Source organism: Anguilla rostrata, chromosome 7 (genome assembly GCF_018555375.3).
Source record: "Anguilla rostrata isolate EN2019 chromosome 7, ASM1855537v3, whole genome shotgun sequence".
Lineage (NCBI taxonomy): Eukaryota > Metazoa > Chordata > Actinopteri > Anguilliformes > Anguillidae > Anguilla > Anguilla rostrata.
The window spans coordinates 42,548,178-42,598,674 of record NC_057939.1 but is presented as its reverse complement, the minus strand read 5'-3'; the positions used below and the strand labels follow the sequence as shown (position 1 = coordinate 42,598,674).

The 50,497-nt window shown below is 39.6% G+C and overlaps 5 protein-coding genes across 12 annotated transcripts; all 5 read right to left on the bottom strand.

Moving 5' to 3' along the window:
- Positions 1–1,449: 1,449 nt before the first annotated feature.
- anxa5a (annexin A5a) lies at positions 1,450–12,923 on the bottom strand. Of its 2 annotated transcripts, XM_064344431.1 has the most exons (12): positions 12,637–12,923; positions 11,589–11,673; positions 8,698–8,792; positions 8,027–8,140; positions 6,936–7,026; positions 6,334–6,413; positions 6,034–6,084; positions 4,514–4,607; positions 3,787–3,882; positions 3,415–3,473; positions 2,883–3,005; positions 1,450–1,935 (listed from the first exon to the last, which is right to left on the bottom strand). In XM_064344431.1, exons 1-12 carry the CDS (start codon positions 12,640–12,642, stop codon positions 1,873–1,875), a joined length of 957 nt encoding a protein of 318 aa, XP_064200501.1. In that variant the 5' UTR covers positions 12,643–12,923; the 3' UTR covers positions 1,450–1,872. The 2 variants fall into 2 exon arrangements, with proteins under 2 accessions (XP_064200501.1, XP_064200502.1); XM_064344432.1 differs by lacking the exons at positions 8,698–8,792; positions 11,589–11,673; positions 12,637–12,923 and adding an exon at positions 8,571–8,681.
- A 6,182-nt stretch (positions 12,924–19,105) lies between these two features.
- On the bottom strand, positions 19,106–19,652 carry LOC135258617 (small integral membrane protein 43-like). Its single transcript, XM_064342070.1, has one exon. It carries the CDS (start codon positions 19,450–19,452, stop codon positions 19,222–19,224), a length of 231 nt encoding a protein of 76 aa, XP_064198140.1. The 5' UTR covers positions 19,453–19,652; the 3' UTR covers positions 19,106–19,221.
- A 2,432-nt stretch (positions 19,653–22,084) lies between these two features.
- Positions 22,085–26,858, bottom strand: ccna2 (cyclin A2). The gene is made up of 8 exons (XM_064344430.1): positions 26,189–26,858; positions 25,423–25,660; positions 25,056–25,162; positions 24,697–24,920; positions 24,388–24,592; positions 24,072–24,185; positions 22,950–23,083; positions 22,085–22,539 (listed from the first exon to the last, which is right to left on the bottom strand). Exons 1-8 carry the CDS (start codon positions 26,402–26,404, stop codon positions 22,488–22,490), a joined length of 1,290 nt encoding a protein of 429 aa, XP_064200500.1. The 5' UTR covers positions 26,405–26,858; the 3' UTR covers positions 22,085–22,487.
- Positions 26,859–27,963: 1,105 nt separating this feature from the next.
- On the bottom strand, positions 27,964–37,597 carry bbs7 (Bardet-Biedl syndrome 7). 2 transcript variants are annotated; one of them, XM_064344428.1, is made up of 19 exons: positions 37,115–37,597; positions 36,832–36,897; positions 36,164–36,226; positions 35,596–35,771; positions 35,289–35,475; positions 34,637–34,709; positions 34,195–34,305; positions 33,757–33,887; positions 33,018–33,102; positions 32,801–32,903; positions 32,199–32,391; positions 31,697–31,771; positions 31,420–31,488; positions 31,076–31,215; positions 29,664–29,828; positions 29,062–29,171; positions 28,854–28,957; positions 28,648–28,771; positions 27,964–28,411 (listed from the first exon to the last, which is right to left on the bottom strand). In XM_064344428.1, the coding sequence occupies exons 1-19, from the start codon at positions 37,148–37,150 to the stop codon at positions 28,278–28,280; spliced, it is 2,145 nt and encodes a 714-aa protein (XP_064200498.1). In that variant the 5' UTR covers positions 37,151–37,597; the 3' UTR covers positions 27,964–28,277. The 2 variants fall into 2 exon arrangements, with proteins under 2 accessions (XP_064200498.1, XP_064200499.1); XM_064344429.1 differs by having other exon boundaries at positions 31,420–31,485.
- Positions 37,598–38,493: 896 nt separating this feature from the next.
- tmem33 (transmembrane protein 33) lies at positions 38,494–46,463 on the bottom strand. Of its 6 annotated transcripts, none has more exons than XM_064344423.1 (8): positions 46,260–46,463; positions 44,755–44,861; positions 44,142–44,236; positions 43,158–43,345; positions 42,014–42,081; positions 41,493–41,626; positions 40,714–40,797; positions 38,494–40,341 (listed from the first exon to the last, which is right to left on the bottom strand). In XM_064344423.1, the coding sequence occupies exons 2-8, from the start codon at positions 44,824–44,826 to the stop codon at positions 40,212–40,214; spliced, it is 771 nt and encodes a 256-aa protein (XP_064200493.1). In that variant the 5' UTR covers positions 44,827–44,861; positions 46,260–46,463; the 3' UTR covers positions 38,494–40,211. The 6 variants fall into 6 exon arrangements, with proteins under 6 accessions (XP_064200493.1, XP_064200494.1, XP_064200492.1 ...); XM_064344424.1 differs by having other exon boundaries at positions 44,755–44,836; XM_064344422.1 differs by having other exon boundaries at positions 44,755–44,846; positions 46,260–46,462.
- Positions 46,464–50,497: the final 4,034 nt, after the last annotated feature.

Sequence of the window (50,497 nt, the reverse complement as noted above, 5' to 3'; positions counted from 1 at the left end):
ATGAATGAAAATTAAATAACAGCAATAGTAATAAAACAAATATTTTTTTGTTTGGAGTCCATCTACTCATTACTTGACAGAATGTGTAATGGATAATTGGTTTATTAAATTAATAGCAGTAGAGCAGTCCTGCAGATTTTCTAGGTCTCTGGGTCATGACCCACAGAACTGGCCTTTCAACTTATCTAATTACACAACTTGTAGATTTGGACAGGAAAAATCTCCTGTACTCCTGCTTACTGGCCCATTCTAAAGGATGACCTGATGAAATCTGGTTTGACACTATGATTGTAACCAACACCATGGTTTCCACAGGATTAAATCTGACATGGGACTATCCACAGCGACTAAAGTTTTATAGAATAGGGCTCACAAACAATATAGGAGCTCTGGGTTCTGTCAAAAACATGCATGTAACATGAATAATAGCCTGGACGTTCTTTTCAAAACAAAAGCGTATATAAGGCAGTGGCAGAGGGAGTACTTACTTTCCCGCCTGAATCTTGTTAAAACACGACTTTTGGTTCACACCCGGAGGAAATGTTTAGATAATATTGCAAGGGGATTTCATCATTTGAAAGAACGAGCCATCTGGCTCCTCATTATATAATGCAATCGCTGTTCCGCTGCACTGGGAGTAGACCAGAGACTGCTGTTAAAACAAGAATTCCAACTCATCACCCATTCTCTAGTGGTACACTTCCATGGAACTGGAGCGTCCTGTTCTCTTTCTGGCTTTAAAAGGAATTAATAAAAGCTCTCAGACCTGAAATGTATAGTTTCTTGTGAGAGGGAAAATCCAGGCTCTGTTACATGAGGACTTTTAATATGTTGCTCTGACAAGATATCTGCTCAAATAGCATCATCATCTCCTCATAAATTATCACTGTGTACTTGGCTGAGATCAGAGAATTGCACACCCAAGTCAGAATGCATGTGTTGTTTGCAAAATTCATTGTTTAACATTTGTTATGCTTCACACCATTTGCCAGCCACGTATAGCCAAACCAGAATGACAAATTATAAGCATGTGTATCAAGCCACAGAGCCTCTTCAATGATACTGGAAAAACAAACCAGTGGGTCCTTCGTACAATACTGTTATTCTCACTGAGGGGCCCGCTTTCCTATCACAGTATTTTGGCGGCATCTAGTGTCCATATTTTCCGTCCACAGCACCTCAAATTTGATGAACCCTTGGAAGGTAGAAGAGATTTCTTCCAGAGAGACGAATAATCAGAATGCAGTCGTTATATGTCTTTTGAGCAATATGTGTTTTGTACAACACTTGTATACTGCATAAAACGGATTATTTGCAGCAACTTCTATTACAAAATCTTCATTATTTGTGCACCCTGTATTCTTGGACCATGATTATTTGAAATAATACAGAATTGAACCATTTTTCACCTTAAGATCATAACAGCCATTTAAAAATGAAAAAGCATGATTGACAGGACATAATTTATTAAGTCACAGCATTACATTTTCAGTTCACAGCACAAATAACTCCAAGGGACACCATCCTTCTTACAGTGTTTTGATTTCAGAGTTAATTTGATTTTGACTGATGAGGAACAGTGCATAATATTTTTAGCCTTTCAGAATTGACTAGAAAGAACACCCTCAGGCCAAAGAGCAAACTCTAAAACAGAACAATTAGCAATGTAGTTGATAATCACAGCTATTTTTCTGTGATTAGTGAAAAACTAGTGCTAAAATAACTATGCAAAATAAATAATAAAAGTGCACGAAACAAACAATAGTTACTGAAAACAGAGCACGATACATGGCTCTGACTGGAGCACTCTGGATAGTAAGGCAGTACAGACATAAGATATGGGCAGAGCTCTGTCTCTGACTGACAGAGATACTAGCCATCATTACCACCAGTGAGGTACTGGAGAGCCTTCCTGTAATCACCAGATGTGTCCTCCTGGGAAGAGAAACAGCAGACCATAGTTAGCATCACTGAAAGGTATACCATGTGCCCCACGGCGTCTGACCACAGCATCCACCACACAATGACCAAAATAAGCAATCAACGTGAGGTTACATTACATACATTACAGTCACTTAGCAGATGCTCTTTTCCAGAGTGACTTACAGAACTGGAGAACTAGAAATAGAAAAGGAAGGAAGGAAAACCAAAGAAAAAAAGGAAAAAGAATGGTTATTTAGAGTGGAGTCATCCTTAGCAGATGTCTCTTTATCCAGATGACTACGAGTTGGACGAACATAATAGCACAGGGAGGAGGAAGGACAACATGAGACGAAACCATAGACCGGACGAAACCCAAGACATGACCTGGAAGTACAAGCACGCCAGGGGAGGTGCCAGGTGCCCAGAGGAAGCAGAACGGAGGAGTTTGGTTGACAGGTGTGATCTGATGATCTTTTGAAGATATAATGGAGCTGTCTCTGTAGGTGCCTGATAGGCTGGTACCAGCGATTGATGTGAGCCAATATAAGTAGCCAAGTAGTGGGAAAAGCAGAGAGGCCAGCAAGAAGGTTGCTGCAGTTGTCCAGGTGAGAGATGAGTAATGCATGGACTAAGCCATGGTTGCCAGATCTCACGGCAAATAAAAACAGCGCAACTGAAAACTGCTGATTAAACAAACTGGTGAAAGGAGTCCCCCCCAATCGCATCCCCAATCTCTCCATAGTCAGCTGGCCAGAAATTGGCGACTCTGGACTGAGAGCTAGGGAGAGTATTTAGTCAGGAAGTGGTGGATTCTCTGAAGGTGGTTTTACAAATAGGCCAAGGATTCACCAGTTTGCATGGTCAGGGTGTGTGGTATGTATGAGGTATGGTATGCGTAATGACATTTTCCCCCAGATGGTATAACACACACACACACACACACAGGTGTGATGGGGCACCTGGATAGTGTTGTACAGCGATTGCTTGTACATCCGTTTGAACTCTGCTCTGATGTCCAGCATGTCCACTTCACTCCGCGAGACCATGACCCGGATCAGCGTCTCATCATCTGTACCAGCTCTCTGTGCAGTGGGCACAATGGACAAGTCTAATTAAGCCAGTGGGGTTGTGAGTTTTAATCCGGCATTGCTGTGATACCCTTAAGCGGGATATATACTCACAGTACTTCAGTAAATATCCAGCATAATAAATAAATGCTATGTAAAATAAGCTGTGCAATTTGCCCTGGAGTAGGTCCAAGCAGTTAAATTGAATAGTAACATTAAGTAATGAGACAAGGGCAAACATTTTATGAATGAAAAATGAGCACACTATAACCACTGGCTAAGTAGAATGCACATCCATGACCAATAGTAATTTGGTCTTCTTAAAGGATGAATACATATGATTAAATGACTGGTGACAGAATCATGAAATATTTGATATGGATGTTTGTTTATCTGAAGTAAATGATTATGAAAATGAACGTACCCTCATGCTGTGGTAGAGGCTTTCTGCAAAATAGGCTGGAACACTCCTAGTACACTTCACTATGGAAAAAAGACCAATTTTATCATTTTATCTTGAAAAACCTGAAATAACAGTTTTCACTTATTAATCAAATTATCACATGAGAAGGCAGATAGATAAAAGAAAATTGAATATGTCGTAAAATGAGTATGAAATATTAACAGAATATTCAAGCCATGCATCATGACAACAGTGTACTTCATATAGAAATTTAGCATTTTAAGTATTACTTAATGTTGTTTCTTGTAGCAGTAAACTATTTGTTCAGATATTTTCAGTCAATTTTGTGAAAACAGGCCTTGTGTGTCCATTTTAAGCACTGGCAGTACTTACCTACAGCCAGGAGCAAGTCCTGCAGACTCCCAGAAGTCTCTCTTTCAATACTGTCTTCAATGTCATACCCAGACAGTTTCTTGTATGCATCAAAAACTGTTAACAATACAGAAAATATATACAATTAAAGTATTTTTGCAGAGAGGAACAAATCTGATGTGGTCAATATTTTGTCAATGAATAAAAATCAATCACAAGGAGGAATAATAATTAACAAGGTTAATTAACAATAAATTGCATATGAGCCCTTTTAAATAGCAATGTTTAACCATGTATTTGTTAGCAAGAGCTCTAAAAGTTAGCTTCTTATCATAGCATGCTAAATGCTTACCTAATAATGAAAATATAGTTAGGTTGATTTCAGGGGTTTAGGTAGCAGCAGTTTGCAAATTCAGATACTTTACTAGCTGTATTAGACATGTCTTTTATGACAAACATTCTATCACACACAGACAAACTATATTGCTACAGTGACCCCCTGTGGCCAACATTAGCACTTGACAATGCTGTCTGGATTTTATTTGTTTGGGCACACAGCCAAAAATAAACATCCTAAACGCTCAATGAATAAAAGATTCACATTTGTATTAAAGTTCCACTAAAACTTTGCCATACATTCTGAATATATGTTATGGACTATTCAAATGAGTCAATTACAAAAAACAACAACCTCAGCCATAAAGACCTGGAAGAGGCTACTTCAGTATGATATGCCATGAGAACACACCTTTCCTCAAGTGTTCTGTGCTTCTGTTACCAAGGATACTGATGAATTTTTCCTCATCGGTGCCACACTTCTCCTCTCCTGCGGCAAACAGTTCCTGCAAAGAAACGCAACAAATCTATCTCCCACTTTTTCAATTTCCAGTCAGTCTGACTGCAAACCTCTTTTAAAACAGCACTTCTTTTTTTGTTTCACAAAAATTATTTTGAGCTTGGTGGGATAAACTAAACATTTTGCAATGCAAATTAAGAAATTCAATTACTACAAATACAGAGCAGAAAGGTAACGGTGCTGTGCTCAAATTTGTTCCCTCAAGGGTTTTTCAACTACTTCTTGCTGGAAGTGAAATTCTTTTTTTTTTTAAATAATGCATAATGACACAATACTAATAATAAAAGTATATATAAATAGGATGTACTGTAATGCAGGAGTGCAAATAGAGTAGACGGCTTCATACTTCACGCTGTATACATTACTTCCACTTGGCTTATGCTCTTATGCTGATTCATTCACTAAGTGATTTCTTATAGTATGTGTTGCTGTGACATATTGTCAGTAGAAAGATATATCCTGATACTGCATGGACATTTTTATTGGAAACAGACAAGTCCCCAAATTATTCAACTAATCGAGCTGAGTTTGCTTTCTGAATTAAGAATAGCTTTATGTATGTGTCTAAAATACTAGAATGTATTGGACTGTAAAATTATACTTCTGTTATAAGATTCACTTATACCAGATGTCTTTCAGGGTATTTCTGGGAGAATTATTCAGCGTGCTGCGCTGATTGCACTCTCTCCCCAAAGAGACAATATGTACATTGACCCATGACCGTTAGTGATATCAGTGATGTCACAACATGTTCATGAAGCTGAATGTCTTTTGTGGAACCTTTTAGTTACATTCCATAGGCTGAGCAGTCTCAATCGTGTATCTTTACTGCAGCACAATATAGAATGCTGAAAGAATGCATTTCCTTTCTCATCACCTCATAACTAAACCTTAGCCTTTAACATTATTTGATCTGAGGTGACATCAACACCTCTAATCATGAAAGGCTAGAGTAAAGTACCCACAGGGTTTCACTGCTGGAACACCCTGGTGAGTGATAGGGTTAGGACGTGTAATGGAAAATAGAAGTGTGCATAATGATATATTTGAAAATGTATTGATCATTCATAAACTCCTCTCACTTGACCCTGTGACCTTCAAGTGACTTGACCCTGTGACCTTTCCACTGCCCAATTAAAATTCATGACAGCATGACAACATAGAGTGGTTTGGAGAGCTTTCTTTTTCCATTTAAAAGAGAAAGTTCCTCGTAACCTTTCAAAACAGATTTTAGTGTGGAGCAATAGGTGTGTTACAGGGGCTACTACTCTGGATTAGAAACCATTTATCTGCCCATTTGATAAATTATATAGTTCTGTGAAAAATTGATAAGTATACTGCTATGAGCAAAATAATGCACTCAGCCACCTAAAAAAATTGCAGAGTTATAAATGCAGGCATGACTCACTAACCTTAGCATCCTTCTCCACCTTTTCTTCATCAACCCCTTCCTCTCTACTTGCCTGGGGAAAAAAAGAAACAAATGTCACCTTGTCACTGCATGTGAGGGATACCTGAGAGGAACTTTTTTTTCCCCCATAATTTACTGAGTGCATGTGACATCCACCACTGGCCCCAAAAGCAACTACCCCATCTGATCAAGTTACACATCCTACACCTGAGGACCATGTCCTTGCCGGAGAGGACCAAATTAGTTTCAAACAAGGCGGCGCAATTACGAAATTCCATCACTCTCGGGGTAGGGAGGTCACCTGGAGGAGAATCACCAGCATCCTCTTGAAGTATCCTGCGGTGTCACCGCTGATATCTGACTCCAGGCTTTTGCGGTACTCTGTAATGCAACACAGGAGAGGGATAACGATGTACGTCTCAGACAAGTGGCTTTCCATTGACCCAAATTAGTGGTCTTCGTGGGGCAGGTCCATGACCAGCAATCCTACTAACTGAAAGGGATAGATTATCATTGTGAGATCTCTTGATCTATAATAGTGCCAGATGTGAATGGTAGATAGTTTGGTAGAGACTGTGAGGACAATTCAATCACTTGAGGATATTACACTTTGTAGTCCTTCCTGTCGATTATGAACAGTTCCTATGATGGCTAGAGGATTCATGGTCAGATGACATTTGAGTAACGTGTGTACAAACAACTCAACATAGAATCACACTGATTAGAAACAACACCAAAGAAGTCACGGTCACTGCTAATGAATATTCTTGTGCAAGTGCATTCACCAGAACTTGCACAAGAATCAAAAATGACAGCTTAATATTTGACTACTGCCAATGCAGCTTCTCTGGTTTTTACCCACTATCGAAGACAGTCGAACCAAAGAGCATCAGCCATGCTCACGTTTTTTGTAGGCTTTGACAATTTCCTTGATCTGCTCCGGTGTTCTGGAGGCCAGGATCTCTACGAGAACAGCCTCCTCAGTCCCTGCCCCCTGCAATGGAGATCAAAGCCATGCAATACTTAATTAACTGATTATTGATTGTATTGAATGTGAGTTCAGTGAACCAACTCGACAGTTCCCTCGCCAGACAAAATCGGAATATAAATTGCAATGTAGGTAAAAGAACCACAAACCACGCAAAAGGATAAGGGAAGTGGTTTTAAAAACAGACATGCAAAACGATTTTGAATCATGCTGAAACAAAGAGACCGGGCACAAATGCATTTTCAGAATGCATTTTCAATATGTATCGACCAAAGAGAAAGAAAATAACTGCCATCTGGATGTTTTTTTTATGATAATGCAAACTTAAATGCAAACATGATATAGAGCTAGTATTTTCATACAGCAGCAGCTCAATCGCAGCTCTATGCTCAATCACATCAAAAATTAGCCTTCAGGGGAAATGAGAGACAAGTACATTGAAGGTAGCAATGCCTTCACAAATTCCCAATGCTGCAACATTTAAATAACAAAGCAGCTAATGTAGCTAAGTAGACCCATTTCATTTCCGAAAGCATAAATGTGAGTGTAAAACACACATGAACTGCTTCAGATGTGGGTTAAATAAGGAACAGAAAATCTATTTAAATATTATGCATGGGCTATGCACATTAGCCTAGGCTACTTTAGTGTGGCTCATACATTTGCTGTGACAGCAATGTAATATTCAAAATACTGTCAACTGATTTTGAGTGTAGCCTAGACCACAAGGATTAAACGTTATTGATTTGATAGTCACGCGTTACAAATCTACCGCACTGATGGAACAGAAAATCCGAGTCAAAGTAGCATGCCCAGACATGACGGACATCTAATACGAATTCAAGCCTTCATTTGGACTCGGCTCATTTTCGCGTGCAGATTGAGTTACGCCGACTGTTGACGCGACAGGTGTAGACTGTCCATGTTAACGTGACACCGTAGGTGTGATTAAGGGAAGCCTGTAGGTCTGCACAAGCTGTCCACAAAAGGAGAACCCCTTCTGTACCTTGATGGCGTTCTTGAGTTCAGTCACGTCGTAGAGAATGCGTGGCGTCATCAGGGCAACTACAAGCATTTCAAACTTTCCTCCGAGTTCCGATTGCAACTCGCTCACCAAGTCCTGTGAAAAAGAGGGTGCAATTTGAACAATTTTATTTAAAGACTCAGACAGAGCCAGCACTGATCTTATCTGGATGGGAAAAGAGCCAGGACGGACCACTGAATGAAGGCTCTCAGGCATTTAATGATCGATTAGTGGACTTCCTAAATAATACTCAAAATGAAGGCTTTGATGTTGCCAACCTTTCACTAATAGGCCTATCATAAGAGAAATCCTAGAGAGCCTGATTCCTCCATATTTCTAGAGTCACATGCCAATTATCTAATTTATACCTGGATAATTGGTAGGTAAACTTGCTGTCCTATCCAAATTCTGATTTTGAGAATCCCTACTAGGAAAAGAATAATAATTTCCAGCTTGAAAAAACTCATAAATGAATGAATACATATTTCATCAGAGTACCCTTTTTGCAGAACAGTTGCTGACCTACATTTGTATTACAAAATTATCATTCTGAAGTTCCCTGCCTCCTAAAAACCATGTGTGGCCAGTCATCCTTCCTGCTGTGGCTGGTGCCTGCGAGGCAGCCGGGTTGCCTGTTCTCCTGCTCGACTCACCTTTCCGTAACGGGTCTTGTAGGCTGCTTTTATCTCCTGCCGCTGAGAGTTGCAGCGGGAGACCAGGAGCCGAAGAATGGCCTCTTCGTCGGTGCCTGCAAAACAGGAGTTTAAATAACCATTTAAGTTAGACTGAATCTAGGGTGGTTCTATGAGACAAAAATAAATAAATAAATAAATAAAAACTGCTTGGTTTGCCATAGCCATGCTTCAGAAACCTAATCTCAAAATGTTTGCATTGAACTTGCATTTAACAAGAGTAAGCTTGTTAAATGAGGATTGGAAGATGAGGTATTTGCTATTCAGAGGATAGCCATGTTTGTTGCTCTTTGATAGGCAACACAAGAAAGGGTTATTAATGCCACAATGAGTACAGATTTCTATTTTCACACTAACTACCAACCTGCAGATACTATAGGAAGAATTTTCAAAAGACTGATTTAACAGATAGGTTTTCCATGTGATTGAAGTGTAAAGATAGGAAAGATTCAATCTAACTTCAGTGTGTCTGGCCTTCACTTTGAACAACAAGATCATTTTTATCAATAATGAAATCATTTTTAAAACATTTATTGAAGTGTTTGGTGGCTACTGCATGATTAAAAATAATTTCTTTAAGCCGTAACATTGCCAGGGATCCCCAGTTGAAAGCCATAACAAAGCAGAACATCATCCAAGGGAGTGCCGATATTGTCTTTCTCACCAACCTATTATCAGCAGTGTCAATCTCCCCAACAGCCTCCAGCTCTCTCATAAACAATTTATCGCTTGCCTTAATCTTCAATTAACTCATTGTCTCATCTGCGCCTCCTCATCACACCATTATCCCACAACAGCCACTTATACTCCTACCGCGTTACCCTTTTCAGCTCGCTCCTCGATTCAGTGAAAAAGCGAGCTCATTGTATTTCCTGTTTCCATACTGTTGATAATGCCATGCATTTCCCACTTTTTACAGGTGAAGTTGTTGGCGAAAATAGGACCTCTTTAAGGACACTATGCAATCACATTTCTTTTTAATGTGAAGTATGTCACTTCTAAACATGAGAACTGGGATGCCTGTTCTATGATGGTTAGTCACTTCAAATTCACTTCTGGTCACATGCTCAAAAAAATCGGATGCCCTGCTCATTTGCTAAAATGCATGTAAATCACCAGTTGTGGTACTGAAGGGAGGAGAGGTTTTCTTCATTATAAACTAAAAGCATGTACTGCACTGAATTCCCAGGCCTTTTAGCAAGGTCCCTGACTCCAGTCATTACATTACATTACAGCCATTTAGCAGACGCTCTTATCCAGAGCGACTTACACAACATAGCATTTTACATTGTATCCATTTATACAGCTGGATATATACTGAAGCAATTACAGTTAAGTACCTTGCTCAAGGGTACAACGGCAGTGTCCTTACCCGGGAATCGAACCTGCAACCTTTCGGTTACAAGCCCAGTTCCTTACCCACTGTGCTACACTCCATCCATCCAGTCACCAAACCTCCCAAGGACAAGAAGAAGTTAACATGTTTATGTGTGTGTGTTTTCTTTCGCTCTGTCTCTTATACATTTCTAGGAGTCCTGGTGAGCTTAGCCTTTCCTTTATCCTCCCCCCTGCCATCCATACCAGAGAGGAACTGCAACTGACACCATGCTGCCCAGGATTCTGAAAGCAACTGCTAGATAATGTCTAAATAATTACTTATGATTTAGGGCCTGTTTGTGTAACATTGAAGGCTAGAGGTCGATGTGTGCTTATTCAGTATTCATGGTATACAATTAGACATAACCAATCATTTATTTGAATACATTTTACTCTATGCTTATGTATTTACCATGTGCCAATCAGATGTAACAATCAAATATATAATTGTGTGTAATTTAACTATAGAAAGTAGAGATCATCCCTGCTTTCTTCAGTTCGGGCTTGTTGTGTGTAAGTGCCGGACTCTTTCTGCAGAAATAAAAACTGTCTCTTTTCTGGATATACCTTGTCGTGCCTGGTTATAATAAGGGGAGTATTTCTCTGCTCAAGGGAACTAATGGGGTCTCCGAACCTCCTATATTAGCCAGTATAAGAACTTGTTACTTTCAGGACAGTGATTTCTACATACAGAGTATACCAAGGACAGATCACAAGCACAGACAGAACAGTCTAACACGTTGTTGACTGATATACGGAGCCTTAGTATTCGAGAGTTCAGCTTTGAAGGTGTGAGCTGTATCTCAGCTGTGACTAATGATTAATTATGAAGTAGATAGGTAAACCTGTGGGGAAGCAAAGATGATCTATTCTCAACACAAAATAATTTTTACCAATATAAACAAGGAGTTTTTGAAGTGCGCACGCAGATGGAACAAACTGTGCATCCTTCATAAATATTTCAGCCAAGAAGGATGATTGATGTGCATATAAATATACCTTCATTCATCAGCCATTCCGGCATGACAGTCTTGTGATAATAACCATCTTCTGGGAAGACCTATGCTTTCATTATATTTTATCAGTTTGTGTAATTATAGTTATTTTTTTATTTGTTTATTTATGCATTCTTTCATTCATTCATTAAATGCAAATAAGCAGATATGAATGGCTGAGGTGCTCCATATTGGAATTTTATTTTTTTAAATCACCTACCAAGCTTCAACCAAGCTTGTACTCATAAGAGAGGTACACTTAACTAAGCTCAACATATTACTTTTCATTTCTCAAAGAGATCAATATATTTTGCTGCAATCAACTGTGTAGTGGCCACTCATTGTTTTAAAATTTATACATATCACCAAAATTAATCCAAAAGCCAAATGCAAATTGTTAAGTAGACATAATATTTCCGGGGCTTGTGTCTTTCTCAGTGTAATGTGAAGCGCATGTCAGAGTGACAGAGCAGTACTCACCTATGCCTTTCATAGCCTTGTGCAGGAACTCCGCATCCTGCTTTGCATTGAAATGAAGAAAGGGTCTGACACTGCCTCCAGTAGTCTGATGGATAGAAACAAATGTTTGACAAAGAATTTTAAAAATCATCTGTAATGATTGTGAGTAAGTACATGATAAAACTGTTCATGTACTTACACACATTTTCACATTTAATGTAGATTAGATTTTTCTTATGATGACATGGATGGGAGAACACTGAAGCTCTTTCTGGGTTCTGGGGTTTTTCACTCACCAACACCCAATCCATGTAGAGAAGTGGTAACCAGCCCTGTTCCTGGACATCGACCATCCTGTAGATTTTCATTTCAACCCTAATTGGGCAATCCATCCCTACTAATAAGCAGCTCAACAAGAAGATCTCAAGCTGTTGAATGAGGTGTGCTTTGTTATGGTTGGAGTGAAAACCCGCAGGATGGTAGATATGTAGGAACATGGTAGGCTACCACTGATGTCAAGGAAGCCGCTGGCTTCCAGCTGATTGAACTGCAGACAGGGTAATCACAATACTTTCATCACAATTCATTTTCAGTTTTTTAAATTATATTGGAGATTTATCAACAAACAAACTTTAGGAATTGCGTAAAACAAAGAGGCATTGCCCATTGGATTTAAATGGTGTACCAGTTTCGATTCGCTTAATTTAATAAAGACTGTTGAGGTCAGCGCAGATTCAAGATCTTAGTAAATAAAGCTTCATTCTCTCATGTGAAGGAATCTCTTTGCTAACGTTTCCTTGTTTCTGATTTCTCAATTGCCACAGAAAATCAGCGATATATAACCTGAACTCAATGTGTGATCTGGCTAACATAATCACTTTTGCCCAACCAAATGAGACTATCACAAAGCTTTGAGCTTCTGAGGCTGCAAAAGAACCACATGTAGATCAATCAGTCTGCCATATAATGTATAAATCATAAACAATTATATTCAAGTTTAAGTTCAATGTAGTTGAACATTTCCAATTTAATGTCAAAAGACATATTTTGAATAAGAAATACACCGTACCTCCATGCCAGTCTTCAACCAGTGAATGCAGGCGTACAGGAAAAAAGTGTTTTTCCAGGAAAAGTGTTTCCACGGATTGCTCTATATCAGCAGACTGGTAAAAACGAATCAATTAAATTAAATATCTCCCAAACAAGAAGAATACGGTCTGACCATCTAACACTGAGAATCCGATATAGAGGTAACTGAATGACCCCTTTTTTCCTTTTTTGTCACTTTAATTGAACTAAATTCTACAGAGAGTTCAGCTGTCTCCAGGTCCAACCCCCATCAATACTGTGCCTTTAAACTGTGCTGTTCAGTGCTGCATCTGCTGAAACGTAATCCATGGCATCAAGTCACAATGCTACTGTGCTAACTGGTAATGTGACACCTTATTAACAAGACCGTATTAAAGAAGAATGAAGAGGAGACAGCAGTGGGTGCTGCAAAACTTGAAATTAATATACTCTCTGAGGTGCAGCTTATTACTGAAACAAATATTCTTGTCACTTAAACAACATCCTAAACCCGATAGATTACATTGGTAATAATCTCAGGAGAGTGTCATTTCCCTCACAAAGACATAATATTACTGACACTGTCATAAATCATATATATATAATCATATATAGATAATATCATATAATTAATCATATTAATTTATTTGATTTATGTAATAAGACTTGGACTTAAAAAGGCTGACAAGAAATTCTGGCACATAATACTGGATATCAGCATATATTTTAATGTTATTTAATCGGTGAGTAATGTCAGTGGATATTATCTTAGTGAGTTTAGACGGGATAATATTTGAGGTTAGTCCACTGATTTCAAATATTCAGGTTTCCAGTCTTACATTAAGGACTAGGGATCAAACATCTAATATCTAATAAATCTAATAATGTGACGGAATTTGAGAAAACTTATTTTATTTATTAATTCATTAATTTATTCATTCATTTACTGTGTGACTATAGAAGATCAGGCAGGCTGAAAGCATTGAAGGAGCTATACTGTGGCTGACCTCATTTGTTTGGAACTTGAGCTGTTTGTTTGGTGCAGTTGGTCGGATATGAATCCAGCATTTTGCAAGTGTGTATGAATAATAGATCAGGACAGGGCTTTGCGGTGTGGAAGCTATGACGCCAAAGGCCAGTGGCTCAAATGATTGTTGACAATAATGCATGAAATAGGTATCAACATTTTTTCTGAAAATTATTGAACACAGATCATGGTATCACTCAGAGCAGCCAATGAGATAAATCCTTTATTATTCTATTTTACCAATAAGATTATTTGAATTACAACAAATGACCTTTGAACTGACAAAGAACTAAAATATGAAACATATTCATTGACTATCAGAGATATGCAGAGTGCACAAATTATTATGGACACCTGCCCTTTCTATGACATATGCTGATCATCTGAATCTACAGTAGGTGAAAAAGATGATCTTGCCTACTATTGAGTATGGTTGTTTAGTACACTGGAAAGCAGTTAAGTAGGTAAAATTATCTCTTAATGTACCAAACTGAAAATCCCAGGATGATATAGGCTACCTATTTCTGGAATTTCAGTGAATATATTTGAGAGCATACTTCTCAAGATAAGCAGGACACAAACAAAGGAAAACACTCTAAAATGTCTGTAGTTGGTGGTTTGTGCAGTTCCCAAAATGGTCACCAATACCTCCCACAACCTAGATAAAAATGATAAATGATAAGAGTAAGATAATGCTTTTAGGTGACTGATATTATGTGTAGACTCATAAAAATTATCTCAGTACGTGTTCCTGTTGTAAAACCATGGGAAATATAATGACTAATTACTTGCCCATCTCCAAGACCGGTAAGCCTAAATGAATGTTTCTTGTAGGCACAGCAGCCTGAGAACTGGAGTTTCCACCATATAAACACGGCCAGTCGTAAAAGATGCTGTTCTGGTGGTTCACAAACAGATCTTAGAAGGAGACCACTTGACATGCTGCTCAGCCGGAGGTTAATGATGATGATCGCTTAGTCATATCTCCTGACAGAAGGAAATGGATTTGGCTTTGCAATACCAATGCACCGCAGGGGCAGTTTAAGAGTGAGTAAGATAATTAGGACAGAAGTGAAGTGAAGTTAGTCGCCTTAGCTCATGCGGTATATTTCCCTGGAGGGGTCTTAGAGGCCTTTAACTGTCCTGTGTGAGATCTGAGGGTAGACAAAATATTATGATAATTCAGATAAATTAATAACCTTAGTCATTTAGTTCATGTTTCAAAGTTTCTTACCGTTTCGTTATTTGTATTTAGAATGCTGTGGCCTTTTGTTTATCAAGAACAAGAGCAGATACCAAGAATAGTCAACCATTTTTTCAAAAAAGAAGACTTTGCAGCCAGAACCAGAAATGACATGCTGCATTACACTAATGAACAAAGATCTCAATTGTTGTAATGCAAACAAAACAATGCAACATTGAAACAGAAACCAAGTATGAGAACCTTAATTTGCCACTCTTTTTTTTACCAGTGGAAGTACCCTTTAACCAAATTTTATTGCCAATTTTACTCGGTACATTTCCCCCTAATCTGGAAAAGGTAATAATTTCACCCATTACTCCAACATTATTTCTAATCAGTTCTGGAGTGAGCACACTAACATGCATATTCCCTGAAATAGATGATGCCAGTTGCAGTTCTTGTGACTTTGATTAATTCTGGAAGCAGATAGTACAATAGGTCATAAATAGACACAAGTCTAAAAGAATGTGAACACTTGTAAAGATGTCTCAGTGGGAAGACCCGGGCATTGCAAATATTCTCAAGCTCTACTGAAAACTAAATAGGCACAATCCAAGGAGCAGTCAGAAGAATCCACCCACACAGTCAAATATGTTGTTCAATCTGCACGGTAAAGCATGTATCCAATTTTTTTCTTTGATCAAATGGTGCTGAATATGAATGCATTTACAGTACATTAATTGGTTATTGGTTGTTTGTTTCTAGGGAAATTTGTCTGTGGAAGCAATTCTAAATAAGTACCCTATTAAAGGTTACAATTGTCTTGATGTACTTTATTGTTGTAATATTTGCTAAACCCTCATGTAGAGTATTAGAAGATGCATTCCCAAATTGTATCGCAAGTGCTTAACATGCAGCACTTGTTTATTTTTTCCTAAATAAGAAAAAAAATAAGAACAGTATATTTTGTAGATGGAAAAATATACTGCACATATTGATAGGCCACTTTTAATTCTCATTTTCAACCAATAATCAAATCAAAGCAGTTTAGATGCCAAGGAGGTGTACATTTTCAGTGATTGAATTAAACATTTAAAGTGCACTCCATTTTCAGCCAGTTATGTTCACACCCATCAACAGTAAAAAAATGGATTTCCCCAAGTTTTGGTTGAACAGGGTGGTCCATCTCATGACATGTACATTGATTCAGATAGACCGTGTGTAGCTTTGCTTTGTAAACACATTGCGTTAAATTAGGTAAGGATGTAATGTGTGGGGCAAGAGCTCAATATAGCACATTAACTGTGATCTTCATCCGCGCTGACCTGTAACCCGAACCATGGAGATCAATCAAATATACCCATCATGCACCAGGGTGGTGATGCATGGCTGCTCAGGCATCGCTCAGGGAGACATGGTGTATTCCCAAATTACACTTTTCTTCACACGTTTAATGACATGACAGTGTTTTTACCATGCAGGCTACTCCCCTGCTTTGTCACCTAAGATGGTCCACCACTGATAAAATCTGTGTGACATATTTTAACATTGAAAAGGAAACTAAACAGGCACAGCTGAGTATGGCTCTCTCCACTGGTAAAGGTCTACCGGTACTCCTTGAGTAGAGAACCTATGGCTTGTGTGTTTTGCCAGAGTTCATGTCAAGTTCACAATTGCACATCAGATAAGAGTTAATCCCTTATGGTCAAAGCCCAGCACGAATCAACAGAAGAAATATTAAAATCCGCCCAGCAACAGCCAGGCCGGACCCATATTCCCCACACTGGAGGCTACTCCTCGCCTGCTGATTGGTGGATACATACAATATTTTCATCCAGTTGAAGGACCATTTATTTAAAAAAAGATAGAAAATGGTATGGATATCCATGAATATCCATGTATGTATACAGTACTGCAGTAGCAGACTACACAAGTATTATGGAAGAGAGACTAGATCAATAGAATTGGTTGTAATAAGCTGTATAGGCTCAATGAGGGTCATTGCTTTTTCCAGCACCTCTCCATGGGGACAGGATATTAGCATGGTTATTTTGCAAATATGGGCAACCCTGTCCGCTCCCCCCTTCATGAATACACCGCCTATTATGTCTGCTTCCAGGGATATGATGTACAAGGTTGCATGCATGAGACCACAAATAAGAGCAAAGCTTTTCAGTGAATCATATGTACTTTTTAATAGTCGTTGTGCTGGTTTTCTTGGTATATTTATTTATATATCTAACCCTCTCCCCGCAAAACACAATACACATCACAATGGTAAAGATGTCCATAATATTCTTTGGCTTCAACCAGATCTTTACAACAAAAATACAATTCAGTAGTTTTATCGTCATAATTTCTCATACAATACTGCTTTATCTTATGTTTATAGAAAAGTTTATTTTAAGCTGGTCTATTTTATCATACTTCTCAAATCCAGGGTGAATAAGTTGACATTTGTGTTTGTAGGCACTTGTTCAGCACTGTGGCAGTCATTTTTAATGTTTTGTGTATAAAAAATGATTATTTTACACAACACACAGTATATCATCTTCCAATTCAATGGCAACAACTCAATACTGAGGTATTGATCAAAGGTAAAGTCACTGGACAAACACAGTATGTTAGGATTAGAAAAGTAATTTAGGAACCTGCTTAAGATCCACACTCACCTTAGAAAGGAGCATTCATTAAGTATCTAGAGTAGTTGGAAGACACTGAAACCAGATTCTTAAAGGATCACAGACAATGAAATTCAGGTCCTGGATCCACAGTTTAGCAGTGCTACAATCAATACTCCAAGAAAGAGAGAACAAATAAGAATTGATTTGGAAGAAGACATTTAGAAGTCCCCACAGCGCCAGGTACAGCAACATTAGACCCAGTTTCAAGACCTCTGGACATAAGATCCAAAATGGCCTTTAGTCCCACTGGTACAGAGATTTGAATGCCTGCCAAAGGCCAAACCAATAATCTGCAGAACAATTTCTGTTTAATTCAGCGAAGTTCAATTGATCTTTCTTCACATGGATTCTCTTCATGTTCCCACACCAACGCTGTCCCATTTCGACTGACATGAAGGGAGTAAAGCACTGTTTAAAGATAATTTTGAGACTTGAGAAAACATAAAATGTTCCGTCATTTGTCGTATTTTATCAGACATACGCATTGCTAAAAAAAAAAAAATAGACAGCATTCAATGCCTTCTGTTTTCACGTTTTCGCCCTCTAGTGGAAAAAAGTTATTTTTACTGTTCATTACCCTGAGAGCCACTTGCTCAGTGAGTGAGCGATGGGACCATAAGGGCTAGGTCCTCCAGTCTCAGCCAAAAACTGGAAAAGGTTACATTTACATAAACACAAAGGATGACAATGAGCCATTTACTGTTGTTTTTCTTACTCATATGGTTCAGGCCACATGAATAGAGACGTGACAGACATGTGACAAAGAGAAACAAAACACTAAACACATGTATGAAAATCAGAGCCCAATAATAGAAGATTCCGGAATACTGGAGCGCAAATCACACTGCTTCTGTTATACATGAGGCTCATGCACTCCGCACAGGGGACACAAGAGCAATGTTTTACTCAGGGGTCACATTTTAACTCAACCCGACGTGCAGCTGAGCTATCAATTACTCACCACACTGTGCAGCTCAAACAAGATTTTTCAACGAGACATTTCCTCGATAACCTCCACCGCAAAGACCCTAAGTGCTTCCGCAGATGAAATATCTTAGAAAAATGTGTCTCTCATGGTTCAGCACACATTTCATGTAACAGTATACAAATGTGAATATAAAAGTGACAATAATATACTAAATTCATATTTTGTATGCATTGGGTGATAAAAAAAAGATAATATTCCTTATGTTTTTGCAGGTTACATTTGAGGAAGTATACTCAAAATAAAATAAATTGTGTACCAATATAATGATGATCATCAATAAAAACAATAATGTTAAATAAAAAAACATACAATAAATGACACATTTGCCTTTAGGTCTTAAAGACAGGAAAATAATTAATTGAATGGTGCATATTATGGCACTGTAAACTGGATGCAGCTCATGGAACAACCATAATTACAATCAAAAGCAAAATAAAGGCACTCCTTATCAAATAAACAATAAACTACTTCTTATCAAAACACAAGGAGCATATGGATTATTGATAATGAGATTCAGATTGATAATGAGTGGATCCTGAATTTATTCAAAGTCAAAATGATTACCAAGTCTCTTTTGTGAGGCACATCATCTCCAGTAAAAAATGTTTCTCACCCTATTCTCGGGTTACCAGAGAGATGGCCAATGGTGCGGGAAAGCGGCCATGTCCGCCGCCCCCTTCCACGGCGGCAGGCGAGGGGGACCCTCACAGCACATGCTCGCGGACCTGTCCAAGGGGCTCCCTGACGGAGCGGCCGGGCTGGAGGGCGGAGTTCCCCACCGAGTTCCTCAGCTGGCGGATCAGCAGCCAGAGCAGCAGCACCATGAGCAGGAACAGCGCGGCGAAGAGCCCCAGGTAGATGCACACGTTCCAGCCCCAGCCGGCGGCCAGCGGGAAGGAGGTGGACGTCTCCAGGAACCTGCGAGGGGAGGGCATGGCGCCCCGGCGCGGAGAGGCGGGGTGGGGGTCGAGGGGTCAAACCGAAGGCTCCGCGGGGCTGCCCCGGGGCGGCCGGTCCCTCGTCTCCAATCCCGGGAGGGCGGCTTGTACCCGCACGGTCCCCAAAAACAACCTCATCCTCTCCTGAAGCTAGAAAGGTGATAGTGGGACCTACAGAGTGATGTTGGAGACTGCGGGAGGCAGCTCGTGCTCCTTGCTGGGATTCCTCTGCTTCCAGTCTCCGCTTGCTGTGAGGTGATAAATGCAATGCCAGACTCCCAATTCATCAGCATGCTCGCACACACCTCCCTTTCTCCCATTGGCTAACAGGCTTACTGCTTTCCCCACTTACGAGACAAACCCTAACAAACAATAGAACAGCTTTCCTGTTCACGAGGAGAGGCATACAAGGCCTAATTGTATTTTGATTCATCATACATCATCAGACAAAATGTGTCATTATAAAAAAAAAAAATTGTCATTATGAATGTGCAGATTTGGATGAAATCTGTCACACTGCCCTTTGCAATTTGCATTCACTCGTGTTTTGCATTCTATGCAAAGGGGAAATTTCAATGAGACAAATAAAGCGAGAGATAATGTTCGTGTGGTAAATCAAAGCCTCTGCAAATGAATATGCAGTCACGCTGTGGAACGGGTCACATAACGCAGACTGGGAACGATTTTCAGCCGCGGCAAAAGAATAATTGCGAGAACGGCGTTGCTGCGCAATCAATATAATCTCTCGCAAGGCTCTCCGACGTCTGTGCGCCGTTTGCCCTCGGGCCTACGAGAGGCGCTTTTCAGAACGTGTGGGCACGCAATATTAAAGCCTGCGACTCCAGCGGCACAACCCACGCTTCAGAGGTCCCTGCTGCTAGGACTGACATTAGACTACATTAGACAGCAAGCTTCACTTAAAAAGTAACTGAATTCACAAGGAAAATAAACTTGAAAAGCATACGGTCCTTATGAAAAAGCAAAGACTGTTCTTTTTGATTAAAAGGGGTTGTACAGCTGGGTTTCATTGTGTTAAAGCTAGTTATGCACCAGGTCTGGTTCTCCAGCAGAATTAAACATATGAATTAAAATATTTTTGTGCAAATTAACCCTTTTAATGCTTACTTTTCTTGACAAGAAGTATAATTGAGATTTGATTTTCTTTTTGATAGATCTCACCCAATTTTCACAGTATGAACTCATTACAGTACAGACTTGCCTTTGCAATTCAAGTCTAGAAGAGTCACAATTGATTTCTTGAGGATATGCAATCAACTCTGCAGAATAATCTTGTTCAAAGTGAATATGTAACATTCACTGTGCTAAAACCGTATAAGCTCATATTTGTATGTAGTTAGTAGGGTACCTCCTAGGGCAGACCAAAAAAGCTTACATTTTTCATTAGCTTTTTTTTTTTACATGGACGCATGATAACATTAAAAACAGATGCATAAGCTTTAGAGATGCCAATGGTTTACCACTTCAGTTCAAATAGCTCCCCTTGCTGGCAGAACACAAACCACAAAACCAGAGCAAGAAGGGGCGCAAAAGCCAGCAATGCCCTCTGATTAATTTGGGCCCCCTTGTTCATGATTGTATGACTGCTGTAACAGAACATGAATGAAATAGCAGGATTAAAGGGATTAAATAAACAAATGTTTGGTCGTTCTGAGAAATTGGCACACGGGCGAATATTAAGCCTAGAGCAATTTCAGTTTTAATTTACTCATGTTGAGCAAGCTAGCTAGAGCACATCTCATTTTCGACTTCAAATTAAAAGATTTCACTTTAAATCTCGCAATGCTCAGCTGAGTAAATATGATCAACAAACACGAATGCCAGACAGAGGGTCAATTTCAGAGTGCTTAACTGGAGTTTAAACCTCAGGTTTGAATGTGTAGACCACAGAAATGAATTACTTACTCCACAGCTTTGGATAGCTGTTACAGTTGCAATGCAGTTCTGAGGTCTTCAGGTTTAAACACCAGCTATGCTGTGCATTTCTTTCCTGCATTTTGGCTTTCTTTTGTGCAAACAAATCGCAATGCTGTATCAACGCTAACACTGGATTGCGCAGACATGTAGGCTATGATTGGCTGGGATGCGTTTTTCTATACAATACAAAAGGTTGTTCCCCCCTTTCCGTTGTCAAGTGGCCCACTCGTCAACTGTAGGTGGCACCAGGTCCGCCACACGGACTACTTCACTTCACTGTTGGAAGACAGTGCTAGGAGCCAATAATGCAAGCAAAAGTGTAGAACGATTTTAAATGGAAGAGAACACTTCATCAAATCAGAATGGACTTGGACGATATTGTTCAGAATAGTTTTCTTTATAGCCTGAGACTTCCATAAAACATCACATACTAAATACCAAAACCTCTGATTTTACCACTTACTTTACAAGCTCTATATTCCACATGCAGTATAGGCCACGTCGTTGTTTATTTGAAGAGGAGCGTCAACCCTGTACCAGATGCAACCACTTCTAAGCAGGCTCAAGCAAGAATCACGGTTGTGACACAGTAAATGTCCGATAAAGTAAAATCGTTATCTGCCGCAATAATTACTGAAGTGAAGGGTGCAGAATGCTTCACATCGAATGAAGAAAAAACGAGGAATGCGGTGGGTGGGGAGTATATCTGCAGTGTCTTTATTACAAAAAGATTAAATTTACAGCCAGTTTTACAGCTTCAAGTAGCACAGTTAATGACCACCAGCAAGACGTTCTAGCACCCCAAGGAAGGGACAGACAAACACAGAATTTAAAACGAGGCTTGATTAACTAGGTTTACAAATCTCTGGTTGAATCAAGCGTAAAAAATCATAAAAAAGTAAAAACCCTACAGGATTGCACATAAATGTACATTTTTTTAAAAAGCACTAAATTCAATTCCCCTGCATGTCTGTCCCCTGGATAAAAGGGTGTTGATCCTGTTATTGAAATTCTGATGGTGTGGGACTTTTAATTACAAAAGCTGTATATAAAAATCTGCCTAAATGAATTTTGTGTATCTTTATTACAAAAATGTATCAATTGAGGAACAGTTTCGCTGGAGGCTCGATGAGGGAGACTTTGTGGTACCTGAAAAATAAGATGTTTGGGGTTTACAATGCTGTTGTTCCCAACAAAAATGTACAAGCTGTAACTGATGCAAACTGAGAAAAGGAAAAAATGCAGATCTGACTACATCTCATCTAATTCCATCTACAATTCTTGTCAACTCCTCTGAGCAAAATGGATCAAACAAAGAGAAATGGCCAACTCGCTAAGGCACTAAGGGGCCCCAAGTACATAATGTTCCAATAAGATTTTTTAGCATCAAGGCATTTTAAAGTAAACTAAAAAAAACTCTGGCTTGCTATGACTCCCATACACGTTGATCAGTTTTTACTAGAAAGGTACTCCGGTTAATTTATTCCCAGAATCCTCGGGTGAGACAGTACGGCTGCCACTGAACAAAGAAACGGTGGGCGCTTGTGGGTATCACTTACTTGGCGCCCTTGTACTTCTCCCGCACGGACTGCTGGGCGTGCTGGGCGGCGTTGAGGTAAGTTTCGTGCAGATCGGTGACGCATGGCATGAGGTCGTCCAGAGAGTATCCGGTCACCTCCTCCAGAGACCGAGGCTGCAGAGGGGGGGGAAGAGGGCATGCTCAGTGAACGACTCAAACCGTACCGGAGCAAAACGGACGATTGGAGCATGTCTGGAATTCGGGCAGGCAAGTCACACAAAAATCAACTGCAAATTTAACAGCGCACACACGCACAAATCATTAAAAAAAAAAAATTTTTTTTTGCGCTAAATAATTAATTGCGTCTTAACCCACACAGGAGCCAACCTGCAAGTCTTCAGGGGTAGGACAGACACTGCATGGTACAACTGCGCAAGGAAGATGCAAGTTAAGTACAGAGCATTATATGAAAAAATCCTTTCAAATGAATGGCTAGAACATTTTAAATTTTGGTTAGTGAACTTGCTGAATTCTGTGACATCACTTTGTTAAAGGGGCATAAGGGGTACTGAACAGAACATTACAGATAATGAAAATGTTAAAGCCTTTATAATGGCTCCATATGTAAAGACTGTACAAAAGAAACACTAACATTTTCAACAAACTTTGAGCTGTTGGCTCATCATGATAAGGCACTACTTCAGTGCACGGATGGGCCCTACAGTACGGCACCAAATCCGGATATTCCAAAAGTGACTGGCCAGCAGTCACAGGGCAATTGACAATTTGGCGATGCCCAGGAATGGGAAGTTCTCATTCCAGCAAAATGACAGTGCTTCATAATGCACTACAGACCCCCTCTAGCTGATCACGCATGACCTGCAAACTGCATTGTGACAAGAAGCAGTAGCTGACATCATGACATCGTCCATTTTGGTGGACACACATAGTGAAGAGATTTTCTGCTGTGCCTTTGCCAGACACTTGCCAAACTTTGGAGAACTTCGATTTAAGTAACTTGGTCAGATCCACTCCCTCTCCAAAGATTAGAATTTTAACAAAAATAAAATGTCAGACTGCAATAAATGTGTTTTCAGAGCATTTACTTATTTTTTTTTAAACAAAGGTATTCCTGTGTAGTGTGGAAAGTGAAAATTCTTACCCATGAGCCCCTAGCAATTGTATAGTTTGCCAACACAAAGGCTGCCGCAGCCATCTGGGATGGAAGATACTTCAGGAAAGGGTCCGAGTCAATCAAACTCAACTCTCCAAGAAACTGCAAAGAATAATTCGACAGACACTGAATATACTATGGACTTCGTGAATCGCTTCCAAGAGTGCGATTCATCTTCACTGGCCATTCTTTGCCCCAAGACACCGAAACTTAAACCTTTCTTTCATTAATTCCACTACTGACATGGATGATCAGTTGTTCTGCCCGCCTCAATGAAAAAGCGTTAAGTGACGTGTGAACTCACCATCGACAGGCTCTCAATCTTGTTGTCAACTGGTTGATGTAGGAAGCACTGGGTGAGAAACTGATTGATGGTCGGAGCGGCAAGATCAAAAGACAGCACTTTGAGAACCAGGTGCTCCATCCTCAACACCTGCTTCTTCGTGTAGGTGTCATCTGTGATGTAAACAAACTCCGCCACCTCTGGCGCATAGATCTCTTCAAATTTCCTGCATTGTAAGGGAGGGGGGGGGGCAAGTAGTATGCGTGCATTATTCATGAGAAAGCAGAACAGAATATCAGCTGTACGGCTGCGTCAAGCTGCAACACTTACGAAGCGAGCAGCATGGCTGCAGTCCCGACCAGCTGCAGCTTGCCTCTCAGAACAGACATGGAGGACAAGAAGCGGTCGATATAGTTGACTGCCAGGTAAAGAGTCTCGTTCTGGAGCTTGTACTCCTCACCGACCTCGACCAACCAGTCAACGAGAATGGCCCGCATACTGTTTGTGATGTCAGGCTGTTTCTTCATGTAACCAGCTTTAGGCCTGCATTTTATCTACAAAGAGAAAGGAATGGAGAGAATTTAGAGACAAGCATAAAATGTCATGTTTGCTTCTAATGAACATCAATAACAGTGTTGCCATTTTTTTTTTTTTTTTTTTTGAAGGTTCAAGTTTATCATTGTTCTCACCTCCATTTCTCTTAAATGCTTGTGGATTTCAGCAGCATAATCTGATACTTCATTAGTATTTGCTGGCTTCTCTTCAGCTTCAATTACCGACATATCCATTGGAGAATCTAAAGAAACGAAAAGGAACTATGCCATTGGGGCTGATGCTCGTGCACTGAGTTGGGTACCATGCAACAGTTCAGGAAGCTTGTCAGGTTCGAAAAAGCAAACTACATTGATCTGGACATAGGGCACAACTACACTGTCAACCAATGAATATGGCTTTCTGGATTGTTTTAAGTGGTATTTTTCTTAGCCACAAAACTATGGAAAATATAACCTAAGTTGATTATTGGTAAACACCAACACCACCTAGCTGAACACTTACCAAAGCCTACATCCATAGACATGTCGATAGTGGCAAGGGGCTGTCTACATTGAACTACAGAAGGGTTTAGTTTAAGGGTGTCCTCCACAGTGGACTTTTTCGACACTTGCTTCCTTGCACAGGCGCCATCGGCTTCATCCACATGTATCTGGAAAGCAGGCGGTTTGTACCCAGATCTCTCTGCCAGACCTTTCCCACAGTCGTCATTTTTGCAGGACAGCACTTGAGAGGAAGCACCCTAAGATATAAAACAATGCAATACGGTATAAAACGTTGCAATTCACATTGGAAACTACAGTTGGTCGATTCCAATTATAAAGTAGCTAACTTAGCTAACGTCGTTATATTGGCAAGCGGGCTACCCAGGAGACCGGCCATTATATCTGGATTTGCTAGCAGGTATTAGCCCACTCCAATGTACTTTTTTGGTGAACGTTATACTACCATAGTCAACTACATATGCAATTAGTCATCATTAATAACTCCCAGAATGAGTCCAATACTTTTCAGTTACTGTTCGTTTGGCCGAGTAACACTTGAAAGCTAGCCGTTAGCGAACTTTAGCTGGATCCAAAACGAAATTGAACGTCTGGGCGGTCACCGGATGCTCAAAATGGCGGACTATTTATGATTGTTATGGACATTTAAAACGCACCGTTTATAATCTAACCATCTAAATGCATGCAATACAGCTCACATGTTAACATTTCCAGACATTTTAGCAAGCGATATCACTCCTTTGCCAAGCGAACAGAAAGTCACAAACCTGTTTTGCGCCGCGTTGCAAATGTGACCTGCTTCTCTGGTTGTTCTGCAGCACTCCCAAAACTGTCCTGTTTGATTGTTTAGGATTTATGTTCTCCTGATTTTCGACAGTATTTTTTACGGGCACTCTTAATCGCGAAAGCGTGTTTTCTTGATTCGGATTGTCTTGCGTTGTAAGATCAATCGCGCCTCCTTGTCCTCGATTAGCCGATGCCATTATTATGTTGCTGCGCTCACAAATAGCTAGATGGATCAATAATGGCTATAGTAACCTTTAAAATAAAACTAGGTTGTGCGTCAGTTATGACGTTGAAAGCAAGGAAACAATACCAAAACTGCTAAAACAAGTAGCTACCATCCAGACAAGCAAAGTCAGCTAAAGTTTCAGTTGCTAACTGCTGCGTCTTGCTGCTTAGCAGGTCGTGCTATAGGCAAAATAAGCAAGAGAATCTAAAAGCACATAGCTAAACTAACTCCTTGGCGATATTTACTGGGCAGTTTCCACCGCCTTCACCGCTCCATGTTGTCCCCTTTGATATGTGTAAAATGCACTGATCCCTATATCCCTAACGTCTAGATTAAAATTGCTTCCTTGCTTAGCTAGCGTCTTTCTGTTCACTGGATAATAAAGCGAAATTGTGGTTTACTTTCTGAGTTCAAGTAGCCCGCGACTATTGAAACTGCCCAATCCAATGGTTGCTATATACATACGTCACCAATCTACGGCAACCGAGTAGCCCAGAATTGATATCGTAGATGAGAAACCGTTAAGAAAGCAGCGTGTGGTTCTTTGTGGTCTTGAGGCGGGATTTGTGAAGTGGTGGCCAAGATTACGAAACTTTAGAAATTAGTTTTTTAATATAAGAACTCGGCCATATGAGGAGACATTAGACTTATCAGAATTATTATCAGGACACATCAGGATTGCTGCACTCCTTTCGTGAACCTTGGTTGGCAACTTAATTGCCAATTGAATACATAACCGGGAACAATTCTATTAACAATGTGCACAAAAGTCACAAAAGGATTAAATACGCTACAGGGAACGCAAATAATTACGGAGAAAGTGATTGTACATATTAGTTTTGCTGGGTAGAGTAATAGCATGTACACCAAAACTATTTCTACCTGTTGCCTATCTGTACAAACGTGTTTCAGCTAGTTTACACACTATAACATTCAGTATCAAATTGTCTATAGCACTTCTATATCTATTCATGCAATTTGTTTATAAAAAATAAATGAAGCAGTTTAGAATATTAAAGACCCTACCCAACTACTTTTTTCTTTTTGCATCTAAAGTGCACATTGAGCCACAATATTAAGATGTATTTTTACTTTTTACAAGTTTATTAACAGGACAGTAGAATATACACATTTTTAATGTAAAGCATGTTATTGCTAAACATGAGACAAGGTCTGAAGTGGGATTCCAGTTCTGTTACTGCAAGTTCACTTTTGACTGCTAGCCCATCACTTCACTTTTCACTTTTTTGACTCAGTGGATTAAATCAGTTTAATGTGGCAATAGTTGAATAGATGGTAATCTACAGAGCCATTAAGTGGTTAAATATTACTAATAGAAGCAAGAATTCAATCAAAATCTGTATGTCAAAATTGACATACGGTACCCAAAACCCCAAATTTACCAATGATACTTTGGGGTTTTGGGTACCATATGTCAATTTTAAATATCTTGTATTACATGGTTTGTCATATTCAGAATAAACTTTTGCTTCATGATGCAAAGGAAACCCAGTGACGTGAAAAACAAAATTAAGCAAGTGATACATTTATTGAAACACAAAGTATTTGAATATGAACATACTTTCTACAAAAAAATATACACATTATGCTACAAAAGGCAAAGTACTCATATTCAAGTACAGTGCCGACTATCATGACATAAAATACATTAGTGTGGACTTCATACATGTTCTACCAGGGGAATGTTTTTTTAGAATATATTTAACATATTTGGTGTTTATTCCTGTACCTTTAACATAATCTTAATATGATATTTCATATACAACACCAGAAAGATTTTAAATTAAGTACTGACTAACACAACAAGACCACTGACCACCACGTCACCCTTCATTAAAAAAATCCATTAAAGAATTCAGATCATAGTTGTCCAAAATTTCAAGCAGCAGTGAAACTTTTGTCTTCACGTTCTGTCCTTTGAACTTGAATTTGTCAATGAAGAGATCCGTGATCATACCTGCAAGAGAACACGTGTATTTGCAAAAGGTTTCTCTAATGACTTCCCTCCTGTAAGTGTTCTTTAGGAGATGAGCATGCCCATTTTACACAATTTGTGATAGCCAATGTGCACAACAAAAACAAAACTTTGAAACAAGAGAAATCTTCTTTCATTTTCACTGCACGCAACCAATTGAAATGTGGACAGCACGTATGCCACAGCAAAAAGATAATTTAGGGTTTAGAACACTGTACCGTATAGCCTCTCCAAATGCGCAGGCTGTTTCTTGTACTCCTCAAGAAGATTTGTGGACTCTTCTAGAATACTACGATATTCGGGAATCAGGAAGTCTGTGTTCCCTTCATGAACCTGTAGTTCCTGTGCATAGAAGAAAATGCGTGACTAAACTAAAGAGCAAAACTCAGGAACAAAACAAAAATAAATGCTCAGCCCTACTCACTTTTAAAGCATCGATCAGCTGAACCTTTTTAGCAAGAAGCAGCTGGTACTCCAGTTTTGGATGAATCATCTTCAGAGTATGACTGACAGACTCTTCATTGATATCTACAAAAGGGAATACACAAGTGTCAATAAGATCATTAGTAAGCTCACCTTAGAAATATCACTACGTATCGGAATGTTCTTCTGTGCAAAGGAGGAAAATCTACCATAAGAAATGTTGAGGTTAATTTTTCTTTTGGTGGCTTCTTTCGAGAGAACGTCCTTCAGAATGGAAATTGTAGAGATGTTGTCTGATTTGAAGTGACCTTCACCTTTACTAAAAAACAAACAAAAAAACAGGCTTAGCTGCTTTACTTTTTTTGAATTACAAAGTCCTAACTGTAATGATTACTTGTTTTTTTCCCCCTAATAATTTTGATTCACAAAATGTAAGGACAGCAAAATAATCCATTGATCCAAGGTGCTTATGCACATGCTCACCTTAGATCAATATCAGGCCATTCATTTCTGCCATGTCCTTCAATAGTAGAAAAAGACCAGGTCAAAACCTAGTATATGGCTGGACCTCTCCGGCTGACCAATGGTGTAACTTTATAACTTGGCTGACCAATGGTGTAACTTCATCACTCAGTCACTCAGACACATTCGCGTTTGTAGGGCTGGCCCCGCTGTTGCGGTCCAGCCAAAAATGCCACAATGTCAAAAAGACACAATTTGCACCTTACTGTAAGGACAGCCTAACTACAATGTTTCACACAGTGGCAATACATTTAGAAGGCAATTGACGCAGAAGCCTATGTGACCTCACCTGTAGGTTGTTTCCAACTGTGTGCCGAGGAAAGTGTTCTGGAAGTAGAAAGTCACCGTCTCCCCAGGTGGTGTTTTTTCAGGAACCTCCGGTAGACAGAACACCACCCATGAATGGATCTCGGCCAAACTAAACTGACCAACCAGCGTAAGAGTATTCATGGGCCTATACACAACAGAGAGACAGAAACAACAGACAAAGAGCTGTGGGTATTAGGATTCATGGGTCTGCTAGCTAACTTGTGAACATAGTGGAATAAGGCATGCTGCTTAGTTTAATGAAATCAAGCTTATATCTAGGCAGGCTTATGACCATGGCAACACATCCAGGGCCTTAAACTTGCTTAGTACCAGGCTAATTGAATTAGCCTGCTATGGAACCATGCACTGAAGTGAGATCCCTGCAACTGTAGTATTAGTAAGTACAAAGAGCAGCGTGCTATGCTCAGTGGTTGCAAAACTACACATTGTACATTCCATTTTAAACATTTTGTCAGTTCCCAATATTTGCCACTATCTGCACTATCTACACATATCTCCATGTAAATATTATGCCAGCCTAATAGGGGTGTATGAACACATAATGTGCTGTATACAGACACTTTTTCTTCCTGAATGATTTTCAGAAGCTATTCATGAAATGAGATTAGCAGCAAAAGTGAGGATAAAACAGAAAATTGAAACAACGGTCATTTGTTGTACAATAAAACATTTCATGACATTGACAAATGCATTCATTAAACACTGCAGGATGCAGGCATGCCACACACACACACACACACCGTTTGTCAGCACCACCCCATTTTCCCAATCATTTCGCAGGTTGAACAGATACAGATAGTGTTGCTCGGCACACCCCTACAGCCTTTTCTCCCCCTTTTCATTTTTGTTTGGCCTTTCCTCAATGGTGGTATTTTTTAAAGCCTTAGACTCATTCATTTTAAACAGGAATTGTGAAAAGGAATGAGACTGACTTTGGTTCAGCATATGTGAAGTGAAATAAATAAATTAGCCTGAATTTTTTAAACCTGCTTCATCTAAGAAGGGGAAAAAGATCAAGAGAGAGCCAGAGAGAAGGTTTAGGCCTTTAATACAGTCTGTATGACATTATATTTAGCAGTTACTCTTATAATGAATTACACAGCTTGCATTTTTACCCACAATAGATTTAAACATGCAATTTAGGTCAGGTGCCTTGCTCAAGGGTACAACAGCCAGTGCCTCACCTACAGTAGGAATTACCTGTGACCTCTGAATTGCAAGTCCATTTCAGTAACCATTATCCTGCACCAAAGTTTCAGAATGTATAAACTGCAGGTTCCTATTATAAACCGGACACGATACCGATGGTGACTGCATGTAATTTAACTATTTTATGGGAGAATATTACTGGTTGATATCAATGACCCTTACCTGTCTTGGTCAATGGAGTGAGTTCTTTGGTGAAGAGAAAGGGGTTTAATCTGATACTGCCGTACCTGACAGGTTTTTGGCTGCAGGCGTGGTGTGATGTAGGCTTGTAGAGTGCCATATTGGCCCTCTATGGATCGCACCTAGAGGACAGTCAGTGCACAAGTATACTTTTGCAGGATGCTCGTTTACGCCAAAGCAGTAGCTCCCTCACAAAAGTTAAATACCAAATTTCTTAAGATTCTACATGTCTGATTTGTCTAATACTGTATTTAATTTGTCCAATTACACAAGAAATGCATGCAAAATATTTTAGACATTTTTTAAAACTAACATAGTCCACTTACCTTAAGCTCAAGCCTTGTAGTATTTGCTTGGCATCTGTATGTTGCCAGAAGGAAATTGCCATTTGGCTGCTATAATGAAATCATATTTAAAAATCAATATTAAGCATGGTGCTTGATTTAATCAAAGTTATTATATTTTTTATTTAGAACGTTAGCATCACATTTGATTCCTGGTCATAAAGATTGCAATCTCTTGTCTTCAGAGTTCATGTATACCACCATCCCTCAGGGGATTCAATACACCCAATTAAAATGCAAAATGAAAAAGGCTTTTCACCTCTGAATCACATTCGCTGAAACTCACAACAGCTGAATTTTTATCGACGTCCAGCAAGTCGATTGGAACATCACTCTAGGAGAGTTTTAAAAAGAAGTATCAATGCTTATTCTTTTCAGGTCACATAGCATAACATAACAAGGAGAACAGGTCATTCAGTCTAACAATGCTCTCCATTTTCCTACCTCTAAAAGGTACGTCATCGTACCTCAGAGTACCTGCCTCTACTATATGGTGCGGTACCTTAGTAAATATGTAAAAACACTATTTGTCTCATTAGCATCTATAAAAGCCCTGCAAATCCTTAGTAAATATGGCTCCAACCATCTTAAGTTGGTCCTCATGACTTTTATCTTTCATACCAGGAACCAATTTAGTTGCCCTTCTCTGAACTTTTTCCACTATATCTTTATTGCAGTATGGTAACCAGAACTGCACACAGTGCTCTAAGTGTGGTCTAAGAAAGGTATTGTATAAGATAAGTAAATGCGGTGACACTCACCTGCAGTAATAGGTTGTCAATGGCAGTCTGCACCTCCAAGGTGAGGCTGTAGCTGGCATCGTCCTGACAGAGGGTCAACTTGTCGTTGACACTAAAGACGGGCACTGCAGAGAGGGCTGTGCTGGACTGGGAGGTCTGCTGGTACTTCTCCCTCTCCTGGAGTACCTTTACCTGCAACTGCTCCAGTTCCAACCTGCAGTTGGGTTCAGGCAATGCTAACACTCTCAAGCCACAGACAATGCTAACAGACTCCAGCCCAGCCCTTCCGGGGGGGTGGGGGAGTCTGTTAATGCTAACACGCTCCAGTTCCACCATGGGCCAATGTGAAATGCTAACAATATTTTCCCTCTGCTATTAAGATGGAGTCAGGGGTTAGACAGTTAGGAAGGCTTAGAAGTGGCACATCACAGTACAATATCAGTGTACCACACAATTACTTAAGGGATTCTACAGAAAATCTTTCAGTTGAGCAATAGAAGTCAAAGCTAAAAGCAGAGTATTGCATTTGTCTGAAGTACCTTGCACAAATATTCTGCTTTGGGTATACAAATTATACCATGTATAAATAGTCATATATTTGCTCATACTTCTTATCAGATTACCTGAGAGCAGCAACTTTGTTTTGAGTCTCCTGACTCATCTTAATTTCCTCTCCTGGCCCCGCCTCTTCCTGCTGCTGCTCAGTTGTGAGTCCAGTCACCCAGCCTGAAGGTTATACATATTTTCATCCGTTAACTTTTCAAGGAGATTTTTCTGCTGTAGTCACGCTGAGCTTTAGTCAATCTATAAAAATCAATGAAGGAACAAGTGTCGCGTTGCCTGTGTACGTTGCTGTCAGAACCTCATCGAAATTCTCCTTTCCAACACAGCCACCCTGGATAGACGTGACACTCTCTGACAGCGCCTAGAAAAAGAGTAAAACATTGGGGGAGGGAAATTTACATTTTTTGAACAGTAATGGCTAGTCAGGCACATTTAACATAGTGCACATTAGAGGTAACTACAGTCCACCACACTCCATGATACACATATTATGTGTCTAGAAAATGATGCTTAAGAGCTGACAAGGAAGTGATGCCAGAAACACTGGGAGAAGAGTCTGGACAACATGGCTTCCTTGTAACTCACATATGGGCGCTATTAAGGACAGCTATTTTTCCCAAACTGCTTTTTCACACTTGGGGTTTTGGTTTTTAGTCTCACATTTTAATAAAAATGTAAACGTATATAAAAAGTGGATTCAGCTGGCAGACCAAGTACTAGAGACTGAAGGCTGGTGCCTGGAATCGGCAGTAAGCACTCCCTAGCAAGCCCCTTCCAGGAACACCGCAGCACAAAGCATTCGACTGAATTTACAAGTTTTACACACATAATCAGAAGCTAAACGTATCCATCGACAAAGGATTTTAGAAATTATTTTAGGCTAGGGGTTGTACAGCTGATGTACTCTGCTTAAACTACACTGAGACATCGGTTCTCAAGCCAAGAGGGTGGCCGAGCCTCCCGTACACTAGCCAGCAGAAGGGGGGCGGAGCCTCCGACTCACGAAAAAACTCACATGCTCGAAGCGCAGGGTAGGCTCATTCGAGCCGTCCAGCCCGTACACCTCCACCGTCCCATCATCCCTGCCGACGAGGATCTCTCTCACACCATCACCCAAGATGTCAAACGTATCGATGCACAGGATGCCTTGTGAAAAAAAAACACAGCAAGATGCACAGATGGATGCATAAATGGAGAAACTTCATCTGAACTTAACTATGATGAACTGACTATATAATCCTATAGTAAATATACCAAACAATTAAAGACCAATTAAGTGCTGATTATAAATATTACTGTGGTAATATGGTGCTACAGTAATGCAAGTTACAGATACCATTGATTTTGAGTATGACAAAAGGAGAAAAAAGCAGATTTTTTTACAGAAATATTAGCACATGTCAATACTACACCCAAAACCAATATTCACATTCATTACCAAAAAATCTAATACCTCCTTTTTTCTTCTCATTAGCCAGCTCCCATCTTTGAACTGGAGAAGATTCTGTGATCTTCACCAGCCCGAGTTTCCCATCGGCTGTTCCATAAAGAACTTCCCCACTGCCTAAAGAAAGAAGACTTTTTTAATCACACAAAAAATTATTTAAAATGATCATGTAATGATTATTAGTGTCATTGTTAATGGGCATTCTGTCTGTAATATCCAATATTGCCCATATGCACAGAATGCTACGCAAGTTAACACTACATACAAACATTGTTTTTATTTTTATATTTTGCATAATTTTTAGTGAGATGCTACCGTTTGTATGCTCATCACTAAGCACCTAAAATTAAAGTTGATGACAAAATCAGTGCTCGCAATGGCCTGCAGAACAGTCAAAATTCTCCACTGTATTTGAAAATTAACATGAAGACAGATTATTCAAATATACCTCCATCTCTGTTATTTAACTCCAAAACAGAAGGAGGTCCAGAAACTTCAACTTCATACATGAGCTCAGATCCCTACAGGACAACAAATCACAGGATTCAGTGAAATCTCAATCCCATCCGTGACAGGACATAAAAATGCAAAAAATGTAATCCATCACTTTAATAAGTATTACATCAAAATTGTACATAACAAGAATTATAAAAATGTGTCTCTATGCAAACAAAATATTAATATGAACATACATATCAAAATCCATAATTGAAAATATATTATTGGAATAAAACACCTGCAACATGGTCACAATATGTATGTCTTCTATAAAAGCTTTGATTTAAACTTATGTGAGCAAATCATGATAAAGAAAGAGACAAATAAGAGACTTGCATTGCTTGCATTCAGCAGATGCTCTTATTCATAGCAACTTGCACCACCTTTTTTAAAAACATTTTTACATATCCATCTATACAGCTGGATATACAGTATATGCATATTTAATGTACAGTGTACAGTATATCCAGCAAGTACCCTACTTAAGGGTACAGCGGCAGTGTCCTACCTGGGAATCAAACCTGAAACCTTTGAGTCACAAGCACAGTTCCCTACCATTATACTACTACACAACCAATAATACTGCAGTACACAGCACACACCTGCAACACTCTGAGAACCCGATCCTGACATGCAAGGATCGGGATAGTGCGGCCGGCGCCCTCTGCTGGCAAACAAACTATGTCATTGATTTTGTCCCCTGAGAGGTAGTAGTCTTGGTCCCTGCAGTCACAATAGTGGTTGTAGATGTAACTCGCGCAAACAAAGAGGTCCGACCCTGAGACATACCTGTGCAAAACACAAAAAGAGATTCACTTTGAAAAGGCTAGTCATACTTACTGTATATTTATGTGGATGTTATGAATTATTACACGATATCCGACAAAAGTATAAGTAAAGAACACATACATGGCTTTGATGCTTTCTGCAAGATTTGCTTCGAATGACAGGAACTGTTTGCCTTTCTTGGTGTATCCTCTGACTTCAGAACCGGCTGCCACAAAAATCTTCTCCTGGGGTGTCCCAAGTGCTCCTCCCAGATCCAGTCTGGTGATCTTCTGCCCTGGCAGAGTCTTGAAGACAGGCTGGGGGATGTGTATTCAAAAACAATGTCACTAGGGGGATCAATTTACTCGAGAAACATAATGAATATCACCACAATTCTCAAAAATGGACGTATAATGGACGTATAAATGGACATATCAAAAAAGTTTGCAAGTAGCTTAAATGTAACTGATGAGGGGAGTAAAAAACCAAAACTAATATACTGTAGACACATCTAAAAAGGAAGGCTCACATGACCTAAAAGAACAAGAACTGAAGAATGTGTTTGGAATTATGACAGCAGATGTCCTCTGCTTAAATTGCAATGGTACACCAGCCTCAGTGTTGTTCTGAAAAATGCAGCAAAGGTTTCCCCCAGCCCAGATAATTTCATGTCTTCTAAAAACATCACGCGTTATGATGCAGTACTTACAACCGCCTCTCCTTTTTTCATCCCAAAACAAGTTATAACTCCATCTTGATCTGCCACAGCAACCTATAAAAGGCAAATGATGCAAACGATAAACAAATATTTAAAACAAAAATACAGTAAGGAACAAAACTGCCTAGTTTTCGAACTACAAGGTGGCTTCCCTTTCGTTACTTTTATCATTGTTGGGTCATTATTAATCTTGGCAAATATCGGTATCAATAATGATTAGACGTATACAAGCACAGCACCAAATACAACCTTTTGAATATTTATGCTTCGATTTGTTCAAGAACAGTTCAAGTTCTAGCTAAATAAATGTTCATTAAAAATGGGTTATTAGGGAAAGGTTACATCTTATTTTAAAATGGCCAAGAATACTATACAAATTGTAACTGATGTTAATTCAAATAAAGGAAGAAGAAAATTTGAATGAATTTGTCAGAATTATAGTTTAATATTTATAGCCGTAGGTTTTAAATATCATAGATGCCGAGGGCAGAGTGTCCCTTTTTGCTGTCCCTTTATTATACACGTCTAAATAGAACATGCAACAAATCGGCAAAATAATTTACTGAGCAACTATTTCCAAGGTACCAATTGCACCGACAAGCTAATCATAAAAAATACGTTTCGGTCTGTAGAAGTGTTTACTACAAACTGTTACGAACCTTTTGAGTTGCTCTCCGTCCAACTGCAGGCAGGAGTCTCATTGTTTTCTGGGAAGTCACCCCAACCTGGCAATGGCAGAGGAATAATTTCAGAACATTAATTTAATCATCTATCTACAGTGCACAAGTGAATCGAAGTCAATTTTAAGACATTGTGAAGTGCAGGCGTAATCATCACTTCTCTGGCTAAGTAACAGAACTTCAACATAATAGCAAACAGATGTAGCCAACTCTACAGTTACAAGCTGTTAAAATGTCAGCGTGCTAAAGCAATTATGCTTACCTGTAGATAATCAACCCGATTCAAATTGAGCTCCATCTTCCAGCCAGTATCTTTCTTGGCGTTTGTAGGAAATCTGTGCTTTATCCTGGCAACTGGCTGTCTAACTAGCTAACGTTAGCTAATTTAGTTATAATGCAAAGAAACATGTACAGTGGATGGTCAACTAGTCATATGCGTGGATTACCCAGCAACCAGTTAGCTAGACCAAGGGGATTAGCTAGCTAGCAGTGGCAAAATGGGTTGTTTGCTAGCCGGCTAGAGATTCTATTGCAAATTAGCTGGCTAACTAGTTAGGCCATTACAACCGAGACACAACGAAATAAACACACCAAGTGACAACATGAAGTTACATATCTAGCAAGTACAGAAAGGCGCTTGCAATAAAACAAAGAATGTTTTGAAAGCTAAAACGCCATATGGTCCACCGGATTGTTGCTAAGTAGACATCAGCAGCAGACGATTCCCGTTTCCATGGAAAGGAAGGCAAACAAAGTGGAAGGAGATTGGATAAAATGTACGAATGGATGCAAAGTCTTTTTTCATTGGTTGAGAGAATACTTGCTGTCCAACAAATCTGTACTTGGGTAGCTGATCGGAAGGCTTACGGCAAGGAGGGCATTCACTTATTTTTGAACTATCACTAAGTTATATTCTGAATATGAGTATATTGAATATTTAAAATAGGCACACACCTTTGTATCCCTGTGTTCGCATTTGATATTAAGTTGTCTTTATACTGAAATGTTCACATTAAAAGCACAGTCAATGGGGCCTAGACATTGCTTAGATGTTTGATTAACCAAATTGCATACACTAAAATGCACAATGTTGCTACCAGAATTGACAGTTATATCAGGGGACTGATAGATACCAGAAGTTTTATGGCATCTCACTTCGGAGCATCTGACCACAAATTAAATTTCCTGAGGTCCATGTAATGTATGGATAGACATTAACTTGGAATTAGCCCCAAATACTGAATAGTTTACATTCAAACATAAAATTAAATATTAAAATTAAATTAAAATACCCTGGCTAATGCAGTTTTTATTTTTTGCTTCAGTTGACCACACAATTCACAAACCTCCATAATTTAAGTTAATTTCAAGTAAAGGTCAGCAACACTCAAAGGGAGGGTTCTGTTAGCGAGAACAACACTGGAATTCAAGTATCTAATGAGGAGCCTAACGTTAGAATTTAAATGGCCAGATTTGGACCACTGGACCCATACAGCTGTCGCACAAATGTAGTTACCCACTGCTACTCACCAAAATTAAATAACCAGGATCAAAACTGGAGACCAGCTAACCATCAGTGTTGGTTGTGCAGAAACAAGCAAGCCACAAGAGACAGACACAGAAGCAAACAAGACCACTTAATCAAGCTTCACTTCTTTAATAATGAATCTTAGGCTGACTGTTGATCAATGCATTCATAGGAACATTTCAAAGCAGTTTCACACCAAGAACCTGATCAACTATAAATATGAAATTATTTTTTCAATTATTCGCTCCTTTTATTTTCTGTAGAAAATGTTTTAATAGACTAACGAAAACACAAAGGAAGATCTCAGAGAGGACAAAAATAAACAAAACAAAAAAGGGTCGTACATTAGTTCATGCAGCCATGCCAACAACTGCAGAGGTAGTCCAACAGAATAGCAAATAAATAATTAGCCTGTGAATAAAATAACACATACAGCAGGAACTTTAAACCTTTTGCTGGAGTCGGACCTGGACCCCCCCTCCCACACACACACACATACATACATACACACACACGCACGCATTCACGCGCGCACACACGCATAAAGAGAGAGCACAGCCACCCCACATTCTGAGTGCCAACAGTTGCAATTAGTCTTACTTGTGGCAATCAAAGTTAAACAGTTAAATATTGTGACAGGTTTGTGTTTATTCCGATTAAGTATTTTATTTACATTATTACCAGCTTTTACTGTTGTTTCTCCTTCATGTTGTTCAAGGTCCCCCTAGTTGATCTTGGACCTTTGATGAACCCTGCTATGTACCAATCAATGAGATACCTGGATTAGATTTCAAGAAGTTTTCATAGTTGTTGCTACACTAAACCAGCACAGCTGTCAACAAATTAATTAAAAACACTAATAGCATGACAAAGACTAACATGCCCTGAAATAACTTACTGCCCTAATTACTAATTTCCACCCTTGTAATGCACTGTATGAGTTTATATATTGCAGATATCTAGATACTTATATATCAGAACACAATCAAGCTTTGGAATTCACTAAGGTAATTTTTTGCCCAACTACATTGCAGAAATAATGGAAATATTGCCTTTCACCTAAATTTATGTAAATATTTTAAACAATTTATTCAGCATACATAAAACAGGGAGTAGCACTCACACTTACTGCATATTTAATCTTTTAGAACTGATTTAAGACAAAGCATAACATGTATAAATATATAACTGTACGATACAGGCAATTGGGGTTCTCATACAATGCTTTACACACTCGATAAGAAAAGGAAAGTGAATATAAAAAAAGACATACTGTGATGGAGTTGTACTCACTGCATCGACATTGAGTGTCTGTGTGTAGGAATGCATACAGAAACACCAATACACACAGTGATTTTTCTGCATTTTGGCTAGTGGAGTACAATTAAGAAAAAAAATGTGTGGCAATGATAAAGCTTAGTCGGATTTTATTTTAATGTCACATTTTTAAGTAAAGTAAAATTTGAAGTAAAGAAGAAAAAAAAATCTAGGGAAAAAAAATTGGGAGGGGGCAAATAAAGAAATCCCAAACACCCCATGATTGAAGTTTGGGCGGTTTCAAACCTCACTGTTACTTCGTACGGTAAAACGTGCAATGGGATGTGTGTGGCGAGGCAGCCGTTAAAAAGGGCGGGAAAATCTGGTCCGGGTTTTTTCAGTGCACTGTGATTTTTTGAGCCTCGCGCTCTGGCCTATAGACACGTGGGCAGCCTGCGGGGTTCCCCGGCTCCTTGGGGGTGAACCTTGAAAAAAATAGCGTTCCTTTCGGTCTTTTCCGCTGGTGGTGGGTCTCTGGGGGAGCTCTGCTCCCCCCCCCCCCACGCCCCCCCAGCTACACCCCCGTGGGGGCCAGGCGGCTGACGAAGGCGATGCTGTTGAGGCACATCCTCCGGAAGAAGGCGGGACAGGAAGGCTTCATGATGAGGTGCTCCAAGAGCACACGCAGCTCCGTGAACAGGGTGCTGAGTGGCGGAGGGGAGCGGAGGGAGGTGTGTGAGAAAGCGACAGTGAACCATTCACACATTACATCACAGGCTTACACATTACATTTACATTGCATCCGTTTATACAGCTGGATACATATTGAAGCAATGCAGGTTAAATATCTAAAGTACCTAACCTGCATTGCTCAAAGGTTGCTCAAGGGTACAATAGCAGTGTCCTACCCGGGAATCAAACCTGTGACCTTTAGGTTACAAGACCAGTTCCTTACCCGTTATACTACACTGCCGCCCACACGAGGTGACCTGCGCTGGTATGCACAAGCACGTGCTGCCACTACCGATTACGCAGCAAGAAACAGTAACACCCAAAAACCAAAGGGCCGCTCTTACCGGCAGTAAGGGTTTCTTCGGGAGGAGTAGCGCAGCGTGAGGAACCTGTAGTAAATGAATGGCTGCAGCAGGCTTCCTTGGCCACTGTAAACAAAAAAAGCAACCCATTACCACGGTTACCACTGTCACCGGGGGAAGCTCATCCCATACAAAAGAAGCACTGGAGTAATTAGTTCATATTGTTCAACTGAATGAAGAGCAGTCCTGGCCCTGGAAGGCTACTAGCAGAGGGCTACTAGACCTGCTAGTTTATACCCCTGCTTCACCTCCATTTTGTTCAAGTCAGCATTCAGACAAGCAACTTCATCTCAGTTCAGATCATTACTCAGATGAAGCCCACCCTAACAATGAATCTCCAACTGCTATAAGGTCTATGATTCAACGAATGAAATGAATGTATTCTATGAAAATCCTAGTGTTCAGTCAATTCACAAAAATGACTATCAACTGTCATAAGAGATTCATAGCTTCCAATTCTTGGAACCAACTTGATAAATAGTGTTAGCATTGGCTAGTTTTTACATACTCTATATTTTAATGTGATAAAACAATATTTTTAAAAAACACTAACTCAATCTAATGCTGCCCCCACGTGGACAAACTAGTGAACTTTCTTAAGCCTTTAAATGTAATCGTCAAGCCAGTTTTTTTTTCTCCTTGAAATAAAAATAGATGGAAAACTAATTCCATCAATTGATTAAAAATATTAATTTGATAATTCTGACAACTTGAATTCACTATTATTAACTGACCCTTGAAAGATGGGTCGACAAGCTCACCTGAAGAGTAGGAAAACGGTTGCTGGCATGAGGAAGATCTCGTTGCATGCAATGAACTTCAGGATGTTCTGCTGGTTGGCTGTGAGCTTGTCCAGGAGGTTCCTCACAAAAGCCAAGCTGTTGGGACCAATTGTCTAGAGAAAGCATTAAACAACATGATTCAAACCAGTCATTCGAGGATATGCAGAAGTTTGGCCATTCATTAAGGTCATAAATTTTAATCTTTCACCATTTACCAGACATCATGTATAAATGTGATACACAGGCATCTCAAAGACTACTGCTGAAACTTCTCATTAAGGCAAAGCTAGCACTGAAGACATAAAACCTAAAGCAGAATGTATGACGTCTTCACAATGATTTGCTTTCACAAGCAGTACCTCCATATGACACTGCTTCAAACTCCAATGGCTGCAGTCAAATACCCCGCAAACATACAATCCTAACTGAGCAACTAGCAGCTATAGGACAAGTCTCATTAAACTGGAGGAAGTTTCATTAAAGCAGAGGAATAGACTTACGTCCAGGACCTTCTTGGTGTAAGTGGTGGCATGAAGCAAGGAGAACAAAAACACAGGAAAAATACCCACTGAAGGCCATGGTTAAGGAAGAGATTGTATTAGAATGGACTACAGCCCCTAAAAAAGCATTTACCCATGAGATCTGCTATGCAAGGCGCCGCAGAAATGTGATACAGTTCATGACCGAAGTATGACTGAAGTTCCTGTAATAAAATTTTATCCTTTTCCATTGTATACAAAAATGTCATTTAATACTGGATATTATGTTCTATTACACTACAGTACAGCCAAATAAAAACATGTAAAATAAGTATTTTTATATAAATAAAAGCTTTATAAATATAAATACTGCACAAGCTGCATTTCACAGGATGCCCTGGGTAACACCATTCACAATTTTCTGATATTCACATTATGGGAGGTCAGACACGCAGCAGTGAATACCTGCAGTGCTATAAAATAGGCTTGAATAAATAAAAACTGGAGTTAATTAATTTGTATGTGGGATGATTACCCTCAAAGGAATTTGTCTTTTAAATGAAACGCTGCCATTTGTTCTGACAGACATGAAAAAGGAAAGGCTATGAAAGACAGCAAAATAAGCTGACAAGCCTGTCGAACTCAGTTCAGCTAAATAAAACACTTGCCTCTACACAGAACCCCCCCCCCCACAAAAAAAACCTATTTGATTCATCAAGATTTCTCTTACATGGTAAAAACAACCGTTTATTTAGTTAAATCTAAGACACCTCTAATAGTCAAGCCACAGGGACTAAACATGAGTGTGATTTTGTTAGGCATTATGGCAGTAACTCCAGTTACGTTAAACATTACAGGCCTCTAACATGCTCACCTTGATCTAAGCTAATCTGACCTTGCAACATTCAGGAACCAATCGGACAAACATTAAAATCAAGACTTATGGATCCAACTGAAACGGAACAGCAAGGCAATTTCACGAAGCAGGATTACAGAGTTAGCTGGATTAAGAGCGCTGAGTAAAACCCGGAACGGTTCTTCTTACTTCAGTCCATGTTCCAGATTTGGCTCCGGGGTTTACTCAGAGCAGTTATCCAGCAAAGTCAGTCATCCTGCTTCGTGAAACAGGTCCCAGGCCCCTAGGCATTCGGTAGGTGGAGGATACTGGTGATGGGGTAGGAGTTGACCAGGATGAGCGAGTACAGCAGGTAGTGGCAGCTGTCCTCCTGCAGGGCCTGTGCCAGGAACGCTCGGCTCAGCTGGAAATGGGGAAGCCTCTGGTGCAGCCGCAGGGCGCTGGTCAAGGCGTTGGCCAGCAGGGCGCGCTGGTAGAAATTTGCAGCCTCAATAAGACTAGAAGAGATAGGGGGGGAATAAAAGCAGGAGACTGTCCCTGAGTCCTGTCCAATAGGGTCAGAGCACTTTAAAGCACTTTTTTTTTCTCCCATTTCAAATTACACAGTGTTGACTGAAATCAAAGTCTGCGGGTATTAGCAAACATTGTGCCATCAATAAAGTGTAGCAACAGAAGAATCTAAAGAGCCATCTTGGCTGGCTGTGTTTATTTTCCTATTACAATCTGGCAAGCCTTGTGAAATGTTCCCACAGAAGAGAATAAACATACGCATTTGGGGGAAAAAATGCTCATAAACTGGCACCGAGCCAACTGTCCGGCAGGACACTTCCTTTGGTGCTTTGCAGAAGTCTGCCGAACGAATGCATCTGCGCTGTATGAAATCAAAACCTATGTTCCTGTAAAATAATTAATCAAAATCGATGCATTTGTCCGATTGACCTTAAGCGAACGGCTGCTTCATACTTTTTCTGCAAACTGCACTCGCATGGTGTGGTTTCGCACAGCAGTCATGTGACCAAGCTGACAATCAAGGCTTGTGATTACTCCTGATTATTAATCTAATATTCCATCTGTAAAATTCGGCCTGCGAGTATCCATTTCTTTCCACTAGCAAAGTAACAGCCAATGGGTGGAGTGGTACAGGAACATTAGCAGTAAATCCGCTTGGGCATTTATCATCAGGATAAATGCAAAAACTGAAATCATTCTAACTTAAATCGTGTACAGAATGGTTTTACGTACAAGGTAGCTGAAAAAAAAGTGCGAAAATGAGCTTTGTTATAGTGCACTTACCCCAGGATGGGAAGAATGAACAGCACAGAGCAGTAGACCGTGAATAGACGAGAGAGCCACATGGCAGTTTCCACTTTGTTGCTCAACATGAATTGCTGTGGACAAAAATTGCAGAGCATGATACAGTGAACCATTCTTGCTGAATTTTGCTGATTGAATTCATTAAAAAGCCAGCCAAACATTGCTAATTGAGTAATTCATATAGAGAATGGCTAATAAAAACTTGAAACAAGACCCTCGAATTTGGCCTACTCTCTCCCATTCATTAAGAGAGATAAGCATCGGATGTGGTCTAAACTGTGTGGCCTAATGCCTATACGAGAGGTGCAGGGCCCTGTTTAACAAAGCAGGATTACAGAGTTAGCTGGATAACTGCATAGAGTAAAACTCAGTTATCCAGCTAACTCGGTAATCTTACCCTCAAATCTGGAACACTGGACTGAAGTAAAAAAAAAAAAAAGAAAAGTGTTGTTCTGTTGGTGATGACCAGCCCTCCCGCTGACCCAAACTTGTCAACCCAGGGGAGCTTGTGACCGGAATCTATCGGCAGAGGTAGTACGGTACACTTGGTGCAAGAGTGAGTGTCGTAATGACAGCGTTTCAGTGCAAGAACAACAACACTCACCACTGGCCCTGGCCCAGGCCCGGCCTGAGGAGGTGGACTCGTGGTCTCAGTGTCCGCCATCTCTCCAAATCTGCGTTACCCTTGGGGAAAAACCACTTTAGAAAAAGCACCCACACAGGTTCACTCGGGCCAGTTTAACTTAATCCACGCAAAATAAGGAGTCGGTTTAGTAATGGGGTCCACATACATTTTTGGCTAAATTATATGCTAGAACAGAACAGATGATATCACACCTAAACCCAGATGTATCTTTCCACAGTCAAAATTCTAATCACTAAGTTTGAGGAGCAATTATATTATCATGGTGGCTGATGTGCGTTCGGTTAACAAAGCCAGCAACGACCGGAGAATCAGGTGACTCTAGGGCGACACAAGGGACAGATCTCAAAGGCATTAGACTGCATGATGAAATTTGAAGCCACATATTGCGTTTAGAATTTTCTAGTTTTAACGTTAATAGCTGTCAATAAAATAAAATGGCTACGTGTAAAATGGCTAGGTGCCTAAAAACGATCAGAAGACGTTTCCAGGCACCTTGACAAGAATGTAATAGCGCAGCTGGCTAGCGAACCTCGGCCCTGGCCAACGGTCAGCTAGCAGCTAACTTTAACGAATCAATAACCCATCTTACGTTATCCTACCCAATGAGTCATGTTTGGCAAACATTTTCTAGGGTTACCTGCAAATAATGAACGGGGATTTCCATTGAGGCTTCCATTTATCAACGATGCTGTTAGTGTTTTATATGGTTCCTGGTATGCAACACTTATTGCGGCCAGAAAGCAAAAACTCAGCCTCCAAGAAAGTTATTATTCGCCAACATTAACATTTTGGCTAGTGTTGCCAAACGGTAAATGCTTGTTTGGTTGACCGAGTCAATGAGGGCAATATCGTTTACAAAAGACCAACGGAGTGCATTCAAGAGATATACAAGGTAGTCTAATAACGCAGCCTAGCTAACGTAGCCGTTAGCCGATGTTAACATGGAAGTGCTAAGTGAAGCAATCTAGGTAACTGGTAACATATTTTCCCAATGTCAGCAGATAGTATGAATTTGAACATAAGCTAATTGTGTTGATCATAATAATTATGGGTAGATAACGCCAAGCATATTTTCTTATCACCTAGAGCCGAGATCCACAGGCTGCCTAGCCAGCAGCTAACGACGGTGGCCGCGTGATTTTCGAGTGCTAGTAAACTAGCAAGCTCTGACATGTAGCAAGCAGGCTACTGTCATTTCGAAGATACCCTATAGAGCCAATATATAGCCAGATAGTATTTAACATCCGTGAAATACCGACCAAAGAACAAAAACGAGCTAGTTAACTGTGAAAATTGATAAGTCACTGAACTTCGCTGGCTATTGAATGACTAAGAATGTTCCAGAATTCGCTAGGTAATGGTAACGTTAGCTAGCTATTCATTCGCATTTCCATGGCTGACGATTCCAACTGATACAACAGCGAAAAGTAACGTAACCATTCTAAACTCACCTGCTACGATATCGTGTAGACGCGTTGTTGTGTGAATTCGCTGAGGCGTCAATTAAGCGAGATTGCTATTGTGCGAAAACTGACACATTCACATACAACAAATTATAGCAGACTAGCTTGCTAATTAGCTACCTCAGCGTATTACAGCTGTAGCACCAATGAACTGTGAAGCACTACCGGGAAATTCTATCGCGATGTTTCGTTGGTCCTGTAGTAATTACTTCCCCCTCCTCTGTTATTACTTCCTTATGAATACTGGGATAAATTCGTCTCCACAGTGACCCCAACCAGTAAGTCAAGGACACTGTGAGGTTTGAGATTTTCTTTGCCAGATGAATTAATGTTTCCTCCAATAGCCACAACCATTGTTGTATATACAAATACCACTTATATTGCTGTTGATAGCCTACCAGTATTTGGAAATAACTGAAAAAACAAAACCAGAACAACACATCTCTGTCCAAATGGTTATCGAGATGGTCCGAAGTTTTTGCACAAATAGCTAAATTAATTTTATCCAGCAGCCATACTCACATACTGCTCAAAAGGTGCAGCTAAACAGCTGTGGGCTTACATCATGGCTTACATTGATGGGTTGCTGGAAGTTAAGGCCAACAGAGGGCGGACTTTCCTCTGAAACCACCGGGATGTCTGAAACAAACGATAATTCACCAGTACAATGACTGGGACACTGTGCTACAGGAGACGCCGTCTTTCGTTAAACCAAGGTCCGGACTCTTTGAGGTCAGTTAAGATCCCATGGCTTTTATTGCAAAGAACAGAGCTGGTGTCTTGGTGAAATTCCTAAACTGGCTTTCTCAGTCTGGCCATCGATTCTCCTAATTATTTTGGTCAATAATCCCCTCCCTTCCCCACATGATACAATTTCCGATCATAAGCTCAAATCACTGTATAGGCTATATTAAATTGTACTTTTGGCTGTAGTTTATAAACACTACTCTTTGATGTTGCTTTGAGGATACCTCATTATTACTCTATTGGAGTAAAATTAGCCCCGTACATCTATAAATTAATTTGTAAGCATTTTTCAGAGGTTTAGACTGAGGACATATAAATACAATGCTATTTAGATGAACGAGGATTGCTGCCTGCAATAATATTCACAGTGTCTATTCTGTATTTCTGTAATGTGTAATAATTTCAGCCTGAATCCTGGGGGTGCAATTAAAATATTTCACGTTCACTCTGTGACTTTTTGTCAGACGGACTAATGCTTTAACCTTTAATGACAAATAATTCATTCGTAAAGATGTTACATTTTTTAACTGATTCAATTATAGACAGACAGGTGAACTCTCTCAGGGGTCCTGCATGTCGACAGTGTGTTCACCTGGTCACTGAAGCTAAACTATCAGCATGCGCCCTGGGACCGATCTTGAAAACTAGTGTTGTATGGAACCAGTGTTATGTGAATCCAATCCTTTTTTAGCCTTCAGTTCTGCGCCACGATATATGTATATCTGAGTATGTTCCAAATAAAAGTACACAAGTGCCCCTTTGTAATTTGCGTTTGGCACACAGTGCAAGAAATTGGGTCGTATCTAATGATAAGTGTTACACGTAGGCTAAATTGCGAATGGCTTTATGTTGGGTTTCATATGATTTATCTGACCTGCTTTTTTCTTTTATTCCCCCCCCCCCCCCCCCATTTATAAATAGTCTTTTCCACGTAGTTACCTCCACCTGTAATCCCAACTCTGTATACACGTACCTTCGGTCTTTCTGCTTAAAACAGAATAGAATAGCCTTTGTTACTCTGGAAAATGGCCATAACGTCTTGCCAGACTGGTATTTTATTTATTTATTTATTTATTTATTTATTTATTTATTTATTTATTTATTTATTTATTTATTTTCAGACTAGATAAATGATCTACCCTATATGCGCAGTGCGGCTGGTCTGTTTTAAATAATTGAAGAAGTTAGGAGAAGCAGTATACACTGATTTATCATACTTCTCTCCGAAGATGATGATGATGATGATGATGATGATGATGATGATGATTATTATTATTATTATTATTTTGATTTATAGGTCTAAACTACGTTAAAATGTCCATATCTTTTGATGTAGTTGGGTAAAATATCTAGCCTATATATGGGGGTTTAGGTTATTGAGAGTGGGATTAGAAAGACTCTTTGTGCTAAGTCGTATAGGGTATGACATATTTGCTTGACTACTTAAGTAACGTTTCCATTGCAGTGGAATCTCACATTTTTAAACGCATGTTGTGATTACAATTATGCATTTTGTTGGTAAACTGTTGTATGACCGAGATAATAACCGAGGGGTTGGGCATTAGGCAGTTTGAACGTTTTTCACATTTGTTAAATTAATACGTTGAACCAAGTCCCAACAGATGTACATGCATATACTCTATGAGAAAAAGATCGAGTTGGCCCGCATTCGACGTGTAATAGATTAATTGATTATTCGTACCCATTCCTATTAAATAGCCCGTCTCCTATACGAAACACAGTTTATCAATCAGAACCAGATATTAAGTATTCCTATAATGCCTGGTATAACTTAATAGCCTGTTGGGGCGGACTGTGAAAAGAAGGAATTGATTCCACTTTCATGCAATCAGAATATATGCTGTCGTCAACACACGATTTATATGTGCGTCATAACACGAACATCTACACGCCTATACTACTTGACTATACGATTTTCTTCCCATTCGAATAGGTTAACTCACGTTTCGCGTGCTGATAAATAAAGGAACTGTGAACGGGAACGGCTTTGGATATGGACAATGGCTGTGATGACAAGTTTGTCGCCAGGGGGCGCAGTATGTGCTGTCGTTCCATTAATCGAGGAAGGCAGTGGTAGTGGGTAATTAGTTTATCTAGCCCATCATATTAGATCACAACGTATTTTAAAACAATATGCCAAACCTTAAATGTAAAAATATATCTGTTTAATGATGACGGCGGTTCGTGTAATGCTGTTACTTGAAGTTGTTTCAGCATCCTCTGAAAATGTATGCAGTGTAAGCAAATCTAATTATTTCGTTGCAAAACCCAATTAAGTATTTTTTTTTAAGTTAACACCAGCGCCCGAGACGGTTTTTGTTTAATAATCCTATTACTGACGGCTCGCCGTGTATAAAACGGTGCAGAAGGATACAAAGTTTCCACATCCATAAGTGAATCTCTATCACAAACAGCCAAACATCCAACTCTGTTAGGCAATAGGCTACCAAGCGGATATAAATGTAATTTAAATTCATCTTCGCAGTAAGTATGCGCTGCCCTGGTTTTCATGACTTGTTTTTTCCTTCCATGTGCAATGTAGCCTACTATAGATATGCGCTCTTCTAGAGTGCTCTCTCTTTATCGTAAAATTTGTGCTTCCTCTCGTATGCATCTCGCATTTCTTTGCTTGGAATAAAGCCTGCTATTGCTAGAATAATGTTGGGAGACTGACTGGCTCCGAACTGCTGCTTGCAGAATTGCACATTGGGAATATGTGAATTGTCTGGCACGTATGAAATGATTAGTCTACGATTCCAGGCAGTGTCCTAAGCAAGGAAACAGGTGTCGGAGGAAATAACAACGGAACGGTAGAACCGAATGCTTGTTCTTTTGTTTGCTTCCCGATTTTTATTTTTTAGGTTATCCTACTTTTAAAACCTTTACTATTATTCACTTACCAGCAGACACTGTCAATAGAATTGCACCATGTACATTGTATGGTAATCATCGTTCTCATCTTCCTCCTCCTCCTCTTCCTCCTTCTCCTCCTCCTCCTCATCATCATCATCTTCTTCTTAAACCACTGGAAATGCAGAGGTCATGCTAGTTTCGTCTGCATAATTCAGTAAAGAAATTGTTACAACAATAATAATAATAATAAGAAGAAGAAGAATAGTTTTTATTTTCCTGCGGTGCACAGAACTGACTTTCATTTGTTTGGTTGTTCATTATTCGCACGGTTATTTAAGCAGTTTTATTTAAAAAGAAATTGAAAGGTCGCTATATTATTCCTTCATAAAAATAATTTTTAAAAACTATATGGGGACAAAATATCCCAATGGTAAATACATTACCTAATTACTTCCTGTTTCAGATTTATAATAATCTTAAACAAGAACTTCCGCAACAAGCACTTGATTTGACTCTATCCTTTCCATGTTTCCCCTTGTTCCATTTGAAACTGGTCCTTTAGCGAATAACAAACGTTTTAAGAAGAATGCATGGAAATGTGAAAC

What these genes read in the sequence shown, in the direction of transcription:
- ccna2 (XM_064344430.1), bottom strand. Translation starts at nt 26,404, where the DNA reads ATGGCATCGGCTAATCGAGGACAAGGAGGCGCGATTGATCTTACAACG. An exon ending in TGCAACGCGGCGCAAAACAG is followed by an intron (nt 25,661 to 26,188) that starts GTTTGTGACTTT and finishes TTTATATCTTAG; the next exon opens with GGTGCTTCCTCTCAAGTGCT. An exon ending in AGATTGAGAGCCTGTCGATG is followed by an intron (nt 24,186 to 24,387) that starts GTGAGTTCACAC and finishes TATTCTTTGCAG; the next exon opens with TTTCTTGGAGAGTTGAGTTT.
- tmem33 (XM_064344423.1), bottom strand. Translation starts at nt 44,826, where the DNA reads ATGGCGGACACTGAGACCACGAGTCCACCTCCTCAGGCCGGGCCTGGG. An exon ending in CAACTCCTACCCCATCACCA is followed by an intron (nt 42,082 to 43,157) that starts GTATCCTCCACC and finishes CATGGCCTTCAG; the next exon opens with TGGGTATTTTTCCTGTGTTT. An exon ending in ACCGTTTTCCTACTCTTCAG is followed by an intron (nt 40,798 to 41,492) that starts GTGAGCTTGTCG and finishes TTTTGTTTACAG; the next exon opens with TGGCCAAGGAAGCCTGCTGC.
- bbs7 (XM_064344428.1), bottom strand. Translation starts at nt 37,150, where the DNA reads ATGGAGCTCAATTTGAATCGGGTTGATTATCTACAG. An exon ending in TAATGAGAAGAAAAAAGGAG is followed by an intron (nt 33,888 to 34,194) that starts GTATTAGATTTT and finishes TTTTTTCACAAG; the next exon opens with GCATCCTGTGCATCGATACG. An exon ending in CAGTTGGAAACAACCTACAG is followed by an intron (nt 29,172 to 29,663) that starts GTGAGGTCACAT and finishes TTTGTTTTTTAG; the next exon opens with TAAAGGTGAAGGTCACTTCA.
- anxa5a (XM_064344431.1), bottom strand. An exon ending in TGCTGGTGATTCTCCTCCAG is followed by an intron (nt 6,085 to 6,333) that starts GTGACCTCCCTA and finishes TTTTTTCCCCAG; the next exon opens with GCAAGTAGAGAGGAAGGGGT. An exon ending in CACAGAACACTTGAGGAAAG is followed by an intron (nt 3,883 to 4,513) that starts GTGTGTTCTCAT and finishes TATTGTTAACAG; the next exon opens with TTTTTGATGCATACAAGAAA.
- LOC135258617 (XM_064342070.1), bottom strand. Translation starts at nt 19,452, where the DNA reads ATGCCCTCCCCTCGCAGGTTCCTGGAGACGTCCACCTCCTTCCCGCTG.